The sequence below is a fragment of the Muntiacus reevesi genome, chromosome X (assembly GCF_963930625.1).
Source record: "Muntiacus reevesi chromosome X, mMunRee1.1, whole genome shotgun sequence".
NCBI lineage: Eukaryota > Metazoa > Chordata > Mammalia > Artiodactyla > Cervidae > Muntiacus > Muntiacus reevesi.
Window position 1 is genome coordinate 86899226 of NC_089271.1, and position 72089 is coordinate 86971314.

A 72089-nucleotide genomic window follows, 5' to 3' on the forward strand; every position below is an offset into this window, starting at 1 on the left:
TGCTTCACCTAAGCTTAAAAACCAGCTTCTCAGCTACCTTCATGAGTGGGGTCTTTTGTATTCTTCCCCTCTGACTCCCATTTGTTTGTATCCACTACCCTTAAAATATCCTGGCAGGACCTCACTGCTATTGTAGACCATAATGATGAAGGGTAGCAGAATGAACCACCCCCAAACATGGAAAAATTAAAAAAAAAACCATTTTTTTCTTCCTCTATGTCAAGGATCTTCTCTTTGGGTAGCAGGATTGTGTTTTGCTTCTTAGCTTTTCCTTCTGATGTACTCTCTTTGTAACAGTGCCAAACACAGTCCAAAAGCCTGGTGTAGATAGAGCTTATTCCATCCCCTTGAGTTCTTCACTACAGTCTCCCTCAGTCCCCCTCTTCCAAACAAAACTTTCTTTCTTCATGTAGTTGCAAAGCAAAAGCTCCAGTATATGTGACCGGAAACCATTTTGATGAAGAGTAGCAGAGGAACAATCTTTAAAGAAATAAACTCTTGTGGGAGAAAATTCTATAAAAACTGATGGGAAGAAATGGGCAGAATTGCCTGCCATGCCACTTAAGAAAACAACTTTACATGCAACACAAGAGACGAGGAATATTATGCAAAAATATTTTCAATAAATAATATAACAAAAGGAAAAAATTACCGTTTAACTGACAGTCAAAATATAGTGCTGACATGAAAAGAAAAAGGGTGGGTGAAACTGGACTGCAGTGAGATGGCTGACTAGAGCCCTGGAAGATGGATCAGATTCTTGTTAGCTGAGCCCTAGGACAATGTCATAGGCCCTCTATCCAGAGTAGGGAGGTACTTCCTCTTCCTTTTCACAACTAACCCATGGGGTAGTGGTGAAGTCATCTGCCCCAGGTCACACAGCTAGTAAGTGGCAGAGCTGGAACTCAGCAAAGTTGTTCTGACTATAAAGCCTGTGCTTTTCCCATTAAACTGAGATATATCTAGAAAGCATAAGATCATCCTTGCAATATATTTAGTAGAATGTATAGTCCTCAAAAGGTTTACATTTTTTTAGTGCCACAATCACAATGCTATAAGAATAAGAGGTATGTTAGCAGAGCATCTAATCTGTAAATAAAACATTGAAAAAATTAATAAGTTCTTATTTACACAGGAAAAAAGATAGACCTGGAAATGGGCATAAAGAAGGCAAAATATTCCATCTCGACATACACCATAGCTTAATAGATGATGGAGATGGAATGTTCTTAGTTGCTAAAACAAGCAGAAGGAAAAATTGGGTTTTAATACAGGACATTATAAAGAATATTGTTATGAAGAAGAGTTTTGTATTAACAAAATCATTTTTATTTCTTTTGGGCAGTTCAAGTTCATTTGCTGGGGTAATAAAGAATTGTGTGCAATAAATAACCCCATACAACAAATGTTTTTCCTACTCCTTAAATTTATATTATCTTTTGTGAAGAAGGGATTAAATTGTGTTTTCATATTCCATTTTGTGGAACTGATGTATAGAATGAATACAAACCTTTCTGTGTACTTTCCACACTTCCAGTAACCTTAAAACTGGCTTCCTTGGCTCCATTCTAGACCCCGTTAGTTTTATTCTTCCTACTGCTGCCAGAATGAACTTGGTAAAAAACAAGCCTGACAATGACAGTTTTTGGTTTCATAGTTGTCAATGACACCCCATTGCTCCAGTCTGCCCTTCCAGACTCATCTTCAGTTCTCCCCCTCAAGTGCTCTTCATGTTAACTATACCAAATTTCTGACTCTTCCCAAAGGGAAGAAGCTACACTGCCTTTGTGCATGCTCTCCTCTATGTCCAAAATGTCTTTTCCCAACTTTTTAAAACCTGACAATGCCATCTTTCCATTAGCTCAAATAACATATTCTCAGTGAAACTTTCCAGAGTCCATCAGATAGAATTATGATTCATTTTTATATATTTTTCTGATCAATATTTTTGGAATCTGAATGTGTGTTATCATCAACAAGGATATTTATTATGGTGGTGTTTCCTCATTCCACTGAAAATCTGTTACTCATTAGATAGCACATCTTAGAATTAAAGAACAATCACAGTTATTCCCTCATCTTTGTTACTGTAGCACTGACATTCATTCATTTAGCAACTCTGAAGTGCCTATGAATTACCAGACACTGCGCCAAATTCTGGAAATACAATAGTGAAAAACACAGACATGTCCTAAATCCATTCTTGTTGTGGAGACAGACAAATAAAACAACAGGCAAACCTTAAGTTAATCAATAAATAAAGTAATAGGATTGTGTGACATGTTAGAAAGTAATCAAAGAAAATGCTACTGAAGTGCATTCTTTTGGAATGTGTTTATTGCTGTGGTAGTGTCAGGTGCAACCCGTTTCCTTTCCTTTCTTGGGCATATGACTAGACTATATCTCCTAGTCTTCTTGCATCTGGATGGGGCCATGTGACTAGTTCTTGCTAATGGAATGTGAGTGGTGCCATGCATGTCACAGTTTGGGTAAGGATGTTAAAAATAGGTGAGCCATTTCCATATTCTTTCCCTGTTCTTGTCACCGAAGCAAAGGATCCAGTAGAGGACTCTGAGGCACTAGGGATGGCAAACCACAAAATGGGAAGAGTATGGGGTCCTAAATGACTTTATAGAAGGCTTCCCACTCATGACCTAATTGGACTACGTGGAGAATGAGAACTAAATCTTTATTCGGTGTAGTCTGTGAGACATTGAAATTGTTTGTTACAGCAGTTAGACTCTCTTGACTTATCGGGTGATTGTAGCCTCTGATGGACCAGGATCAATATAAGAACTTGAGACAGGGATATGACTATCTCAGAAAAGCATTTATTCCCTTTTGGGAGTTGTTGCAAAGAATCTTGATCCTACAATTCAGGAATTACTCTGTAGGTAATTTAACTCTCCTCATCATATGCCCACTGCTCTATTGAGAAAGTGACAATAACAGTCTGCCAAAGCAAAAGAACTCTGGCCTCTCCCAGAGCAAAGCTTAGTAGTTAGGTAAACAAACTTTCTTAGTGTCTTTTATCCTTCTGATGTATAGTTAGCTAATTATTGCTGTAGACTCTTTTGCAGTGCTTTAATCATTCTTATAACCACTAAATGGTATCATATATCAATTGGAAACTTGTAGCAAAACAAGATGAAAGATTTAACCTCTGTTTTAGTGCGATGATCCATTTGAACACACACTGCTCCAACAGGAACTAGGATGTGTATAAAGACATTCTACCTGCCAATTAATTAAGCTCAGTGTTTTTCAGTAGTCTTGGTTCAAGACATACAGGCTAATTTGGTCAAGCATTACCAATTACAGAGAAACATTTGCTGAGACTTGGGCAGAGATAAGGTGATTGTCTCCAAGTTGAGCCATACATGTTCTAGAAATAAAAAAAAACCCCAGAATATTGCCTCCTACCCACTTTGCCTTGTCGTTGTTCAGTTGCTGTGTCTAACTCTTTGCGATTGCATGGACTGCAGCATGCCAGGCTTCCTTGTCCTCCAATATCTCCCAGAGTTTGCTCAAACTCATGTCCATTGAGCCGGTGATGCCATCCAACCATCTCATCCTCTGTCACCCCCTTCACCTTCTCCCCTCAATCGTCCCCAGCATGAGGATCTTTTCAATGAGTTGGCTCTTCACATCAGGTGGTCAAAGTATTGGAACTTCAGCTTCAGCATTAGTCTTTCCAATGCATATTCAGGGTTGATTTCCTTTAGGACTGACTGGTTTGATCTCCTTTTTTTCCCAAGGGATTCTCACCACAGTTTGAAAGCATCAGTTTTTTGGTGCTCAGGCTTCATTATGGTCCAACTCTCACCCATACATGACTCCTGGAAAAACCACAGTTTGACTATATAAACCTTTGGCAGCAAAGTGATGTCTCTGCTTTTTAATATACTTTCTAGGTTTGTCATAGCTTTTCTTTCCAGGAGCAAGCATCTTTTAAATCCCTGGCTGCAGTCACAATCCACAGTGATTTTGGAGTCCAAGAAAACAAAATCTGCCACTGTTTCCACTTTTTCCCCATCTATTTGCCATGAAGTGATGAGATCAAATGCCATGATAATAGCTTTTTGAATGTTGAGCTTTAAGCCAGGTTTTCCACTCTCCTCTTTCACCTTCATCAAGAGGTTCTTTAGTTCCTCTTCACTTTCTGCCATTAGAGTGAGGCTAGCTCATTTCTGTTTGATGAGAAATGAAGAACAATAATTTCATTAAGTGCCCATGTCCCTACTTGGACATGTTAAAAGAAATAATAGGTGAGTTTAATGAATTTAATGAATACTGTTTAATTCAATATTTGAGAATATGGATGGGAGTGATGTGGGTTTAAAGTGAATAAGGAGGCCATATGGACTTTTCCTGTGAAAGAGTCCCAAGCAACAGCAAAGCTTTCAAATTATTAGTGCAATTGAGGAAGTAGTATATAGAAACTCCTTTAAAAACTCTCAAAATGGACATCTGTAAGGTTGATGAAAAATTGATGAATAGAGATGTGATTGTTTTTAATGCATTACATTTCTTGGGAATAATGTGCTGCTTGGAATGCTTCGAGAATATACCAGAAGAAAGCCAAGCAATATGATCTGACCAGCTGACAAGGAAAGGACAGTACCTGCCAGCCAAGCTGGACAGGGTGTCCATGGCTCTAAAGTGCAAAAGGAGTGAGCAGTGACAGATGCTTCCAGATCCTTGGCTATGGACATTTAGCAAGAGACCCAATTTCTAATGGACTCAGTGTACAAAGAATTATAGGTCCTCCCCTGGTCATTCCAGACATCTAAATCATAGGCAGCTAGCTGTACTGAATAACAGCCTGAATGCTGAAATAAAAAACACTCGTTTGTATCCTGGCTAAACTGCAGAGACAGACACAACTGAGCTTGCACTGATGTATGCAAATCGGTTACTGCTATGAGACTGTGGACATATTACTCAACCTACCTTCACTGTCCTTACCTATGAAATGCAGATTAAAATGCCTGTTGATGAATATTAAATGACATGATACAGAAATATCATTTGTTTAGTACATTTCAAGAGTTCAATAAATGACAGGTATTAATAATACTGCCTTCCAAAATGAACTTTCTCCACTCTCCCCTCAATGCTTCACCCCAAACTCCATACACATAGATATATGCTTGGGTAATTTTAGTAAACCAGGCAAGTAGGAGAATTGTGAAGCATATGCACAAAGTTAAGTTACAGCATTTTTGTTATTTCAAAATATTTTAAATTCATGCCAGAAAGAGAAATAGACACGTTAGTAATTATGATACAATAAGATTTTGTTGATAAGTAAATTGTCTTCTTTCACAAAAGACAAACCTGTCATCTTTGGTCTTGAAAAAATAAAAAAATCACAGATGTGATTAAAAACCTCAGAGAATAAGTAGAATTATTTAAATTAGATTCCACCACTCTATATTTCATAATTATGAGAAACTGCTTATTCAAAATTATGTGTAATGACATGATTGTGGAATTTCCTTGCTAATAGGAATAAAATACTAATAAAAATCCATTTTTCATCAGTTCCATGGTGCTTACCATGGTAACCAATTTCAGTGGCATTATTTCATTAATACTAATTGAAAGGGGAACAAACTTTTACAGTTTAGGCTTAAATTATGTGGGTGAGCTTAAAAATAACAGATATGAAACAAACTGTTCTTATGTTTGTATAGTATAGTATAGTTCAATAATTTCTCTCTGGCAGGTCCTGTATGAGGTAGTGAACACTGCTTGTGCACCACTTCAAATCCTCTGGTTTCATCTCCTACCCAGTCGTACCTGGGCAACCTGGTAGGCCTAAACCAACTTCAGTGCCACTGGCAGTCCCTTGCCTCTGGCCAGCCACAAACAACTCTCTCTTCTGGGCACATGGCTTCTCTGATTCCTTGCCCAGGGATATTCTAAGAAGACATTTGGCATTCAAGCAGGGGCAACGTGGAAACAGGGTGGGGAAAGTCAATACCCTGTAGGGCAACCTTTAGCCAGTAGTTAAATGCATTTCCCTTTTACACGGATGCTCTTGGGTCACATTTCATGAGGCAGCTTAGATGATCCTACATGATTGAGCACTCATAGTGGTGGACCACTTGATAATACATACTTGAATTGGTGCTCTTTTCTTTCCCTCTGTCTTTCATTCCTAGTTTATCCTGTAAACCAACTCTGAATGCTTGGGAATGGGCTCCTGGGACCCTGTGCTGAAGATTTCTGGTACTTAATGTAAAAGAATCCATGATCCATTACCCCACTGAGTGTTTTCCATCCCTGAATTAGGTTGCTGTCTGAGGAATTTCTTTCTCACTGGAATCTATCAGTTCATGAAAATCTTAATATAAGTTTGATATCTGGCAAACACTAGAAGGCTCATCATCATAAAAGCTCAAGTAGGATGTACTTTTTTTTAATATACTGTGGGGTCATCTTCAGGGAGCATGTTTTACTATACAAATCAGATCATATTCACTACTCTGAAGTTTCTTCCAAGTTCTAGTCCAGAAAACCCCAGAAGAGTTAGAGAGTCACTCAATGAACTTTAGTATATAAAGCTATATGTGTGTCTAGTGATGTTTTTAAAATCAACTCTTGAGTGAGTTATACTATTAATTTACTCATTAGAACAACTAAAAATTTAGATGAACTATTTTACATTTGGTATCTTTTTAAAAGTTATTTTAAAAAACTTTATTGAAGTATAGTTGATTTACAATATTGTGTTAGTTTCAAGTGTATACATTTGGTACCTTTTAACACATGAACACCCCCTAAAGCTCAGAGAAAAAATGAAATTCAATCAAACTTGAATTAACATCAGATTATATTCCCTTTGTCCACCTCAACCTACATCACTTGGATCAAGTAGAATACAAGTGATATAATTTAGGGGACTTCCTAAGTGGCAGGAATGGTAAAGAACCTGCCAGCCGATGCAGGAGATGAAAGAGACAGGGGTTTGATCCCTGGGTCGGGAAGATTCCCTGGGGGAAGGCATGGCAACCCACCCCAGTATTCTTGCCTGGAGAATCTCATGGACAGAGGAGCCTGGAGAGCTATGGTTCATGGGGCCACACAGAGTTGGACACTACTGAAGCGACTTAGCAGACATACAGCACAGCATAACCCAGAGCCTATAGTGCTAAATGTATTTTAGATGTGCTCCATAAATGATCTATATTGCAGATTAAAAATATTGAGAGAAAAAAAAAATATTGAGAGAGTTTGCAGTGCTGATGGATCATGTAGCAATCCTTAAGTAAATTTTTCTTGCCCCTTAAGAGCTGAGAAAAACTGATCCAAATGTTTTCTCATATTTTTCAAATTCACTATCAATTTTAATATAAGTTCCTTGTGGGGAAGCAGTAGTATCTTTCTGCATGATTCATGACATATTTACGACTTTTTTTTCTTCTCATGGACTTGTCTACACTGCAAGAAACATAAAATCCTGGGTATTTGAAAATTAAAGAACAGCAGCAAAGGGCCAGATGCTGTAGTTATGAAAGTTGCAAAAGTATCATAAACACCAGGTGTGCCTTACAAATGCTCAGGTTTTTTTTACCCTGCCACACTATTATCATATGGTTCCAACATCTGTTCATTCCTGTCCAGGCTTCCCACAGACAGTATTTATTAAAATCAAATACACACTAGCTCTCACTTATGTGCCTTGAGCAGGAAGTGCCACAGTGGTCTTATTATGAAGTATAAGTGAGCCGATAAAAATTGATTTTTATCAGTAAACTTCCAGTTATCCTTATAAGTCAATATACTATCATCTGCCTTTGGTGTGCCTTCTACTTGCTAATTACTCTGTGGTTTCTGTGGGAGTGGGGCCAACACAAAAAATTTTTACACTAATTCTAAATATTTAGAGGCTGAGAAGGGGGCCAGTTGACCTTTCAGAAGTGTTTATGGTAGAGAAGATTATTTAAAGAAATTCTGCTTTCTTATTTTCAACTAGAGGACATATTAGGAAGCATAAATAAATAAATGTAAACAAATATTTTAATGAAAATATTAAAAAGCCTCAAAGGCCTACATTATAAAATGATATATTAGAAACAGTCCACCCAATATAGAGGAAGTAACACTGGTCTGGAAACTGTCTTATGTTCTGGTTTTTAATCTACCCCTACCACTCTTTGGGCTTCCTAGGTGGTGCTAGGGGTAAAGATCCCACCTGACAACGCAGGAGATGAAAGAAATGGGGGTTTGATCCCTGGGTTGGGAAGATCCCCTGGAGGAGGGAATGGTAACCCACTCCAGTATTCTTGCCTGGAGAATCCAGGGACAGAGGAGCTTGTTGGGTTGAAATCTATAAGGTCCCAAAGAGTGGGGCACGACTGAAGTGACTTAGCAAGCCCTTACCACTCTTCAGGTCTTAGTTTTCTCATCTGGGAAATGAGACTGGAAAATATGTACTACGTTCCCTTCTGGTTCGATGATTTATGACTCTAATGATAAAAAACCTTCAATGATAGAAAACTTTTGTGTAGCCCTATGACTTCACACATTCTTCTGTTTTTTGATTGGTGCTATGGGTGGCAAGTTTGTGTTTCTCTCCAAAATTCATGTTGAAACCCTAACCTTAACCCCCAATAGGATGTTATTAGGAGATGGCCCTTTGGGAATTAAGTCGTGAGGGTAGAAGGCCTCAGGGTGGGATTCACGTCCTTATAAGAGGAAGAAGAGAGCAAGCCCTCTTTCTTTTTGCCATGTGAGAGCACAACCAGAAGTCAGGGACAGTCGAACACAGAAGAGGGCTCTCACCAGAACCGGACCATGCTGGCACTCTGATCTCAGACTTCCAGACTCCAGAGCTGTAAAAACTAAAGTTTTTGGTTGTAAACCATTTTATGGTACTTTGATATAATAGTCCAAACTTCTACAATTTTTTTTCCTAACTTAATAGGAAATACTCATATTGTATCTGAGTTATCCTAAACTCTAATCAAGTAGATTACAAATGAATAAATGTTTTGACTGAGTTTTTAAAAAGATGGCTAAAAAGACAGAAATTATGAACTATCAGGCAAATGTTGGAAGAATTGGAAAATCAGAACCTCTATCTACCTTGTATCATACACAAAAATAGGTTCCAGATGGATTAAAGACTCAAAAGCATACAGATGTGTGGTGGACACTGTGAAGAATGGCCCCAGATGTCTCTTTACTGAAGGACTTATTGCCCCATCTGCTAAGAACGCAGTCAGGAGACAATCTTCAGATTCTGGCCTCTTCACTAATTACTTCAGCTGCAAAGAACTGCCTCATGCAGGGTCACACCCCTTCCCTGGGCAGCCCACATCCAGTGACTAATGAAAAAGAGGGGATATATAGGCCTGGCCATCTCAGCACAACCCAAAAGGCTTTTGAAGCACCATTTGTGTCCATGAAATGGATTGGGGTTGTCATCAACTCAGCATGGCAGCTCAGCTTCTTTCTCTGACAGCTTTTGCTATCTTGTCCTAACATCTTCCTCCATGTTAGTCCCAAAATCATTCCCTAAGAAACATCAAAAAGGCTAAACTCTGTTTCATATTCTGCATACTGGGGAACTCAACTTGCAACGCATTCCAAGAAAATGTAAAAGAGTATCTTGAAAATAATTTTGAGTGTGGGAAAGTCTTTCTTAAACAGAACATAAAAGCTACAAAGTCACAAAGGAAGAAATGTAAAGATATGCTTATGTGAAAGTTGAAATTTTCCTTCTGTATTATGAAAAGCGTTTTAAGATGAAAAGGCAGGCATTAGATCTGGTGAAAAATATTTTTAACATACACAATAGACAAAGAATTTATATCCACAACATATAAAGAACCCCTACAAATCATTAAAAAGGCACCCTCCCCCCAAAAAAGACTAACGTATATGAAGAAATCCAAGGAAAAGAGATGTTGCCAATAAAGTAGGAAAAGATGTTCTCAGCTTTATTTAAAATCAAAGAAATCTTCCTTGAAATCAAAGACATAAAAACAATAAGCTAACTTGTACAACGAAAAAGATTGATAATATATGCAATTGGCAAGAGGGTGGGGGAAATGGACATTTTATATTTGTAGAAATATAAGTGTTTTTTTTTTTGAAGAACACATTGACAATAATCTATCAACACTTCAAATGTGCATATTTTTAGGTCTAGAATTTCTCCTTTTAGGAATACATGCTGCAGAAATATTAGCACATGCACACACAATTGTGTAGAAGAAATTGGGGGAAAATATTTCTATGAAAGAAAGAAATTTGAAACAAACACCCCAAAATGAGGGTATGTTTAAAATCATTTATTGTGTGCCCATACTATGAAATGCTATGCCAAATCACTTTAGTCATGTCTGACTCTTTGTGACCCCATGGACTATAGCCCACCAGGCTCCTCTGGCCATGGGGTTCTCCAGGAAAGAATACTGGAGTGGGTTGCCACACTTTCCTCCAGGGGATCTTTCCAACCCAGGGATCAAACCTGCGTCTCCTGCATTGCAAGTGGATTCTTTACCTCTGAGTTACCAGGGAAGCCTATAAATTGCTATATAAGACACTAAAAGGAATGAGGTTCATCCATATGTTACTGATATTCATATGGTATTCACGATATATTGCTAACAGAAAATGATAATACATTTATATATGTATACATTTTATAAATACATTAAAAAGTTCTAGAAAAAGATGCACACTAGAACAGGGGAATTAGGAGTGGTACTGTGGAAAGGAGACATTTACTTTTACTCTGGATACCTCTGAATTATTCAATACTTTTATATGGAGCTTACATTACTTTTATGAAGAAAACATTTTAAAAAATAAAGAATAAAATATACTAGGTGAACAAGGCTACCAAGACTATCAGCTCTTCATTTATTTGTAGTGCTGTATTGCTACTATTGGTGGCTTAGATGGTAAAGAATCTGCCTGCAATGTGGGATACGCGGGTTTGATTCCTGAGTTGGGAAGATCCCCTAGAAAAGGGAACAGCTATCCACTCTAGTATTCTTGCTTGGAGAATCCCATGGACAGAGGAGCCTAGAGGTCTACAGTCCAAAGAGTCAGCTATGACTGAGTGAATAACACTGCTGCTGCTACTATTACTACTCTTACTAGTACTACTACTGTTACTAGAGACAGTCATTTGGAATTTCTTTCAATCTAAGTATTCTGTAATATATCCTATAGAATTCTATTTTTCTGAAAATGATCTGATTTACATTATCTAATCACACTACATCCAAATCCTCTTTCACACAAATATCTTGAAAACCAGGTAAGTGAAGTGGGCTTCTGAATCTTGTAGAAAATAATTCATTTAAAAATTCCTGGATTTGGGTCCATGGGATTCACTTTATTTCCCCTGAGAGACTATGGTCAGGGAGCAAAATTTGCCACCTCAAAATGTGTCCCTTTGGGATGAAGATTAATTTAGGCTGATTATTTTAAGAAACAGAAGACTCAGGAAGTTCTTCTTGTTACTTCCCCTTTAACTGCCTACAAGAATTTAGATAAAGGGCCTGTTCCTGGAATACAGCTATCACCACAGATATCTGCAAAGAATATAAGCTTGGTGAGGTGGGGGAAACTCAGCAGGACCTAGAGATCAGAATCCACTCTGTGTCCCTTCCCCATTGCATGGCCCAGCAAACATTTGTCTACCAAACATTTGCTTTTCCATCTTCATGTGAATTGCCTTCCTCAGCTTTGAAATCCAAAACCACTACCCCCAAGATCCTTCTTTGTCTAGAGCTAAAGATGGTATTTAAGGTGAGATTATCAGACATTTTGGTGAGTTACTCAGTTTTCCTGGGTCTCTCCCATGTATACATATTATTAAACTTTTGTTTGATTTTCTTCTATTAATCTATCTCATGTCAATTTAATTCTTAGGCTTTAGGAGGAACTTAGAAGGTAGAAGAAAACTTCTGCCTCCCAAGCATAATGGTTATCTAAAAGTGAATGAAATGTCTAACAGAGAGCAATGAACTTTGAAAAGTGGAAAGTAGAACATCAGAATATGTGAACATTCTCAAAGTCAACTTCTCTCAGAACACTGAAGTAGAAATTTGGAAATTCCAGTTGTGAACTGGGGATAAACAAACAGCTTTGAGTTGTATGATCAAGTTTAAAGGAAGTCACTGTTGGGAGGTGAGGTTTATATCTTCATCCTTTGCTCTCTGATGCTGAGTTAAATCCTTCACCCTCCAGTAAAATCCCTGCTCCTTTCAAGTTTTACCCTCTGGCTATGCCACAATCAGTTCCTTAAGTACTGACAACTGGTTCACTATCTCACATTCAGTGAAGACTTTGCTTTCTATCCTGACTGAATTTTCTGTCATTTGGAAACTTAGGATTTGTATGGCTAATCCATCCAACTTTAGCTCAGGACTTCCCAACTCAGCTTACACATTAGAAATAAATGTAAAACAACAGCAACAACAAAGCTTTTTAAAAAAAGAAAAAGGAAAAGAAATATATGTAAAAGTTTTTGAAAAAGTCATACGCCAGTGTTCTACCTACTGTATCAAAATCTCTCAGGATGGAGATTCTAAGTTCTGTAACTTCTAAAACCACCACAGGTGATTCTTATACACCATCAGAATTGTGATTCTCTTGCAGCCTTGGGTTTTGTCTGCTTCTACTCCTTAACTCTGCATTCAGCATCCATGTTACACTATAGATATATTCATTACATTACAATTCTGTACCCAGTTCCAATGTGTGGCTTTTTCTCACACAAGTAATTCTATAGCTGGGTGTCCTACAATTCAACTCATTTCTGACATTATCTACTCAAAGAGCATCAAATTCCACAGGTTAAGTGGTCAGTCCCACAGAACTGTCCCTTAGTTGAAACAAGAGGGAAGTAGGCTAGGCATAACCTTGAAAAGAATGACATAGCCATGGTGCATGTGTGTTTGCTCAGTCATGTCCAACTCTTTGTGACCTTATAGGCCCTATGGGCTATAGCCCGCCAGGCTCCTCTATTTACGGGATACTCCAGGCAAGAATACTGGAGTGGGTATAGACAAAGGACATGACAAAAACTGGTTAGAACCAGCTAGGTCCAAGATGGTGGAAGATCTCAACTTCCAGTGGGCCTTGAGCCTTAGTATATGTCATTGTAACACATCAGTAAGCTAAATGACATATCCACCCACAGTGCCATGACAGTGCTAAAAAGTGGGTAGTGGCCCAATCCCTTTAAATCCCTGCCCCTTCCCTCAAATAGTTGGAATAATCCTCTCACTCATTAGGCTACGAAATTACTCAGTCTCATTAATAATGTTGGGGCTTGCTCACTGGTTCAATCCCTGGGTGGGGAAGATCCACTGGAGAAGGAAATGGCAACCCACTCCAGTATTCTTGCCTGGAAAATTCCATGGACAGAGGAGCCTCATGGGCTACAAGTCCATGGGGTTGCAAAGAGTCAGACATGACTGAATACAACATAGCAGCAGCAGCTCACCTACTGAGATGGCCCACACAGTTTGTGGAGTGTGCTTCTCTCTAAATAAGTACACCTCTTACCTATCACTTTGCCTCTCACTGAATCCTTTCTGTGACGAAACATCAAGAACCTGAGCTTAAGTCCTGAGACCTGGTGTGTGATCTCAATTAAAAATCATAGGTTCAAGTCCCAATCTGAGTTGCATGGTTTTGGTTTCAACTTCAGATGCCCATCTAAAGTCCAAGTTGTTATGCTACTGACTAATCAGCTATAAATCTGAGGTTCCCACAACCCCCTCCTTGGGTTCAACTAATTTGCTAGAGTGACTCACTGAACTCAGAAAACCAGTTTCCTCACTAGATTACTGTTTCTTTCTTTCTTTCTTTTTTTCTAAACAATAGATTTTAAAGAATACAAATCAACAGTCACATGAAGACATACATAGGGCAAGGTCCTGAACACAGGAACTTCTGCCCCTGGGGAGTGTGGGACCAGCACTGCAGCAAGTAGATGCATTCTGGTCCAACCTGGACACTCTCTGAACTCTGTCCTTTTGTGCTTTTATGTAGGCTTCATTGTGGGGGCATGATTGATTAAATCATGGGTGATTGGTGATTGCTTCTACCTGCAGCACCTCTCCTTTTCCTGAAAATCAGGGGATGGGATTGAAAGTTTCAACTCTTAAATTCTGATTGGTTCTCCTGGCAATCAGCCTCTCATCTTTAGAGAATTTCCAAAGTCAGCTTATTAATATGAATTCAGTTGGTGTGAAAGGGATTTGTTATGAATAATAAGATGATACAGAGCAGGATCCTATGGGGCTCTCAGGCACAAGAGCCTGGTTGAGTTCCCTATTTCTTAATTACAGGAAATAGGCTTCATTCAGTCTCCATGACCTCCCCTTAGTTCCAAAGTGTAGGTTCAAGCAGTTGTTAATTAGGGAAGGGAGGGGATGCAAGACAGGGAGGAACAATCAAGAGAAACAATAATGCAGCTCCGGGGCAGGGTCCTGGTTCCCCCTCAAGGGATACACACAACAAAACCTTCGAGCTATTTTGCAGATACTGAAACTCCCACCAGGTGAGATAAGCTAACTGTATGCTTCCCACAGGCATGTAGACCCCAAATGGGTTGGAACCAGGAGGTTGATGATGCTCCCCCCCATTTCCCCCCTTCCCACCCATTTACCTCAACACCAACCAATCAGAAGAATGTCCAAAAGCTGAACATGCCCTCTTTGAATCATTACTATAAAACTCCTCACTTCAGGTTGAGATACACAGTTTTAAGGGCATTAGCCTGCAGTGACCCCGTTTGCCTGGCAACACAATAAAGCTATTCTTTCCTACGTCACCCAAAACTCTGTCTCTGAGATTTAACTCAGTGTCAGGGTACAGAGATCAGATTTGGCTTCAGAGACACCTTTATGGTTTCATAAAGTTTCACCTTTATGACTCTGACAGGATCTCAGTAACTGAGGACAGGAGACCAAATATTATGACAAAAGAGGTTCCCATTGCTCTTACTGCTTATCCCCCAAGGGCTTGGGGGAGTTGTGAGCCAGGCATTGTGGACTAAATTGTGGACTTATTATAAATCACAATATCAAAATTACTTTGAACCACACCACCTAAGAAATCTTACACTCCAAGAATCCACTCTCTGGTTATAACCTCCAAGTTTTCCAACTCATTTGTTTCCCAAACTCATTATGGCTGCTCTCTCCTATAAGTGAGGCATTCACTACCTGGACAATTCCAATGTCCTCTAGTCTATTTGCCCCTTACTGGCCTTTCCAAAGTCATGTATCCTGTTCCTTCTGCTGTATCAGCCTAGCAAAACTGCAATCTTCAGGTGCTTTGCCCAATTCCATTTATTCTCCACACTGAAGCCTGAGTAACCTTTTCAAATGCAAACTTGATCATGTGGTAGACTACTTTCCCCAAGTTGCTTTACTTAAGTCTTTGAATGGCTCCCCATGTTTCTTATTCCCAACTCCATAACATGCTATATAAGACTAGCTATAATTTGCATCCTATGTCCATTTCTGGTCTCCCATCTCTCCTCTTCATCTACACTGAGATCCTTGTACTCATGGATCATGAGTACTTGTACTCATGTACACTCATCATGATGCTTCTGATTTATGAGTGTGTCCTCTCTGCCTGGGATGTTCCCAGTCCTCTCCTTCAAGCCTAACTCTTATTTATTCGTTAAAGACTCATCCCAGGTGTCACCTTCTCCCGAATTGAGTCTTAAAAGTGACATAGGTTCAAAGACTCAAATTCTGTTTCTTGGCAGTTCTTAAAAATTTCACCTCCATTTTTTATTGTGGTATGAACACTTAACATGAGATCTACTCTTCCAACAAACTTTTAAGTCCATAGTACAGTATTGTTAACTATATGATGTACCACAGAGCTCTAGAACTCATTCATCTTGTGCAACAAATTATACCCATTGAACTGTAGCTCCAAATTTCCCCTTCCTCCCAACCCCTGGAAAGCACCATTCTACTCTCTGTTTTTATGATTTTGACTATCTTAGATACCTCATGAAAATGGAATGATACAGTAGTTGTCTTTTTTTGACATTATGCTTATTTTGCTTAGCATAACGTTCTCCGGGTTCATTCATGCTGCTGCATGTGGCAGGATTTCCTTCTTTTTAAAGCCTAAATGTATTCCATTGTATTTATTCACCACATTTTCTTTCAATTCTCTGTGCATTTTATACAGTAAATTTGGTACCTATACCCAGGGTGATATTAAAATAATGAGCAATCTGAACAGATACCTAACTAGTACATACTGACTGTATACCAACCCTGCTTAGGCCACAAAAATACCTTAATATTTAAAGACATCTTTTCCTTTCCTGTCTCTTCTTCCCTTCACTGGCTCCCAATTTCAGCAAGACTATGGGCAACTGATCTGGGACAGAATCAGCAGCTGAAATCCTCACTGGGCACCAGTAACAGTCAATGAAAATCTCAGGGCTGAACTGTTTTCATCCTCACTCATCATTGGTAACAGGTTCCATCAAGTCCCTTCCACATTCCAGCCTGCTGTATCCTGGTTGTCGGTGCCCTACATATAACAGTATGCCCTGGTTTAGTAATCATTTCTTTTCCAAAAAAGATGATTGATAAGAAGAATTTCCCAGGGACATACATAAATTAAAACACAAGGTCAATATGTTATACAGTGATGAAAAGGAGATTTGTTGGATTGGAATAAAAATCTCAAATTAGGATGTATTTCCCTTTTTCTCTCTTTTGATATAATTAACCTCTCTATAAGTCTGTCCTGCCTATTAGGAATGTAATTTTTAGAGGATTTATTCTATATTTATGTCTCTAGTCTCAATGCTTATGATACTATCCAGATAATCAACAAGATCCTACTGTATAGCACGGGGAAGTATATTTGATGTTATGAGAAAACCCATAATGGAAAAGAATATAAAAAGGAATATAGATATAACTGAATTACTTGGCTATACAACAGAAATTAATATTAATAGAACATTGTAAAAGATAGTACTAGACACATAAGTGTTGCTCAAGAAATGTTTGTCAAATGACTGAACAAGATCAGTGGCCCATTCTTTAGTAGAGATGGGCAGTTATTCTTTGGTGGAAGAAACCAGAAGCTGAGGAGGCTGTTAGACTCCTACTAAGAAAACTACAGCAGTTGGAGGGAGCAATTTAAAGTTGAGCTGAAATTCTTTAGCGTTGTTATCTCGTGTTACAATGAGGAATTCATTCTTTTGTCCTGTGAAAACTCACTTGTGTGATACCTAGCATGTAATCCCAAACTGTTTGCATGCTGTTCAAAGAATTGTTCTGCATATAGATTGGTTTGTGTGCCCATATGTTTAAAAATTCAATTTAAAGGAACAACTGAATTAGTCAATGAGATTGAAACTCCTCTTCAATATTCATTTTGGTGAAAGGGGAAGTAGCCCACATTCATTTCTATGTTTAAAGAGAGATGCTGTGGGATATTTGTTGCATGTCTTGCAAAGAATAAACGGAATATTAACATTTTCCTTATTTATCACTGTTTTCTCCCTTGCTTGCTTCCTAAATTGCAGATGTTGTGGCTTTTTCTTGATGGTTTTCAGGCTCCAGTTCATTAAGATTACTGCAACTGGCACCTCTGTGAGGATTTCACTACTATCTTTTACTAACAGGCACATAGCAAGGTGAATATGTTTCTAAATCACATTTATGCTTTCTTCAAAATTATAACAGCTGGATTATCTGACTCTGTACTGTCTTTTCAAAGAAATAAATTAACCCCCCAAATATCTTTAGGAGCCAAGCCAAAGTCAGTGTTTCTAACACATTTCAGAAGTTAAAAATAAGGTTTTTTTTTTTTTTCTTCTCCTTGTTTTGTTTCAAGAACGGTAAAATTTCTGAATTGAAAATATTGAAAAAAATATTAGATATACTCAAGCATGAAATAAAATAGTTTTATCATCCCCCATGGCTATTTTCTCACAGGCAGCCTAGGTCTCTCTCCATTGATCAGCTCCCTTTTATTGTATGGTGTTCTGGGAGGAACAAAGCAATCTGAAACACCACAGGGTCAAAGATACTGTGACCTTGTGAATTAAACTTGCAAAAATGCTGCCTTGATGAGAACTGCTTGTCTTGGCTTCTGGTAAATCTCAATTAGCAAATTAAAATGGAACCTTTAAGGCCTATCTGATATCAGCTTGAATTCAAAATGGGATCCAATTTTCAAATTCCTTTATCTGACATTCTAAGTCATTGTAGCTCAAAGCTGCCAGAACATGTTTTTCATTCAACCACGTGAAACTTGTTTGTGTCAACTGAGCCCTTAGTCCTCTTCAAACTGGTTAAATAAGTCAGTGTGGAAGGTAGTGTCATGGGAAGGAGTACCAAGGACTTGGAACGGAACAGATTTGGGGGAATTAAATAGGGACCTTCCCTCCCCCAGAAGGCAGGACTGTTTTCTCTGACTGGTCACTCCTCTGGCATGACTACTAGAGGGGATGAAGAGCAAAATGTCTCTATCCCTCCCAATCTGGATTTCTCAAGGTAACTTAGCTCAGCCTTGGCTCATGGGCCTGCCAATCTCTATCATTAGAACCAAAGACAAATTTTCTGTGTGTGAATTTACCTCCAAAAGGACACTGTGAAACATAAGCAGAATGAAATAGAGCCTTGTATTGATACAAGGACAGCAGAAAAAAGAAATAGGGAGAAAAAGAAACATTTCTGCAACATCTGGTTGACATGTATCTGGATCATACTCATTGGTTTCTACTGAAAAAAAAAAAATTCCATATGGGTTTCTGGGTTGAGGGAGGCAAATTCAGGTGAAATGGAGTCATCTTCACCTGGAAAAAATGCAAGAGGAGATGCTGGCTTTTTGTGACACAGAATCTTCCGCCTCAGGGTCAGCCAACTATGGCCTCCCTGTTGTCATAAAGTTTTTTTTTATAGAACACAGTTGTGCTCATTCTCTCATTTGTTTGTTATTCAGTTGCTCAGTTGTGTCTAACAAATTGCGACCCCCATGGACTGCAGCACAGCAGATTTCCTGTCCTTCAGCATCTCCCAGAATTTGCTCAAACTCATGTGCATTGAGTCAGTGATACCATCCAACGATCTCATCTTCTGTCATTCCCTTGTCCTCTTGCTTTCAATCTTTTCAGAATCAGGTTCTTTTCCAGTGAATCAGTTCTTCACATCAGGTGGTCAAAGTATTGGAGTTTCAGCTTCAGCATCAGTCCTTCCAGTGAATATTCAGGATTGATTTCCTTTAGGATTGACTGGTTTAGTCTCCTTGCTGTCCAAGGGACTTTCAAGAGTCTTCTCCAACACCACAATTCAAAAGCATCAATTCTTCGGCACTCAGCTGTCTTTATGATCCAACTCTCACAATCATACATGATGACTGGAAAAACCACAGCTTTGACTACACGGACCTTTGTTGGTAAAGTAATGTCTCTGCTTTTGAATATGCTGTCTAGGTTGGTCATAGCTTTTCTTCCAAGGAGCAAGCGTCTTTTAATTTCATGGCTGCAGTCACCATCTGCAGTGATTTTGGAGTCCAAGAAAATAAAATCTGTCACTGTTTTCATTGTTTCCCCATCTATTTGCCATGAAGTGATGGGACTGGATGCCATGATCTTAGTTTTTTGAATGTTAAGTTTCAAATGAGCTTCTTCACTCTCCTCTTTCACTTTCATCAAGAGGCTCTTTAGTTCCTCTTTGCTTTCTGCTATTTGCTTTCTGCCATTAGAGCGGTATCATCTGCATATTTGAGGCTGTTACTATTTCTCCCAGCAATCTTGATTCCAGCTTGTGATTCATCCAGCCAGGCATTTTGAATTTGTTTACCTATTGTTTATGTCTGCTTTTAAGTAGGTGTAACAGAGACTATATGACTCACAAACCAAAATATTTACTGTCTGACTTTTTACAAAAAGTTTATTGTGATGGGAAAAACAACTTTTGAGGAAAACAACCTTGTTTTTCTGACTTACTGTGCAGACGTTTTACAGTATGGTAACCCTACTCAAGTCCAGAGTCTGGGCATTTTGATAAGGACTTGTAGTTTAGGATGGATGCCATAAGTTCCTTCTTCACTATTCCCTGAAACACCTTTTAAAATAACCACACTTAAAGCTAAACCTGCAAAAAGCTAGTGAGCTCTGCCCCACGCACCTTATAAGTAATAGATACTTGCTACCCTGCTCTCTCTCTCCTGCTGGCTTGTGACCTGAGATGGAGGACTGCCCTTTCCCTGGCTCACTGTGCTGCCAACAACCCCCTACTCCGAATCTGTAAAGAATCATAAATCTTGTGATTTATTTACTTCCTTTGTGTGGGTGCATTGTTTGAAACTTCACCTTCAATCAAACCGACCCCATAGTTTTCAGATCCCCAAAGCGAGAGGTAGGATGAGGAGGGAGCTCCCTGGCGCCCCCATGTGGTGACTGGTGCCTCCTTATCCAGCAGGTCACAATCTGCATATTCTTCATTCAATACATCAGCTATAACTTCTCAACACATTTGCCCACTCAGTTCTGCGCAACAGAGATCAGGAAGAAATACAGTGATTCAGAGAAGTGGTCAATGGATTTGATCACTTTAGGGGAATATTTAAATTTATAGTAGGACTTATCTGGTGGTCCAGTCGTTAAGAATCTGCATGCCAATGCAGGGGACACGGGTTCAATCCCTGGCCTGGAAAGATTCCATGTGCTGTGGGGCAACTAAGCCCATGTGCCACAACTACTGAAACCGTGGTCTAGAGCCCATGTGATTCAACAAGAGAAACCACTGCAATGAGAAGCCCGTGCCCCACAATGAAGAGTAGCCCGTGCTTGCTGCAACTAGAGAAAGCCTGTGTGCAACAAAGGTCGATGTCAGCCAAAAACAAAATAAAGAATAGATCCTGCTGGGAGGAAGAATGAAAGACTTAAACAAATAAGGTTTATAGTATAAAATTTAAACTGAAAATATTAGTTGCAGGATATTATTTAGAAATCAGTTGTTAATTGACTTGTTAAAATTCATGTCATATATGCTGCCTACAGTATAAATAATTTCTATCATGGAGATGGTTTGTTGTTTTGTTATGCAGATTTTGTAGTCGCTGGAAGGAAGTAGAAACAAGGGTACAATCTAAAATACTATTAATAATTATTATTAGTCAATAGAATTGCTCCAGGTCCAGTGGGAGTTGGGGAGAGCCCCAAAGAAGCAGATGTTGTAACTAAAAGGGTCTTACTAAATGGTCTAGTTTAGAAAGTCATTGCATATTTCTGCAGTGACTTCAGAGAACTCAGAGTAATGTAAACCCATGAAATCACATGAATAGAGCTCAGAATCTAGGACAGAAGGATTTGCCTCTGTGTCAGTCACCTGGATGCCTTGGCAGTCCTTAGTCCTGTGGATTTGCCTGATTCCCTTGTTTTAGGAATTTGTCTAAATGTAAATTTCATACTTTGCCTTTTGAATTTCATCTTGCTGATTTTCACCTATCATTAAGTATGTTGAAATTATTTGGAACTTGTATCTAGAGTTTAGTGTCAAATTGTTTCATTCTGTCATTCTATTTCCTTCCAAATATTGTAAGGATGATTTGTATCTCTTTATCAAATGACAATAGAGGCATGGAATCCCAGAGTTAGCTGTGACCTTAGAGGTGATCTAGAGCAAAGCCTTCTCAAATTTTAATTTCCATATGAATAACCTGAGGTGTTTATTAAAATGCAGGTCTTCAGTCACTAGGTCTGGGGTGCATCCCAAGAAGTCTGTAGATCAGACTTTGAGAAGCACAGTGCCAGGGAATCAGGTAGTGAGAATTCACTCTGCAGTATCTCTGCAGATTTTCATCTAGTTTCCCTGTGAACATTCCTAATTTACATAGAAAACTCCCAACATTTTAAGGCAACCTATTTCATTGCGGAGAACTTCAGTGGTTAGAAAATCTTTATATTTTTGGTGTCACAGCATTTGAAGTTTTTCTGAAGGACGATAATGGTTGACATTAAATTGAGATCATCAGCCAATTCTTTCTTTTTGGCCAAAAATAAGTCCACCAGGAAACTCTGTGTCATAGATGTTGCAAAGGATATCCTCTGAGAGAGGTAAGCAGTTATAGGAGGCTGGATTTGGAACTTCACTCAGTCGCTGGCGGATTACCTCTCTTTCCCCTATGTTCCCTTTCCCTTTTCCTTCTCTCTTCTAAATCCAACAAATACCACATGCACACTTTATTGTATGTGCACATTAATAACATTTAGAGAGATTCAAGCTCCAGGGTAGTATGTTATCTGACTTCAGTGGTGTGCTGGTAAATGTTTAACTGCTTACCTGGGCAGAGAGGTTCTGTATGCTGAACTGTGGCATTTGCCAATTTCCATGGTGTGCATTCTCCCACCATGGCTTCTTCTACCAATAATTTAACAACCAACTTGCAAAATTCCTGAAAATTTAGCAGCCAGTAGGAATCTGCTTTAGTACAGCTCCGTCTGACCCCATTATAGCAAATAACACTTAATATTTATTGAACACTTAAAATGCAAGAGGCATAGTGTTAAGTAGACGGCCTCTAACAAAATTAAAATGAGACCCTATTCATTTATTCAACACTGGATTCCTTTCATGCTAGGTGCCAGAGAAATACAGATGAATGGGAAAAAACCATTACCCTCAAGCAGTTCACGGAGTCTAGTGGGGGAGATAGATAGAGAAACAGATAAATTACAGTGTAACTTAATAAATAAATAATAGAACAGATGGTGTTGGTAACTGATTCAGTACCTATTCTGGGCCCTAACTGGGGGTAAGGAAAGATGAAGGGAGCATTTTTCTTTACCTCTTTGAAAAAGTCCATGCTGACCATGTCAAAACATCTGTGGATAAATTTTATGTAGATATCTTTCAGATTTAATGAAATAGAAGAGCACGTCAGTTTCTTTAAAAAGAAAATTTTTGACATGCATGTAACATCTTCTACTTAGAATTGAGTCTATATTATCTGTTGTATAAGCTTTAGAAAGAGAATATGGAATACAGAGAATGAGTGAGTGAGTGAAGTCACTCAGTCTTGTCCGACTTTGCAACCCCATGGTCTATAGCCTACCAGGCATCTCTGCCCATGGGATTTTCCAGGCAAGAATACTGGAGTGGGTTGCTATTTCCTTCTCCAGGAGATTTTCCTAACTCAGAGATTGAACCCCAGTCTCCCGCATTGCAGGCAGACGCTTTTACCATCTGAACCACAGAGAAAGAACCTTTTGAGAACTGACAATTTACAGACCTCAGGAGTGCTATCCTTATTCAAATTCAATTTCATTTTAGAAAGCTTGAAGGCATCAGACTGTTACAAAGATAAAAGAGCCAAGTATTAATCTTGAGTTAGTATCTTATTCAAGCTGTGAACCTGTGAAGAGTTTTTGCAAGACTCTTGATTTATTTTAGAACTAAAGATCAAGCAAAAGAAGTAAGAAAAAGGGGGGCGACATAATGGCTACTCCTCATTTGATTATTGTTAACAGTGATTATAATTCATTACAACTGCTTATTTGTTTTATTACCTCAAGTCCTTTATGGAAGTAGGATGGATAGAAACAATAAAATACAATTTCATTTTCTTCCAGTCTTCTCTCCTTCAGTCCTCTATTTGTCCATCACTTTTATATTGGCTTACACAGGCCAGAATTATATTTTGCCATTATGGTCAGAGTGTGAAAACAGAGTTTGGGGTGTATCAAAACCAATCTTGATGTGACAGAACAGTGTGCCACTAAGCAAAGTTGTTATGCTTCTTTTCTCTTCAGTCTGCCCTGTGTGGACCTAGCATGGGTGAGGTGATGATTTGGTGTAGAATTCTTGATATTTCACAAGGAACCCTACTGAGCAAGCTTGTTTTGGCTTCTCACAGGATTACAGAAGACAGAATGAAGGATGACTCTTTGAATGGAGAACAGTCAGGGATCTCGCAACCAGTAACAACCTCCTAATTCCCTTCAAGACTTTGGGGCACTCTTGAAAATTTTAAGTACCAAGGGATAGAAAGGTTTTAAGTTTTGCACAAAATTTAGTACACAGGAGGAGAAAGTAAATGGGAAGAACTCAGTAATTATTTGAGGATCAAGTCCATTAACTGGGTGTGTATGTACGTATACACACACATATGTAATTAAATGATTAAATTATAATTAAATGATTGCATTTTTGTTCAGGTTATACAACTTTCCATTCTGTTTTCCTTCTCGATAGGATTTTGCATATGAAAAAAAAACCTCTTGGTTTATATTAAAAAAAATGGGGATATTGGCATATTTGTTTCCTCCTTTTCACCCTTGAAGAATAGTCAAACGGGTAAGCTTCTATAGGCTAGAGTGATCATAAATTTTACCATCCAAACCAAGGTGCTTTTGAGAATTAAAGGAAGCACTGTAATTAACACTAGAATACTTATTCTAGGAGTTCATGGATAAATAGGGGCTATTTCTTAGCAAAACTGGATATATGGTCATCCTAATTATAGGTCACTTAATAACTGTTATTCAGTTGGAGAAGGAAATGGCAACCCACTTCAGTATTCTTGCCTGGAGAATCCCCTGGACAGAAGAGCCTGGCGAACCCCAGACCATGGGGTTGGGTCACAGAGTTGGACACAATTGAGCTGAGGAACTAACACTAATACTAATTCTGTTGGCATCTGGATTTCATTGAAACATGTGAAAACAATGTGAGGTCATGCAATTTAAAAAATTGTCTGAGATTCATGTGTATTCATATCATGAATATTAGAATAGATTCAAGCAGTAGTGATTCTCTCCTTTATGACTAAAACAAGACAGTGAGCAGAAGGTATTCTAAAGTCCTTTAAAGTTAAAAGATCCTTTTCTGAGGTCATTACTTCCTTTCTAGCTCTCTTAAGCTTATGTATCCACACTTCACAGGGCTTAGAAACCTCTGCCTACTTAATATTCCTATTGTAGCTGCCTGAGAGCAGGATTTTTTTTTTTTTTTATATCTCACTTGGACTACCACAAACACCTTCCAACTGATCTCTGTGCTTTCAGTCTTTCTACAAATCAGACAGACTGATCTTTCTACATCATAGCCAGACTGATTTATCTGTTAATAAAAGATGAGCATACCATTCTCTTTCTCAAAACCATTCAATGGCTTCCATACCTTCCAGTACAAGCTCAAAATCCTTTTTCAGAACATACAAGATCATGACTCCAGTCCCATCACTTCATGGCAAATAGGGAAACAATGAAAACAGTGACAGACTATTTTCTTGGGTTCCAAAATCACTGGGGACAGTGACTGTGGCCATGAAATTAAAAGAAGCTTGCTCCTTGGAAGAAAAGCTATGACCAACCTAGACAGTATATTAAAAAGCAGAGACATTCCTTTGCCAACAAAAGTCCATCTAGTCAAAGCTATGGTTTTTCCAGTAGTCATGTATGGATGTGAGACCTGCACTCTAAAGAAGGCTGAGCAACAAAGAATTGATGCTTTGAACTGTGGTGTTGGGGAAGACTCTTGAGAGTCCCTTGGACTTCAAGGATATCAAACCAGTCAATCCTAAAGGAAATCAATCCTGAATATTCATTGGAAGGACTGATGCTAAAGTTGAGTTCCAATACTATGGCCACCTGGTGCAAAGAGCTGACTCATTAGAAAACACCCTGATGCTGGGAAAGATTGAGGGCAGGAGTAGAAGGATGAGGACAGAGGATGAGATGTTTGGATGGCTTCACTGACTCAATGGACATTAGTTTGAGCATGCTCCGGGATATGGTGAAGGACAGGGAAACCTGGTGTGGTGCAGTCCATGGGATCACAAAGCGTCAGATACGACTGAGCAACTGAACAACAACAGCAAAAAGACCCTCCATAAATTCATTCCTGACTACGTCTTCAGCATCACTTGTTAGCAATAACACACTATATTTCTTCATTCACATCAAGGTATCTTTTGCCTTACTCTTATTCATCCTTGAACTTATCTCCACTTTTAGAAAACTGGGCAAGTGGCTTTTTTCAGGAGGAACAATGGTGTTTGACTGTATGTGGATATCTGAGTACATCTTTTTTTTTCTGTCATTTATATTTTATTTATATACAACAAAATTCACTCTCTTTGTTGACTATTCTGAGTCATGAAACCACTACCACTAAAATCAAGATACAGAACAGTTGCATTACTACCTTCTCCCATCCTCATTCAAAAATTTCTTATTAATATTTATCATCTTTGTAGTCAAACCCTTATTCCCTGTCAACCACTGATCTGTTCTACAGTCTTATAGTTTTGCCTTTTCTAGAATAGTATGTAAATGTAATCATACAATATACATGTATCACTCAGCATAATGAATTTGAGACACATCCATGTTGTTGCAGGTATCAGAAGTTCATTCTTTTTTATTGTTGATTAGCGCTCCATTGTAAAGATATACCACAATCTGTTTATCTTCTCCCCTGGTGAGAGACATTTAGGTTGTTCCTGGCTGTGAGTAATTATGGATAAAGTTGCTGTGAGCATTCTAATATAGGTTTTTATGCAGATGCAGGTTTTCATTTCACTTGGACAGAAGCCTAGGAGTGGAACTGCTTAGTTGTATGGTAAGTGTATATTTATAAGAAAACCGCCGAACTGTTTTCCAACATGGCTGTACTGTTTTGCATTCCCACCAGCAGTGTATGAGGGTTTCAGTTCTTCCAGATCCTCACCAACATTTGGTATGACCAGTCTTTTTAAGGTTAGCCATTATAATAGGTATGGTTTTAATTTGAATCTCCATAATGACTAATTATGTCAAGCATATGTAAATATGCTTTTACGTTAGCTGTATATCTTCTTTGCTGAAGTGTCTCTTCAAAAGTTTTGCCTATTATTGGGATTTAGTTTTCTCATTACTAAGTTTTAAGAAATCTATATATATACTTAATATAATTCCCTCATCAGAGATGCAGTTTGCAAATATTCTGTCCCATTATGTGGCTTGCTTTCTATTAACAGTGTTTTGTAGAGCAAGCATTTTAAAGTTTTATTGCATTTAGTTTATGAATTTCTTTTATGCATCATATTTTTACTGTCATATCTAAAAATTATTTGCCTAACACAAGGTGCTAGTTTTCTAGACCTACCATAACAAAATATCACAGACTGTGTGGCTTAAAGAAAAGAAATTTATTTTCTCATGGCACTGGAGGCTAGAAATCCAAGATCAAAGTATCAGCAGATTGAATTTCTTCTGAGGCTTCTCTGCTTGACATACAGATGGTGCCTTCTCAGTGCATCTTCACATGGTCTTTCCTCTGTGTACACACATGTCTATCCTAATCTCTTCTTACTCTTATAAGGATGTTAGTCATATTAGGTTAGCAACCGCCCATTTGACCTCATTTTACCTTAATTACATTTTTTTTTTCTTTTTTTTTTTTTTTTTTTTTTACTTAACTTTTTATTTTTATTTATTTATTTTTTTAAATATTATTTTATTAGTTGGAGGCCAATCACTTTACAACATTTCAGTGGGTTTTGTCATACATTGGCATGAATCAGCCATATAGTTACACGTATTCCCCATCCCGATCCCCCCTCCCACCTCCCTCCCCACCCGACTCCTCAGGGTCCTCCCAGTGCACCAGGCCCGAGCACCTGACTCATGTATCCCACCTGGGCTGGTGGTCCGTTTCACCATAGATAGTATACATGCTGTTCTTTCAAAACATCCCACCCTCACGTTCTCCCCCAGAGTTCAAAAGTCTGTTCTGTACTTCTGTGTCTCTTTTTCTGTTTTGCATATAGGGTTATCGCCACCATCTATCTAAATTCCGTATATATGTGTTAGTATACTGTAATGTTCTTTATCTTTCTGGCTTACTTCACTCTGTATAATGGGCTCCAGTTTCATCCATCTCATTAGAACTGATTCAAATGAATTCTTTTTAACGGCTGAGTAATATTCCATGGTGTATATGTACCACAGCTTCCTTATCCATTCATCTGTTGATGGGCATCTGGGTTGCTTCCATGTCCTGGCTATTATAAACAGTGCTGCGATGAACATTGGGGTGCACGTGTCTCTTTCAGATCTGGATTCCTCAGTGTGTATGCCTAGAAGTGGTATTGCTGGGTCATATGGCAGTTCTATTTCCAGTTTTTTAAGAAATCTCCACACTGTTTTCCATAGTGGCTGTACTAGTTTGCATTCCCACCAACAGTGTAAGAGGGTTCCCTTTTCTCCACACCCTCTCCAGCATTTATTGCTTGTAGACTTTTGGATAGCAGCCATCCTGACTGGCGTGTAATGGTACCTCATTGTGGTTTTGATTTGCATTTCTCTGATGATGACTGATGTTGAGCATCTTTTCATGTGTTTGTTAGCCATCTGTATGTCTTCTTTGGAGAAATGTCTGTTTAGTTCTTTGGCCCATTTTTTGATTGGGTCGTTTATTTTTCTGGAATTGAGCTTCAGGAGTTGCTTGTATATTTTTGAGATTAATCCTTTGTCTGTTTCCTCATTTGTTATTATTTTCTCCCAATCTGAGGGCTGTCTTTTCACCTTACTTATAGTTTCCTTTGTTGTGCAAAAGCTTTTAAGTTTCATTAGGTCCCATTTGTTTATTTTTGCTTTTATTTCCAATATTCTGGGAGGTGGGTCATAGAAGATCTTGCTGTGATTTATGTCAGAGAGTGTTTTGCCTATGTTCTCCTCTAGGAGTTTTATAGTTTCTGGTCTTACATTTAGATCTTTAATCCATTTTGAGTTTATTTTTGTGTATGGTGTTAGAAAGTGTTCTAGTTTCATTCTTTTACAAGTGGTTGACCAGTTTTCCCAGCACCACTTGTTAAAGAGATTGTCTTTTTTCCATTGTATATCCTTGCCTCCTTTGTCAAAGATGAGGTGACCATAGGTTCGTGGATTTATCTCTGGGCTTTCTATTCTGTTCCATTGATCTATATTTCTGTCTTTGTGCCAGTACCATACTGTCTTGATGACTGTGGCTTTGTAGTAGAGTCTGAAGTCAGGCAGGTTGATTCCTCCAGTTCCATTCTTCTTTCTCAAGATTACTTTGGCTATTCGAGGTTTTTTGTATTTCCATACAAATTGTGAAATTATTTGTTCTAGTTCTGTGAAAAATACCGTTGGTAGCTTGATAGGGATTGCATTGAATCTATAGATTGCTTTGGGTAGAATAGCCATACATAGATGCAAAAATCCTTAACAAAATTCTAGCAAACAGAATCCAACAACATATTAAAAAAATCATACACCATGACCAAGTGGGCTTTATCCCAGGAATGCAAGGATTCTTTAATATCCGCAAATCAATCAACGTAATACACCACATTAACAAATTGAAAGATAAAAACCATATGATTATCTCAATAGATGCAGAGAAAGCCTTTGACAAAATTCAACACTCATTTATGATTAAAACTCTCCAGAAAGCAGGAATAGAAGGAACATACCTCAATATAATAAAAGCTATATATGACAAACCCACAGCAAGCATCACCCTCAATGGTGATAAATTGAAAGCATTTCCTCTGAAATCAGGAACAAGACAAGGATGCCCACTCTCACCACTACTATTCAACATAGTGTTGGAAGTTTTGGCCACAGCAATCAGAGCAGAAAAAGACATAAAAGGAATCCAGATAGGAAAAGAAGAAGTGAAACTCTCGCTGTTTGCAGATGACATGATCCTCTACATAGAACACCCTAAAGACTCCTCCAGAAAATTACTAGAGCTAATCAATGAATATAGTAAAGTTGCAGGATATAAAATTAACACACAGAAATCCCTTGCATTCCTATACACTAACAATGAAAAAACAGAAAGAGAAATTAAGGAAACAATACCATTCACCATTGCAACAAAAAGAATAAAATACTTAGGAGTATATCTACCTAAAGAAACAAAAGACCTATACATAGAAAACTATAAAACACTGATGAAAGAAATCAAAGAGGACACAAACAGATGGAGAAACATACCGTGTTCATGGATTGGAAGAATCAATATTGTCAAAATGGCTATTCTACCTTAATTACATTTTTAAAGGCCCTATCTTCAGATGTAGTTGCATTCTGAGATTCTATGGGTTAAGGTTTTGACTTAATGTGAGGTGGGGGTGGATGGATAATTTACTTCTTAACACAAGGTCACAGAAAATTTCTCCTATGTCTTATGCTAAGTACAAATGATTTTAATAAAGGGAACTGTAAAGTTGTTTGATGGGAACAGAGACTGATTTGTTTAAGGCTGTAATACCAATGCCTAACACAGTGTTCCTCTCTCTGCTTACATTGCCTACCTGTTTTCTGCTTCCCAGATGGCTAAGATGGTAAAGAATCTGCCTTCAATACAAGAGACCCAGGTTCAATCCCTGGGTTGGGAGGATCCCCTGGAGAAGGAAATGGCAACCCACTCTAGTATCCTTGCCTGGAGAATTCCATGGACAGAGGAGCCTGGCAGGCTATAGTCCATGAAGTCACAAAGAGTCAGATACGACTGAGAAACTAACACTCAACACTGTGTTTGACATATTAATATTAAATTGCTTAGCAAAAGCTTGTTGAATGAATGGATGTGAATCACATTCAATATTCTGTTTATGCTTCCTGAATCTCTGAGAATGTTTGTAACTGTCTTGGTGAAGGATTTTTAAGGTATTTATCAGATCCAAATCATTCCCTAAGAACCTATCAAGAATCATCTAAAATTGCCCCAAATGGAAGTATCTACTAAAGATAAACATGAGACTACACTACGATACAGCAATTTTATTCCCAAGTATGCACCCTACAGATTAGCACATATGTTCACCAGGAGACATGTATAAGGATGTTTATTGCAACATCTGCTTGAAAGAAACAAAACTGAGTGCATCCAAAATATACATTAACAATAAGATCAATAAATTCTAACATAGTCATAAAATGGAATACTACACAGCAAAGACAATAAACATACTACTTATACATGCAACAGCATGAATGTGTCACAAAACCAAATATTGAGCAAGAGATGTCAGGCAAAAATGCATATTTTATTACTTTCTTAATATAGAAGTAAAAAACAGGCAAAACTTGGATAGTAGTTACCTCTAGGGAAGAAGGAATTGGGAGGGGTTATGATGGGGCCTCTATAAAGCTGTGAATTTTCTATTTATTGACATGAGTGGTATGCACATAAGTAGGTTCACTTTGTAAAGTATCATGAAACTATGACTTATGATTTGTGCTTAAAAATCACTCCGCATGGACATGGTCTTATTATTTCTGTGTAAACTGCAGGGAATTCTGAGAAAGCATATAACTTTAGTGAATTGCATGTTATTGTAAAATAAAGCAAAATAGAATCTAGATTTCTTTTCTATTTAAAAATATTGCTTATTTCTTTTTTCCCTTCTAACTTTTCTTTACATCCCGTCTTACCAAAATTCTTTGGCTCTGTGGAGAAAAAAAGTCTGAAAAAGGAAACAACACAAAAGGGAAAGTGCTTTTTGCAGAAATTCCAAGGAAACACTGGAATCAAGGGAAGGTTATATGGTCTTATCTTTTGACTGCCCATAGTCTGGTCACAAACGGTAATTCTGGTCCTCACATAAAGTTGAATTTGTCATACAGGCTGCCTTTCTGATTAGTAGACAAGGGGTTGAACTATGTGCTTCTTCACAGTTGCTCTGTTTGTAATTTGCACTTAAATTTCAATTGTGGGGAGACATTCTTTGTAAAGAGGTGCTCAGTATTATTTTTCTGAAATGTTAAAGGATGATCTTTGAATTGTTACCCACCTGGAGAGTTGGCAGGTTCTTATTTATTTAGTCCATGGTACTCTTAGACATAAGTGGAATCAATGACTTTTGAAAACCAGAGTTTTTGAACATCAAGAGATGCTCTGTGTGTGTGTGTGTGTGTGTATGCATGTGCGTATGTTTTGGAAAATATGAACATTAAAACTAATGTCTCTTCTGAGAGTAACTTCACTTTGATACATACATCTGGATCAGTTAAGGGAATTTGGTTTTCTAAATTGAAATCTTTTTTTTTCTCTCACTTAGCTATCTAAATTAATTCTGATTTTTGCAAGAAAGGAAAATATAAAATACCATTCTCAAATTCTAAGAGAATCATCTTTTGAACCCAGTTTTATAAAGTAGAATATTACACTGGTATGTAATCTTCTGTGTATAGATCAAAAATTGGTAGAATTTCTTTATAATCTTAAACAAAGAATTCAGTCAAGTTAATATTTCTCAAAAATGCTGATTAGATGCTGAGTCATGTAATTGCTTTTTGATATACACAGTACACTTTACTAAATCAAATTTTTAATGACATTTATATGATCAACTCTTTTGGGAGATAGGGAATTTCTACCTTCTTAATATCCATGAGATTGTCTTTGGGCTAATCTAATCAATGGTTTAACAATTGGTTATTTCTGTGGCTGTGGAAAAAAAACACCAGACTTAGACTTGACATTCTGTCCAATTGATGCCAATAAGTGAAAATGAAGAAAAAAATCCGGTTGTCTGTTTTTTATCAAAATTCCTAAGGACTACAGTGAGTCCACCAATGCCTTTTAGATTCTTTCCAAAATGCTGTTTTATTGGTGTACTTTCATTAATGACTGCAAAGTGAAGTGGTTATGTGAAAAGTTGTGCAGTTAATAATTATAAAATCTAGAGTATATATATTCCCAACACTTGAAAGTATTGGAAGGTTTCCAAAAGCAGACAGAAGAAAGAGGAAAATTTACTCTTGAAAAACTGCAGTTCGAGGAGGCAGAATTACAAGTTAGTGGCTTTCTTTTCTAGGAGTTCTTACCACTACGTCTATAACAGCAAAAAAAAAAAAAAAAAAAAAAAAAAAAAAAATCAGCATTATGATACCAGAGAAGAGTTCAAAACTGGAAAAGCAACTGTAAATTTAAGGGGATATTTTGGAAGAAAGAAAATTGAAAACTGGGTGAAACACAAAATCTGAACATAAACTCTCTGCTTAGCTGGTTGAATGATAAACTATGCATGTGAAAGAGAGACATCAATGCATCTGGTGGGAAAATGATGAGATTTTTGGCTGTTTGTGATGTTTGTGGATGTTTGTGAATTTGCTGGTTCTTTTTCTTTTTTTTAAATCTGACTATGTTCCCAAACCTATTCAGATGGGCAGAAAACTGAAGTGTTCCTGGCTTGAGGTATCAGAGGACAGAACCTGAGGATGGCAGAGAAGTTTAGGGATAAACCTCATAAGTAAGAGAACTTATGACCTAAATCATATTGACAAAATAATCTCCCCTCACACTACCTGGCAACTATGAAGAAGAAAAGGAATTTATAAGCCTGAAAGAAAAAAAAATGATGGAGAACCATGGTGACCTATAAAAACATGAATAGAGATTTACCCCAATATCTGTGCCCAAATCTTTGGCTGACCACCAAGATATACAGGTGCAGGTGAAACTTTCAGAAAGTTGGGGTAAAAACAGCAGTAGCAGGAAACCTTAAGAACTAAGCAAATATATCAGGGTTACATTCTGTAGAGGAGACAGAGTTTACAGTTGGAATTCTTGCAAATTAACTGCCTATGAGAACAATACAATCTTCAGAATACAAATAATCTAGAATCATCATAATGTATTATCTTTACTATCCAATTAAATAATATATATATTATTTATATATATAATAGATATAAATTTATATATGTAGATATAAATTTATATAAATTATAGATGTGCAAAGAGACAGGAAAGTGTAACTCATGTTCAGGAAAAAAATGCAGTCAACAGAAAATGCTTCAGAATGGGTCTACATATTGAGTAAAATGGAGAAGGCTTCAAAGGTGTTATTACAAACGTAGTCAAAGAATTAAAAGAGAAATATACTAATGAGTAATCAGAGTTAGAAACTCAACAAAAGATATATATATATGTATATATAAAATGGAAATTCAAGAACTCATGATTGTACTTTCTAACATTCTGTTTCTAGGTATTGTTAAAGCAAGATATTCCTTGCAAGATATTGTAGTTACTCTAGTTAGTCTAGATACACTAACCAATCCATTCCTTTCTTACCTTAAATTTATTTTTAAATGTGTTGCTGTCATTTGAAATAGCTAATACAAAAATAAAATCAATTCAACCAATTCTGACATTTGTCACAGTTGTAAGTTGCCACATTTTGCAGAGATGACCTAAATCATATTGACAGAATAATCTCCCCTCAAACTACTTGGCAACAATGAAGCAGATGAGGAATTTATTAAGCCTGCAAGAAAAAAAAACAAACAAACCAACAATGGTGGGGAACCATGGTGACCTATAAAAACATGAATATTTTTAAATTCATAAAAATAAAATTAGAAGCACACTAAAGCGTACATTAACCCATGGCTGACTCATGTCAATGTATTGCAAAAACCACTATAATATTGTAAAGTAAGTAGCCTCCAATTAAAATAAATAATTAAAGAGAAACACAGTAACAAAAAATAAATTCAAAATTATTATTTCTAAAAAAAAAAGAAGTCCACTAAAGAGTACATCAGTGTTATTTTACAGTGTGTGGTAAAGATTTATCCTTGTCTAAAGAAAGAGTGGCCTTTGTTTCTGGTTCCTGGGATGTAATGTCAAGTCCTTGGAACTTTCTGAGGGATAGTGATACCATGTAGGGCCCTGTGGGGCTACTGGGCACAAGGCCTTTGTATTCCTTGTTTCTTAGATATTAGGAAACAGCCTTCATTCAGCATCCATGACTTTCCTTGATTTCCAATAAGCAGATTCAAGCAGTTGTTAATTAGGGAAAGGAGAGGCTACGGGACCAGGGAGAAAGAAACTGTCAGAGGCTGCTGTGGGGCAAGGTTCTGCTTCCCCATCAGTGGACAAACCCAACAATATCTTGGAGCTATTTTGTAGATCCTGAAATGCCCAGGTGTGAGAGAAGTTATGGTATGCTGCCCACAAGCATGGAGGCTCCAGACCAGTTAAACCTGAAGGTTGATGATGTCGACTCCTACTATTTCACCACCAACCCATCAGAAGAATGTCCAGGAGTTGATCACGCCATCTTTTACCATAAAACTTGTCACTATCTTCCTCAAGTTGGGGACAATTGTTCTGAGGGCATGAGCTCGCTGTGCCCCCTCTGCCTGGCAAAGAAATAAAGCTATCCTTTTCTACTTCACCCAAAATGCTGTCTCCAATATACAGAAAAGCTGAGCTTTAAGCATCAACAGGGGTGTCTGTTATTCATGATGGACTCCTTAACTACACCTGATAGTTCATGCCACTGAGGCAACTTATAATGAGCCCCTCAGACCAAGTGGTATCAGCCTGATATCTTGGGACAGGAGGAGGTTGCTAGAAATTGAGTTCAACCACGTAGGCAATCAGTCATGCCTATGCAATGAATCCCCAATAAAAGTCTCCAGAAACAAAGCTCATGTACACTGGGAAGGTAATACTAATACATCCTGGGGACAGTGGAGGTCTTGCATTTGGAATCCTCCCATACCCTTTCCTATGAGTCTCTTCCATTGGATCTGTGCCCCTTTTCCATAATAAACCATAACTGTGAGCATAATGGGCTTCCCAGATGACTCAGCAGTAATGAATTCACCTGTAATGCAGGAGACTCAAGAGACACTGATTTGATTCCTGGATTGGGAAGATTCCCTGGAGGAGGGCACAGCAACTCATTCTAGTATTCTTGCCTGCTGCTGCTAAGTCGCTTCACTCGTGTCCGGCTCTGTGCGACCCCATAGACGGAAGCCCATCAGGCTCCCCCGTCCCTGGGATTCTCCAGGCAAGAAAACAACACCGGAGTGGGTTGCCATTTCCATCTCCAATGCAGAAAAGTGAAAAGTGAAAGTGAAGTCGCTCAGTCGTGTCCGACTCTTAGCGACCCCGTGGACTGCAGCCTCCCAGGCTCCTCTGTCCATGGGATTTTCCAGTGGGGTGCCATTGCCTTCTCCGATATTCTTGCCTGGAGAGTCCCGTAGACAAAGGAGCCTGGAGGGCTATAGTGCATGGGGTTGCGGAGTCTGACAGGACTGAAGCGACTGAGCATGTGAGTATACTAGCCCTCGGGGAGTACTGTGGGTCTTTGTAGTGAATTATCAACTTGAGGAAGGCTTTGGAAAGTGCCCTGAGCTCGGGGACTCGGTGCTCTTCAACGCTGTAGTGTTAAAAACAGAATTCAACCGAGTAATTTTGAAACTCTAATTGGCTTTATGCAGCATCCCGCCTAGCAAGCGGGAAGGCACTCTGAGAAGTACAAAATGTAAGGTGTTTATAGGCAGAAACTGGGCAGGACAAGAAGATTATTAGAAAAAATAAAAATAAAGGGATTGTTTCAGGTAATTTCATCTTCTTTTGCGGGGAAGGAAATAGCAGGTGTTTTATTATGCTGATCAGGAAGTTCCATACTGGTTGGTTTAAAATTCTACTCTTGAGAGAGTCTGAAACTGAAATTCAGTTAAGTATTAAGTCTAGGTGGGTCTTACAAGTGACTTCATTGGGTCTGCTTCTTTTCAACAGTAGTTAGACTAACTGCTTGTAGTTGGTGTCAGAAATCGTGAGAGGACTAGGCAGTCTAAAGGACTGTGAGCTCAGTCCTCAGAGTTTGGCTAATTCTGGATACATACACAATAATACATGATTCTGTACAGTTCATTTAAATCTCTCATTACTTACTTTTTGGACATGTGAAGGATTACCTCTCTCGGAGGTAAATTTACCATGAAGTTAATGAAGCTTATGCTCCAAGACTCTCATTTGCAGGAGCAACTTCCAAATCCTGGAAGGGAACATAGCAATGTGTTCCTTCAAGTAGTCATTCTCTTCTTTTTGAATTATCCTCAACAGAAGTAACTAATCTAACTCAAACCAAATCTTTGTGGAAGTTATGCTAAAGTAAATTGTTGATGGATACATTTTCACATAAGGAAACTTTGTGGTTGGTAAGAGTTTATATACAGAACACGTCCCAAGTACTTGTTTTCTGGATAGCCTTAATTTTTTTTTTCAAAATTGTAACCTTATTTCAAATCTTTTGAATATTGACTTTTAAATACTATATTCATTGCATTTATAAATTATATTCAAATAAAGTTACCAAGATATTTTGCTTATACTCATTATGAAGATGCTTAGGGCATATTTAACACCTTTCTGTTTCTTTCTTTATAATGAGTTGCATAGTCAACCACATGACTTTCCTTAATATTTCCAGGTCTATTTTTAAATGACCTTCAAAAATTAATAACTGAATATAAAATCATGTTACATATATTTAATAAGAGAAAGGAGAGGGATTTATGTTTTCATTAAACTATGTAATTTCTCAGAAGTTAGAATACCTGAGGTTGAACTGACATTTTAGTATTGAAAATGATTAGTAGTCAAAGATAATGTGTTTAGCTTTTAAATTTCTGTTGTTTTTTAAATTTGAAACTGATTTATAAATATTGCATCTTCTTAAAATTTTTGTAATATAGTAGTGAGTTTTTATACCTACATGAGGCTTTTTTTATTTTTTATTTTTTTTTATTTTTTATTTTTTTTTGGAGCAGAAAAGGCCATAACCTCATTTTATTTGTATTTCCTCCTTACACAAAACCATCAAAATAGGAACAAAGATGGATAGGGAAGAGGGCTGAAAATTTGTTCAATTCACATGTTCTCAGAGCTATCCCAGGGAGCCCTTGAGGCTGAGTGCCTGTTGGAGTAGCCACAGATCCAACATGAATTCCTCATGCTCAGGCCTGAAGTCTTCACAGATTGGTGGCATGAGCCCCACAATTCTCCTCCTTTGTCCATCTTGACGTAAGGTAGGAAAGCAGACTGAAATGTTCCTCTCTGATGGGCAGGGCGAATCAGAGCCCATGGTGTACTGCACCTTCTGTGCTACAGGAGCAGAACCTGCAGCTGCTTTCAAGGCTCCAGATACTTGCAGGCAGGGCTAGAGGCCGATGGTGTAAGAGCGGCCTGTGGGGTTGTGAATAGCAGAGCAGACCGGTGCCGTCACAGCCCACTCATACCACACCTTCTTAGAATTGCTGCATCTCCAGAAACGCACACAGATGGTCTGGCCTTCACGCACAGTAATGGGCTGCTTAATGGGGAAGAGGATGGGAAACCATGAAAACATCCCAGGAGAGTGAGTCTCTGGACGGATACTCAGAGTGATGTCCTGATAAAGCACAGTCTCAAAGTAGCCTGCAAAACCATGCAGCACTGTGTTCACCTCCACAGGAAACTCCAAGGTACAGTAGCGATTGTTGTCAATCATAGGATCTCTGTTAGGATGGCTGAAGGTAAAACAGGGCTGGGGCGCAGACAGCTGGTGGAAATTGTGCAGTCGTACCACATAAGGCATCTCAAACTGGGCCTCAGGGTCACGGTCCTTTTCCCGACAGGCTCGGACCTCATTGTATAGCTTGGAGGAGGAGATGGGAGCTAGAAAGGAGGTGTACTCCCCAGGGATGCTCACACCATCATCTTTGAGGAAGTGCTGGGCTCCATCCAGGCACTCAGGTGACAGTTCATTGTCAGCAAAGGACCCCAGAAGCTCACTGACGATGATATCTGCTTTCTCTGGAGCCACCCATTCCCGCATGTCCGATGAGACTACTGTCACCTGGCTTCCCCATTCTTCAAACTGCCAGTTCTCCAGCGTCACCACAGCATTTGGGTTCTTCTCCACAGCATAGAGCTTTATCCGCCGGTCAGCTTGCTTGGAGGCCCGCAGGGACGCATTCACCAGGGGCCCCCGGCCTGCTCCCAGCACCATCAGCACTTGGATGTTGGTGTCCTTCTCTTCCTCTGGCACTCGATCTAACAGACATTTATAGATGGCCTGCTGGTACTGAGAGTATTTGATGGGGTCCTTTTCGAACACTTCATATGTCTGAGATTCCAGGTTATCCATCAGTGGCTGGAGTGGGGACTGCAGGTAATCTTCATAGCCCTTGGCAAAGAGTTCGTAGGCATTGGGTGGAGGTCGGTTCTGGTTCAGGTATTCCAAGTATTGGAGGTAGGAGCAGAACTCCTTCTCTGAGTGGTGGTTGGTGCCTGTGATGATGAACTGTACCTCCAACTTGAGAAGTCGGAAGATCAGCCTCTGGTGCATCTTAGAAAGAACAGGAAATCCCTTCTTATTGGTCAGGAAAATGCTGGTGGGGAGAATGGCTGCTTTGATGGGCTCCCCAAGCCAATGATCAATGACATGATTAGATGGGAGGTCAGCACCAATTTCAAGAGCCACTGCAATCCTCTTGCTATAATCACACAAGGTCCGGAAGTTGTGCCACCACATCCATGTCTTCTCCTCTCCACTGTACTCCGCTGTGTGTGAAGTTGGTGCGTTCTCAATTATATCATCTCTCAGGTCCTCTGGTGCCACCAATGGCACCCGCATCCAGAACATGGAGGAGTGGTGGCCAGTGTGGATGTGATTGGTCAAAACTCTCGCCAAGTTTGTGTTATCTTCCTGATTTAGGGGCAGCAAGAAAGCTGGAAGACCCAAATATGCCCCAAAATTCAGCTCCTGTAACATAGCCGCCTCAGAGTTCCTGAGTATCTTCTCCACTTTTGAGTCTGGACGAATCCATGGAGAAAGCTTTCCCACAATTAGTGTATTCCAGTCCCTTCCTGACAGCAGTAGGTCTGATCGTGTCTGGGGGCCCGGCCGACTCTTAGCAGATTCCTGAGTGAATTCCCTCTTGAAACGCGGGTGGAACACAGGCATGCAGAGGAAATCAAACCCCTGCTTGGCCACAGCCCCCAGTGTGTCAGCTATTTCGGGGACGCAATTCACGTCCCTCCCGCTGGACACGCGGCTTCCACCGGCACCACCGACCGCCATCGCCGCCATCTTTTCCCTCGCGCAGTCCACGCCGAGATTCCCTCCATGAGGCTTTTTTTAAAACATTTTTTAATTGAAATGTAGTTAATTTACAATGTTGTATTTCAGATATACAACAAAGTGATTCAGTGTGTGGTTTTTTTATTATTTATTTATTTATTTCCATTTATTTTTATTAGTTGGAGGCTAATTACTTTACAATATTGTAGTGGTTTTTGTCATACATTGACATGAATCAGCCATGAATTTACATGTATTCCCCATCCCGATCCCCCCGCTCCCACCTCCATCTCTACCTGATCCCTCTGGGTCCTCCCAGTACACCAGGCCCGAGCACTTGTCTCATGCATCCAACCTGGGCTGGTGATCTGTTTCACCCTAGATAATATACATGTTTCGATGCTGCTCTCTCGAAACATCCCACCCTCGCCTTCTCCCACAGAGTCCAAAAGTCTGTTCTGTACATCTGTGTCTTTTTCTGTTTTGCATATAGGATTATCGTTACCATCTTTCTAAATTCCATATATATGTGTTAGTATACTGAAATGGTCTTTATCTTTCTGGCTTACTTCACTCTATATAATGGGCTCCAGTTTCATCCATCTCATTAGAACTGATTCAAATGAATTCTTTTTAACGGCTGAGTAATATTCCATAGTGTATATGTACCACAGCTTCCTTATCCATTCATCTGCGGATGGGCATCTAGGTTGCTTCCATGTCCTGGCTATTATAAACAGTGCTGTGATGAACATTGGGGTGCACGTGTCTCTTTCAGATCTGGTTTCCTTGGTGTGTATGCCCAGAAGTGGGATTGCTGGGTCATATGGCAGTTCTATTTCCAGTTTTTTAAGGAATCTCCACACTGTTTTCCATAGTGGCTGTACTAGTTTGCATTCCCACCAACAGTGTAAGAGGGTTCCCTTTTCTCCACACCCTCTCAGTGTGTGTTTTTTATATATTCTTTTTCAGATTCTTTTCCATCATAGGTTATTAAAAGATATTGAATATAGTTCCTTGTGTTATACAGATGGTCTTTTTTGGTTATCTATTTTATATATAATAGTGTATATCTGTTAAAGCCATACTTCTAGTATATCCTTCCCCCTCCAGTTTCCTCTTTGGTAACCATAAGTTTGTTTTCTGTGTCTGTGAGTCTCTTTCTCAGAACTTTGTGAATAAATTCATTTGTACCATTTTTTAGATTCCACATATAAGTGATATCATGTGATATTTGTATTTCTGTTTCAATTAATATGACAATCTCTGGTTCTATGCATGTTGCTGCAAATGGCATTACTCTCTTCTTTTTTATGGCTGAGTAATATCCCATTATATGCATATTCTATATATATAAAAGAATGTGGTATATGTATATATATATACACACATGTATATACACTGCATCTTTTTTATCCATTCTTCTGTCCATGGACTTTTAGGTTGCTTCCACGTGCATTTTTAATTAATTAATTAATCTGACTATACTGGTTCTTAGTTGCACCATGTGGGACCTAGTTCCCTGACCAGGGATCAAACCCAGGCCCCCTGCATTGTGAGCACAGAGTCTTACTGACTGGACCACCAGCAAAGTCCCTCCATGTCTTGACTATTATAAAATAGTGTGCTATGAACATTGACTGGGGCACATGTAGCTTTTCAAATTGGAATTTTCTCCAGATTATGCCCAGAAATGGGATTGCAAGATGATATAGTAGCTCTATTTTTAGTTTTTTTTTAAGGGAAACTCCATACTGTGCCTGCAACAGTTTACATTCCACAAAAGTGTAAAAGGGTTCCTTTTAATCCACACCCTCTCCAGCATTTATTCTTTGTAGACTTTTGGATAATGGCCATTTTGATTAGTATGAAGCGATACCTTATTGAAATTTTGATTTGCATTTCTCTAATAATTAGTGACATTGAACATCTTTTCATATGCCTTTTGACCATCTATCTCCTTTGGAGAGATGTTATTTAGGTTTTCTGTCCATTTTTTAATTCAATTTTATTTTTTTATTATTATTAAGTTGTATGAGCTGTTGGTATGTTTTGGAAATTAATTCCTTGCTGATAGCTTCATTTGCAAATATTTTCTCCCAGTCAATAGGTTGCCTTTTCATTTTGTTTATGGTTTCCTTTGCTGTGCAAAAGCTTTTAAGTTTAATTAGGTCCTATTTGTTTATTTTTGTTTTTACTTCCATTGCTCTAGGAGATGGGTCCAAAAAATATTGCTGAGATTTATGTTAAAGTGTGTTCCTGTTTTCCTCTGGAAGTTTTATAGTGCCAGTCTTATATTTATGTCTTTAATCCATTTTGAGTTTATTTTTGTGTATGATGTTAGGAGGTGTTCTAATTTCATTCTTTTATATGCAGTTGTCCAGTTGTCCTGGCACCAGTTATTGAACAGACTGACTTTTCTTCATTGTTTATTCTCCTTTGTGATAGATTAATTGATCATAAGTGTGTGGGTTTATTTCTGTGCTTTCTAGCCTGTTCCATTGATCTATGCATCTGTTTTTTTGTCAGTTATATACTCTTTTGATTATTGTAGCTTTGTAATAATAGTCTGAAATCAGGGAGCATGATGCTTCCGGCTCTGTTCTTTTTTCTCAAGATTTTTTTGGTTATTTTGGATCTTTTGTGTTTCTATACAAAGTTTAAAACATTTTGTGGACAAATCTAAGTTCATCTCATTCTATTCTTTGAAATAAAGGGGGATTATTTTGTTTTGTATGCTTTCATAAGACTTCCACATACATTCATGAATTGGAAAAAATATTTTATCAGACTATATGATCTAATTTATAGTTGAAAAATATGGTCAACTTAGCACAACTTAAAAAAAATTATATGCAAGTTATATTCTACATGGGCTTCCCTGGTGGCTCAAATGGTAAAACAATCTGCCTGCAATGCAGGAGACTGGGCTCTATCCCTGGGTTGGGAAGATCCTCTGTGGAGAAGGGAATGGCTACCCACTCCAGTATTCTTGCTTGGAGAATTCCATGGACAGAGGAGCTTGGTGGGTTTATAGTCCATGGGGTCGCAAAGAGTCAGACAGGACTGAGAAACTAACATAAAAAACATAACATTCTACAAAAATGATTTTCCCCCCAACAGTTACAAATAAACACACACACTCAATTTGTCAATTAGTAGGCATTGTAGTCACAAGAAAGTGACATGGGTTTACAAGTACCTGATATATATATAGCTCCTACCATATGCCAAAAAATGTGTTATTTGCTATAACTGAAGTATATTTCTTTAAAGGCTACAGTTTAATTCTTTAGAAACAAATACTTCTAAAAGATATGATAGTTATGTTTCCTCTTAAATAAAACTTATTGGACATAATTTAACTTTCAGGTTAATCAGGTTCATTGAATTAAATGCCAGCAATTACACTACCATGTACATGACACCGTGTTGTTTTCAGAGCCAATTCTTGTATTTCAACTTCTCTCGTTCAATAATAATGCTGTGGTTTTTGAGTCTTTGTCTCTCTGTCTCTCTGCCATCCCCCTCCCTTCCTTTCAGTGCCTACTTCTAACAACACAGCCTCCAAACATACTTCAACTTATTACTTCTAAACGTTTATGACTTGAGAAATAAGTTTAATTTGAATTCTGTACAAAATAAGAATAAATGGTTCTAAGGTCCTAAGGATATGTTTGTGTGGTTGAGGGGTGGGGGTGGTGGTGGGAGACTGACTGAAGCAGTGTTCATTTTTGTGAGAATTTCAGTATATATAATTGGACTTCATAGGAAGATCTTTTAGTATCTTCCTGGTTTTTATGAATATGTCAGATTGCTAGAGTTGCCGTTTGTTGGATGATAGAGCAAGTAACGGAATTCCAGAAAAACATCTACTTCTGGTCCATTGACTACACTAAAATCTTTGACTGTGTAGATCACAACAAAATAGAAAATTCTTAAAGAGGTGGGAATACCAGACCACTTTACCTGAGAAACCTGCATGTGGGTTCTAAAGCAACAGTTACAACCCTACATGAACAAATGACTGGTTTAAAATTGGGGAAGGAGTACAAAAGGCTGTATATTGTCACCCTGCTTATTTAACTTCTATGCAGAGTACATCATGCAAAATGCCAGGCTAGATGAATCACAAGCTGGAGACAAGACTGCCTGGAGAATTATCAACAACCTCAGATATGCAGATGGTACCACTCTAATGACAGAAAGTGAAGAGGAACTAAAGAGCCTATCAATGAAGGTGAAAGAGGAGAGTGAAAAAGCTGACTTAAAATTCAACATTCAGAAACTAAGATCATGGTATCTGGTTCCATCACTTCATGGCAAATAGAAGAGGAAAGAGTAGAAGCAGTGACAGATTTCATTTGCTTGGGCTCTAAAATCACTGCAAATGGTGACTGCAGCCATGACATTAAAAGATGCTTATTTCTTGGAAGGAAAGCTATGACAAACCTAGACAGCTTATTAGAAAACAGAGACATCACTTTGGTGACAAAGGTCCATATAGTAAAAACTGTGGTTTTTCCAGTAGTCATGTGAGAGTTGGACCATAAAGAAGGCTGATCACAGAAGAACTGATGCTTTCAAATTGTGATGTTGGAGAAGACTCTTGAGAGTCCCTCAGATTGCAAGGAGATCAAACCAGTCAATTCTAAAGGAAATCAACCCTGAATATTCACTGGAATGACTGATGCTATAGCTAAATCTTCAATACTTTGTCTACCTGATGTGAAGAGATGACTCATTGGAAAAGACCCTGATGCTGGGGAAGATTGAGGGCATGAGGAGAAGTGGTTGACAGAGGATAAGATGGTTAGATGGCATCACCAACTCAATGGATGTAAGTTTGAGAAGTCTCTGGGAGATAGTGAAGGACAGGGAAACCTGGCATGCTGCATCCCATTGGGTCTCAAAGAGTTGGACACGACTTAGTGACTGAATAGCAACAACAGAGTTACCAAAAATGATTCTTTAGATGAAACATATATTCCTGAATTTGAAAATATCCTGTATAAGTAGATTATATGCCATGCAGTCATATAGATTACTCTTATTTATAATATATGAGTAAGTCTATAAATTATCTCACACAAACCTTGGAGATTGATGACTAGCCATGTGTGGATAAAGCATGAAGTCACCTGTGAGGACTAAAGGGTTTGGGAAGACCAAAAGGTCTAATTCAGGTGAATTAAGTACAATCTCATGAAAATGAGACTAAAAGTTGAACTCAGTAAATGAATCCTAATTTTATTATATCTTATAGAAGAGAGCAGTGATTCTTAACCTTTTTTTGCTTCAGGATTTCTATGGGATTTGCTATGCTCTCATGAGTTACAATTGGAGAAGGAAATGGCAGCCCACTCCAGTATTCTTGCCTGGAAAATCCCATGGACTGAGGATCCTGTAGGCTACAGTCCATGGGGTCGCAAAGAGTCGGACACGACTGAGCGACTTCACTTCGCTTCACTTCACATGAGTTACAATAGTGTTGCTAGGCATTCTATTGGAGGGCGGGGCATAACTTTCCAATCAGAATACTTTTTGTGGCAAATCATCTGTAGAGGAAAAAAAAAAGTTCCCTTTACCCTTCTAGGTTCTTGGCTGAGACATCCTATAATAAAAGTCAGATTAATAGGAGAAAACCAAAAATTTTAATACCATATATACCTCCTCTATGCACTGGAGAGATCCACAAGAACTAATTCCTGGAAATGGCCACATCATCACCTTAAATTCCATCTCCAGCTAAAGACAAAGAAGATGTTGAGGATTGTGGAGACAGTTATAGAAGGATATGAGGAAAAGCTCACTAGACAAGGATATGGTTGGTATGCAGATTTTAGTAGCTGCCTTCTCCATTCATAAATTCCTAGAGATTTAGTCATCTAAATAGTGTGGTACAGAGAGGGAGCCACCCTTATATGTGGAGATTTCCCTTATAAGTATAAATTTCCCTAACAAGGGCAACTTTTACTCTGTTTCCAGATATTCTCTTGTGTCTGTAACCTCTCAAAAATAATCAGCCTGAAATAATCTTTATGCTAAAAGGCATATTTTGGGTGTCATATTCTGTTCCCCTTATGCTCAACTCAAGCTGGTTTAAATAATGACAACTATGTTCCTGAACATTCCAGTGCAGCTTTAGGTAAGGCTTGATCCTGCAGCTCATTCAAGTCCCAAAGGATCCTATTTCTTTTGGCATCTCTGCTGTCTTCTTTGATGTAATTTGTCATCATAAGACTTGCTTCATTTTATAGTTCCAGGATGGCTGTCAGTAGCACTCAGACATACATGCTTCCTTTTTCATTTGTGGCAGAGAAAACAGTGACTATCTTTACCCCAACATTCTCAGCAAACCCCCTGAGATTCACTCTAATTACATTGACTTCACTCACATTCCCACTCTTGAATCAAACCACCTCTGTGGCTAGGGGGAAGGAATAAGCTTATTGCCTTCACCTATAGCTTTCTTTTCTAAATGTAGGAAACTCAAATACCTGTATAAGCCAGTAAAGGAATATAAATTAAGAAAATGGGCCTAATGGGGATTTCAGTATATAGGACAGCTCATGTCCCATATAAAGGGCTCAGGCCTTACTCAGATCCATGCAAGTAATGCCATGATCAGAGAAATTAGTGTTGGTAGGTATTTTGGTTTTCCAAGAGAAGTTGTAAATCCAGGATTTTATGTGATGTTCCATGATTTGTTAACATTGATATCTAATTCTAAAGTTTTTATATACAGGCATAACTCATTTTACTGCACTTTATTGCACTTTGCAGATACTGCATTTTTTTTTTTTTTTTTTTTTTTTTTTACAAATTGAAGGTTTATGACAACTTTGCAACCAGCAAGTCTATCAGCATTATTTTTCCAATAGCATTTGCTCACTTCATGTCTATGCATCACATTTTGGTAATTCTCACAATATTTAAAACTTTTTCATCACAATTATATCTGTTATGATGATTTGTGATCTTTGATGTAACTATTATAATTGGGCATTTTTAGTGGTCAAATAGTTTTAAATTAAGATATATATAGATATAGATATATAACATATATATATATTGATTTTCCTATTATACACTGAATAGACTTTAGTGTTAACATTACTCTTACATGCACTGGGAAACCAAAAAATTCATGTGACTCACTTTATTAGGATATTTGCTTTATTGTACGTGTGTATGTGCTTAGTTGTTTCAGTTATGTCTGACTCTTTGTGAGCCCATGGACTGTAGCCCACCAGGCTCCACTGTCCGTAGGATTCTCCAGGCAAGAATACTTGAGTGAGTTGCCATGACCTCCTCCAGGGTATCTTCCTGACCTAGGGATCTAACCCGCATCACTTTCGTCTCCTGTATTGCAGGCGGATTCATTACTGCTGAGTCACCAGAGAAGCCCTTTTGCTTTATTGCAGTGAACCCAATCCTCAGTATCTCTGAAGTATGCCTGTACTATGCCATAGGCCTATGAAAAGCATGAGCTTCCCAGGTGGTACTAGTGGTAAAGAACCTACCTGCCAGTGCAGGAGACATAAGAGACACAGGTTTGATCCCTGGGTTAGGAAGATCCCCAGGAGGAGGGCATGGCAACCCACTCTAGTATTCTTGCCTGGAGAATCCCATGGAGAGAGGAGCCTGGTGGGCTACAGTCTATGGGGTCAAAGTGTCGGACACGACTGAAATGACTTAGTACACATGCATGAAAAACATATGTGGCTGAATCAAGATTAGCAGGATGAAATTTATGCCCTCAAAAATAAAATGCAATGATCTGCTGATGCTAGAATTCTTATCCATTGGATGATTGTCTTTCTCATTGTCCATTAATCAATTGGCATTTTGGTTTTCCATTTTAGTCTCTGTGAGCTTGCTTATTTTGAGTCCTTCACTGAGGGATAGATCATATCTTAGTGTACCAACTAAATCAAATATATAAGCCTACAAGAATGAGAATACCCAAGAAATAATAAAATCACTAAAGTCATCGCTCTCTTTCTGGGATCATGAAAGCCAGTCAAGCAGCTCTCCCAGAATCACCATCAGTTGCTTGCACCATTACGCGTTTGTATGTAATGCCTTTCTTTAGAAACAACCAACCAAACAAAAAGTTTTCCCCAAAACCTATACAATGAAAGATTCCCAACAGGTCTCCTTTTAACGATTTTTTTTTCTTTTTTTAAAATGTATGTTTAGGGGAGGTAATAAAATTTTCCCTCTACTTTTCTATGTTCTTGGCTGAAACTGTTGCAGGAAGGGGCCCCCTTTCCAAGGTTCGAGGGTGGGCTCTTGTCTTAACACTTGGAAATGAGTTGTCTGAGGAGACACACATGCTGACAAAGCAACAGACTTTATTGGGAAGGGGCACCCAGGCAGAGCTCAGGGAAGAGAACCCAAGAGGACTGCTCTGCGTGGTGGTTTGCAGTCTCAGGTCTATGGTAATTGGGTTAGTTTCCGGATTATCTTTGGCCAGTCAGTCTGATTCAGGGTCCTTCCTGGTGGCTCGAACATCACTCGACCAAGATGGATTCCAGTGAGAAGGATTCTGGGAGGTTGGAGGTGTTTCTTCTATTCTTTTGCTTACTTCGCTTCAGGCATGTCCAGCTCTTTGCAATCCTATGGGCTGTAGCCTACCAGACTCCTATGTCTATGGGGTTCTCCAGGCAAGAGAACTGGAGTGAGTTGCCATGCCTTCTTCCAGGGGATCTTCATAACTCAGGGATCGAATCTGCGTCTCTTATGTCTCCTGCATTGGCAGGTGGGTTCTTTACCACTAGTGCTATCTGGGAAGCTTTCCCAAATTCTTCCGGTTGGTGGTAGCTTGTTAGTTCCAAGTTCCTTATCAGGACTTCCTATTAAGATAACTGGCAAAAGTGGCTGCTGTCTTGCCTGGCCAGGGCAGACAGTTTTGGTCAGTGGTTTCCCTAACAACTCCAGTCAACAGTAACAAAAAGACAGATGAACAGAAGGAAATTAAATTAAATTACATAGTACATAAGTCCATATGAAAGCCCCATAAAGATATGACTCAAAAGGCTGCCAGGCAATAGAGGCTTTAAACCATCCTGGGCTAAGGAAAGGGACGGGAATCTGGGGCTTCAAAGGAGGGAAGGCAATTCAGAGGAAAGTGAGAAGAGAAAACGTTTGGTAAACAAAGCTTGCCCAGCCAGGCAGATAAATCTCTCAGGTGAAAAAGTGAGCTTCCTGCTACAGCCTCTTTTCTAATGCAAATGTCCCTTACAAGAGTCATTTCAACTGTTTTCAGAGCTTCTCATGTGTCTTCAGTATTTTAAAATAAGTCACTCAAAATAATCCTTATGCTAAAGTGGCACATTTTGGGTGACATGTTCAGTTCCCCTTCATATGATTTGATTCACAAAAGTTTATTTAACCTTGATTTCTGAAAAAGTTACCAATTACATAAAGCAAAGTATTCCTCTATGTTTAATTCATTTTTCCTAAGTTAAACTTGGAAATGTGTTATGTGGAAATATTTTGGTTGCAAGTGTCAGAAGCCGAATATGAACCTAAATAAGCAAAAAAGGAGAATGTACTTGTGAAGTCAAAGGGGGATTTCAATGAGCTGTATACACAACTGGATCTAGGAGTTCTAACTATTTCTCTCCATCCATCACTTCTGCTTATTTTCCTTCTTACACAGCTCCCACTCCACAGAGGCATAGGCATGGCAGGATGACCCCAGACTTGCATGCAGTGATTTCAGCCAAAGCATCTTGGCTAGTCTGACCTGAATCATGTGATGATACTTGGACCAATCACTGGGGCTAGAGAGATGGAGTATTCAGATTGGTCAAAGCAGAGTGAGTGAGAACACTCTTGTGTTGTAAGACTACTCCCAATGAACTGTGGTGCTGCAGAAGACTCTTGAGAGTTCCTTGGACAGCAAGAAGATCAAACCAGGCAATCCCAAAGGAAATCAACCCTGAATATTGATTAGAAGGACTGATGCTGAAGCTCCAATACTTTGGCCACCTGATGCAAAGAACCAACTCATTGAAAAAGACCCTGATGCTAGGAAAGATTGAGGGTAAGAGGAAAAGGGGGCAGCAGAGGGTGAGATGGTTAGATAGCATCACCGACTCAATGGACATGAGTTTGAGCAAACTCTGGGAGATGGTGAAGGACAGGGAAGCCAGGCATGTTGCAGTTCATGGGGTGGCAAAGAGTTGGACGTGACCCAACAACTGAACAACAACAACAAATGTCCAGGACAGGATTAAATCCATATGAACTGTTTCCCCCCAGGAAAAGAAGCCTCTACTTGCAAGTGAAGGAGAAAAAATGCGCTGATCAAAGGCAACACAGGTCTGCTATAGCAATTCACAGTCTTTATCTACCTCTGATAGAAACATATATTCAGCTGATGAAGAGGACATTCAAATATGTTCTATATTAAACCCAAATTAAAATACAATGAAAGAGAATCTTCTGTGTTAATGTGAACTTCCTTGGAAAGTACAGTGCTACTTTATTATATAAAGCACGTAGATGGAAGAGACCCAGCTAATGATTCAGGCTATCCATCAAGTGATGTATTTTAAAGCTCTTCCTCTGCATTTCTGCTTCTCAGTCTAGTCTAGCTTAAGTCTCAAATTATGCCACTTATACCACATTTCTTAACTTAATAATTTAATCAGGAGATTATTGGTTGATTGAACCGTATTCTAAGCTCATGTGAGTCCACTGTAAAGTGAGTTATCGAGAAAGTATAAAAGGACTGGGGTGGGAAGTACAGGTGGTCGACTGAGGGATAGAACCTAGGTCTCCTACATTGCAGGCAGATTCTTTACCATCTGAGACACCAGGGAAGCCCAGCATGTGTGAAAGTGAAATTGTTAGTCGTTCACTTGTGTCCAACTTTTTGCAACTCCATGAACTGTAGCCCACCAGGTTCCTCTATCCATGGGATTTTCCATGTAAGAATACTGGAGTGGGTTGCCATTTCCTTCTTCCAGGGATCTTCCCCACCCAGGGGTTGAACCCAGGTCTCCCAAATTGCAGGCAGATTCTTTATTGTCTGAGCCACCAGGGAAGCCCCCATAAAGGCTTGCAATAGCCCATATAGGGATCAAACCCTCAACCTCAGCATTATTAGCACCAGTCTCTAATCAACTTGTGGCTCAGCTGGTAAAGAATCTGCCTGCAATGTGGGAGACCTGGGTTGGGAAGATCCCCTGGAGAAGGGAAAGGCTACCCACTCCAGTATTCTGGCCTAGAGAATTCCATGGAATGTATACTCCATGGGGTCACAAAGAGTTGGACACGACTGAGCAACTTTCACTTTCTCTGAAAAATAGTTTCAGCATCTAAAGTTACAAACTGCTATGCAGCTATGTCAGGCCTTCAGCAAGTGGGCTCTGAAAGTCACTCAATAGGTTAAGGTCTCTGAACTATCAGGAGGCAGAACAAGGTAGACAGGGCACTGCTTCAATATCCAGGTTTTTTCAGGTATCACTGATCAGTTTGAAATTTGGGGACAGCAGTTTAGAGTCATTAATGTGATGAAGGGAAGCATAATATGACACCCCAAAATGTATCTTTTTGGCATGAAACTTATTTTGGGCTAATTATTTTGAGACTAGACACAGGAGAATCTCTGAAAACAGAGTAGATGTCACCCTTTCCTGAGGGAAATTTAAATACATAAGGGAGATCTCCATTTGTAAGTGTTTCTCCCTCTCTGTACCAGGAAGAGAAGGATGGCTATAAATTTCTAGAAACTCATATCAGTGGAGAAGGCAATGACTTAAATCTGTATTACAACCTTATCCTTCTTTACTGTGCTTTTCCTGATCACCTCCCATAACTGGTCTCTCCCTCCCCCAATATCTTCTTTTGTATTTAGATGGAGGTAGTATTTAAGGTAAAGTCTTGGCCTGTCTCACCTTGGGGAGTTACTTAGTTTTCCTGGTATCTCCCATGTATATAGGTGGTACACATGTTATGAGACTTCTGTTTGTTTTTCTCTTGTTAATCTTTTACTACTGGGGAGTCTCAGTCAAGAACCTAGAAAAGTAAAAGGAAAACTATTTTCCCTCCCCTGCAGAATCACTAACATGGTAAACTGAGGTCTACTGATGACATTCCTCTTCCTCCAAAGGATTCAGAACTCTGGTGCCCCAGGGTCTAAAATTCTAACTTTAGAATTCCTGCATTTAATTTAAGCCTCTTCCTTTTTTCACAGTGCTGTTTTAAAGTAATTACCATTCCTGCTCCCAGAGGTAATGTATGATATGATCAGGCCAGCCCAAAATGGCTGTTCTTTTGCTCTCTAGTACATCCCTTGGTCCACTAGTGCCTGCTTCACCTACACCCTACTCACATGACCGATGTTCCTATGTAGTTGTCCCCGGCCCCAGCTAGTGATTGCTCTGTCCTGCCTGCCGTCTGCTGCACATGGTGGGGTGTTGCTCCAGGAAGTTGCTTCAGCCATGGAAGGTCCCCTGATTCATTTAAACCGTTGATGTCTCTGTTGCCAACACTGGGCTGTCTCTCCTTTCTCGAAGCCAGGCAAATACAGTGTGTCCAGGCCTGTGGGGTGCAGCCCAATACATATTAAGATATTCCATATATGAGTGGTATTTATTTGATCCCTTTGTCTTCTTATAAGAGGGACATTTACTTATATATTTTGAGATGTTTGGGAATCTGGAGCTGGGGGTGGCACAAGAAATGTGTTGGAGACAAATTTTATAACTGTTCAGATATGCCAGAGTCTGGCCCTGCTGCCAATCAATTTCTCAGCTCCTCAAAGTGGAGAATCCCGCTAGTACAGAATCCCCTTAATCCTCTTAAGGTGTTAGAGCCACTGAACCTGAAGGTTTGCCCTAGTGGAGTGAGAGTCTAGGCTGTAGTTTTAGAAGGGATATGGAGGTCAGGACAGTCACAGTGGCCTGAGAGTTAGGTGGGGGAGCCATTTCGGGGGTGACCAGGAAAAGCACAGTAAACAAGGATAAGGTTGTCATGCAGATTTATGTCAGAGCCTTCTCCTCGACAAAATTATGTAGGATTTAGAGTCAACCTTCTCTTCCTGGTAGAGAGAGGGAGACACCCTTGCAAATGGAAATTTTAGCCTCATAAATGTAATTTACCCTCAGGAAAGGGCAAGTTATACTCTATTTTCAGAGAACCTTCTATCTGTAGCCTCTCAAAAATAATTAGCTCAAAAAAATCCTTATGCCAAAGAGGCATATTTTGGGGTGGCATATTGTGCTCCCCTTCAGAGGAATGTGCTGGAACAAAGACACAGATACTAGAGCCATGCTCAGAGTACATCCATCAAGACAGAAGTTGGACACAACGTGCAGAGCAGGAATGTTTGAGTTATATATGGAATGAGAATTTGGTCAGTTACATTCTCTTAATATCTAATTATCCCTTCTTGTTATTATTTAACAAATTATTCCTCCTCTTTTTCTTATATGATCTAAACATTTGTAAACTGCTATCACACCCCTGCTTAATGATCACTTAGCAAAGTGACATTTTAAATTCCTTTCATGTTTTCTTGTAAATCAATCCTTTTCTTCTTTGAATTATTTTGTTTTCTCATTGCCTGATGCTGTTCTTTTTTCTTTCTACTTCATTCTGGTATTAAAATACTCCAAATGAATTCAGTGCTTATCTTGCAGGCTGTAGCCTTACTACTCAAGATTGGAGCAGGTTACTTCCTTTGGCTAAATTCTGCTTTCACATCTTCTTTCAGCTTTTCTATTTCTACTGAGCTGTTATAGGTACGGTTCCAACTTCTTCAGTAACTGTTATAATATAGCCTTGCTTCTCGAGTTTTATTGTGCATCAAAATCATCTGTGAGTGTTCCTTAATAATGTAGTTATGTTGGGTCCCAGTGGGCTTCACAGGTGGTACTAGTGATAAAGAACCCGCCTGCCAATGTAGGATACATGAGACATGGGTTCCATCTCTGGGTTGGGAAGATCCCCTGGAGAAGGGCATGGCAACCCACTCCAGTATTCTTGCCTGGAGAACCCCATGGACAGAGGAGACTGGTGGGCTACAGTCCACAGTGTTGCAAAGAGTTGGAAAGATTGAGTGACTTAGCCCACTTGCACGTTGGGTCCCAGTATCCAGATTAAGTAGTTACCATTAGTTACCACTCCCCATTTTTAACAAGCCCCCATAGGCGATTCAGATGCAGGTAATACAGGGGCTACACTCTGAGAATGCTACTGTACAAGCATTAGGAGAGCCATAAACCATTTATCATTGGTCATATAGGCCAGTGTTTCATGAAATCACAAAATTATTTCGGATGGTTCACAGAGTATATAGACGTTAAATAATACTGAGTCACAGAGTGGGGAAGTTTTCCCTTTTGTGTTCTTTTTCAGTTCCCACTTTGGTACAAGTTAGTGTTCAACATTTCTGACGTGTTCTTTTTCTTTTTTAATAATTTACTTGTTTACTTATTTGCTTTATTTTATTATTTATTTTTGGCTGCACTGGGTCTTTGTTTCTGCGTGTGGACTACTCTCTAGCTGCAATGCACAGGCTTCTCATTGAGGTGGCTTCTCTTGTTGTGGAGCACAGACTCTAGGTCTCCAGACTCCAGGAACTTCAGTAGTTGTGGCTTGCAGTCTCTAGAGCGCTGGCTCAGTAGTTGTGCTGCATGGGCTTAGTTGCTCCATGGCATGTGGGATCTTTCTAGACCAGGGATGGAACCTGTGTCCCCTGAATTGGCAGGTGGATTCTTAACCACTGGACCACCAAGGAAGCCCTCTGTTGTGTTTTAAATAAATTTTTTTTAACAAAGAAAAAGCAGGTCTCAAAGATAGAGACTCGGGAGCCTCTGCCAAGGCAACAATAATTATCTAGATTTTAAGAACATTGTTTTCTTTTCATTATATTTATTTTTATTCTCACCTTCTATTTTTGATAAATAATGCTAGATTCCATTTAATGTAGTGATATAAACTCTTTTTTCAAATCAATACATGAAAACAATTGTTAAAAATTGTCCGGGGAGTTTGTAATTTCCTTGGATCTGTCTCGTCACAACAAAAATTTGAAGCAAAGAATGGACCAGCCTTACAGCCCTCAGACGGACCAGTGTTACAGCTCTTAGATGGACCAGTGTTACAGCTCTGTGTTACAGCTCAGTTTTATTTAGAAAGTAAAGGAATATACATCCTTAAGGCATGAGGGAATGCCGACCCAAAAGATGCAAAAGGAAGAGAGGCCCCCAGCCCAATTTTGGCTCCTCTTTTTATATGTTTTTTCCCTCCTCCCCCTGGGCCGGCCCTATGTAAGTTGGGCTGGCCAGGAGTGCTGTTTGTTTTACTTGAGGTCCTCACTCCAGTCCTCAGACCTTCCTTTGTTCTATTTTTTTCGGTCTTTTCCCTTCCTTGTCTTTTAGCCACAGCCATTCTGGACTTCTTTTTCCTATTCTAACTACCTAACATTCCCCCATCAAGAGATAGAAGGCCCAATTCTTTGGGAATAGGGGCATCGAGGTCTTTCTGGCTACTTCTTGCTGAACTGGGACAGCAAGGGGCATTTGGCCTCCCCCTCTTGCTAGTCTCAAGCCTCAGAGTCCTTATAGCAGTGTCCATCTAAGGGTGAGTGATATTTTCTGTGGTTGGCTGTAGTTTTATATATCCTTGTTGAACTGGCACTGCTTGTTGTAGCTTATTGACCTGGACAGACAAAATGGGTTAGACAATTGATAATACATGGGGAAATCATAAGCAATATCAATATGGTGATAACAAGGACTAGTAGGGGCATTAGCCAACTCCAAATTTCCCATCGCCAGGAGGATCCCCCAAAGAGAGATTGTAGCCACCCCGAGAACTCTACAGCTCATTCTTTGAGATCCTGTAGGGTCTGAATGTTTTTCTTGAGGATTGTGAGACTTTCTTTAACTTAACTGGAGGTATTTACCCAGAAACAACATGTTTCATTCAAGATGGCTCAAGTTCCTCCTTGTTTGGAGATCAGGAGATCTATCTCCTGTCTGTTTTGGAGTACAACCCCTGCCAAGCTGTGTTGGCTGTTTAGAGCTGTTCTGAGAAATCTTATCCCCAGAAACTTAATTTTGGGGATGTTCATTAGAATGGCACTCATTTGTAGTTCTGAATAGGTATCTGAGAGCTCCCAGGGGCTCACAGGTATACTGAGTCTCCTCTTCTCTTTTCTTCCATGGCTTGATTCGTGAGTCATGTCCTGGTACCTTGACTGCTGTAGGGGGGTAGAAAGTATCACAGGGTAGGGACCCTTCCATGTGGGATGGAGATGAGCCTTTGGGGACCCATCTTTCCAGACTTTAATTAGGACTTGGGTCCCTGGAGCATATAGTCGTGACTCTTTAGAATCTTGTGGGTCTTGGTTGACACTCCGCAAGTGTATATACTGTTGGAGTTGCCCAATGGCCATGGGATAAGACTGGAGAGTCTGAGCCTCTGGATCTAGGAAGAGGTCATTGACATAAACAAAAGGTCTCCCATATAGTATCTCATAAGGACTAAGACCAACCTGTTCCTTAGGGGCAATACAGGTGCGGAGGAGAGCTATTGGTAAAGCCTCCCTCTATCCCAAGGAGGTCTCCTGGGCTATTTTTTTTATTGCTGATCTTAAGAATTGGTTGGCTCTTTCTACTTTCCCTGAAGACTGAGGCCTGCAGGCACAATGGAGGTAATAAGTAATGCCCAATGCTTTAGAGACCCCTTGGGTGAACTTAGAAGTAAATGATGTCCCATTATCACTTTGTGATGACATGGGCAGACCAAATCTCGGAATGATTTCATGGAGCAGTTTTTTTTTTTTTTTTGTTACCACCTTCTCAGCCTTCTCAGTCCAGGTGGGAAAGCCTTTAATCCATCCTGTGAATGTATCTATCATGACCAATAGGTATTTATACCCTTGAGAAACTGATATCTGGGTGAAGTCCATCTGCCAGTCCTCTCCTGGGTAGGTCCCATATTGTTGGACAGGCTGGACCAACTGGGATCTTCGAGCTCCTTGGGGGTTGTTTATTTGGCAAGTGGGACAAGAGGAGACCAATTGCCTTATAGTCATTTGGAGGCCTGTTCCTCTGAAGGATCTTCCTAGTAATCTTTGGAGGGCTTTTTCCCCTAAGTGAGTGGTGGCATGTAAGGAGTTAACCAACTTCCACTGGAGGTTCCCAGGAAGAAAAAGGAGTCCCTCCTTTTGGAACCACCCCTTATGTTCTTCTTGAAAGCCCTCACTCTTAGCTTTAAGAATCTCACCTTCAGTATATGAAGGAGTTTCTGGCAAATTAGTCTGTGGAACTAGGGTGGCAACCCCTGTTAGGTCATTGTTCTGTAATGCTGCTCTCTTAGCTGCCTGATCGGCTGCTTGGTTCCCTCGTGCCACTTCTGTGCTCCTTTTTTGGTGTCCTTTACAGTGGGAGGCTGAAACCTCAGTGGGCAGATGGACTGCCTCCAAGAGCCTAAGGATTTGATCACCATATTTGATTGGGGACCCTCGGGTGGTCAAATTGCCTCTTTCTTTCCAAATAGCAGCATGTGCATTTAGCACCAGAAAGGCACACTTGGTGTTCATGTAAATGGCTACTCTTTTTCCTTTTCCCAGCTCTAAATCTCAAGTCAGGGCTATGAGCTCAGCTAATTGGGCTGAAGTATCTGGTGGCAAAGGTTTAGCCTTTATGGTGTCAGAATTGGAAACTACTGCATATCCGGCTCTTTTTCTATCCAAGACAAAGCTGCTTCCATTGGGGTACCAGATTTCCTCAGGATTGGTCAGAGGATCTTCTGACAATCCCTCTCAGGGTTTTGTCCAGTGGTCCAAGGTTCCTAGGCAAGAGTGAAAGGGGAGAGCCTTCGGGGGTAGGCAGGAGGGTGACTGGGTTAAGAACCTCACAAGGGGATATAGTGAGGCCTGGATTTTTTCCATCAGCAGTACTTGATATCTGCGCATTCTTTGATCTGACATAGATAAATGGCCTCTCCCATTTAGGAGATGTTTCACTTGGCGGCTGGTAAAAATAGTTAGTTTTTCCCCAAAAGAGAGTTTTAAAGCATCTTCTATCAGGATTGCAATAGCTGCAAAATTTCAAAGGCAGGGAGGCCAGCCTCAGGCAGTTGGGTCAAGCCTCTTTGATAAGTAAGCTACAGGCTGGGGCTAAGGTCCTAACCTGTGAGTTAACACTCCCAAGGCTATTCCTTCTTTTCATGGACATAAAGTTGGAATGTTTTTTCTGGGTCTGGCAACCTCAAGGCGGGTGCTTGAGTTAAGGCTTGTTTTAGTGTAGCCTCTGCCTTCTTTTGAGGAGTTCCCCACATCAGTGGGATTGAATCATCCCGTCACTTCAAGCTTTCATATAAGGCCTGGGCAATTAGACCATAGTTGGGTATCCAGTTTCTACAATACCCAGTTAGCCCCAGGAAAGCATGCAATTGTTTTTGAGTCATGTGGGAGGGCAACTGGAGGATTCCTTGTACCCGATCAGAGGACAGCCTCCTGGATCCATGTGTAATCTGAACTTCCAGCTAAGTGACCTTTGTCTTGACCAGCTGTGCCTTGGCACAGGAGACTTTATATCCCCTCTCTGCCAAAAAGTTTAGAACCTGAATTGCATGTTGTTGGGCATTTTTCTCATCTGGAGAGCAGATTAGTAGGTCATCTATATATTGTAATATTTCCCCATTAGGTCCCAGGTCTGGATCTAGGAGATCTCAGCGAAGAGCCTGCCCAAACAGGTGGGAGTTATCTCTGAACCACTGAGGTAATACTGTCCAAGTCATCTGTTGGTGCTTTTCTCCTGGAGCCTCCCACTTGAAGGCAAAAAGATATTGGGATTCTTTAGCCAGTGGTATGCAAAAGAATGCATCTTTGAGATTCAAGACTGTAAACCACTTTGCACTGGGTGGGATTTCTCCCAAGATTACATAAGGATTGGGTTCTGTAGGATGGAGGGGGACTACAGCTTCATTTACGATCTGGAGATCTTGAGCCACTTGCCAGGTTCTGTCCTTTTTCTTTACAGGGAGGATCGGGCTTGTACACAGTGAATTGGTGGGGACCAATAACCCACAGGCAAGGAATTTATTTATTAGAGGCTGTAGTCCTTCCTGAGCTTCTCTTCTGAGGGGATATTTTTTCCAGTTAGGAAACTGAGTGGGATCTCAGAAGACAATGATGACCAGTTCAGCTTGGTGGGCTCATCCAGGAGTCCCCTGGTCCCTCACCTGGGGGTTAATTTTGTCCTACCATAGTGTTTGGTACCTCTATTGGAGATGGTGTAATGGGTTCTTCAGCAGTAACCAGAAGCTGTAGGGCTCTAGGGGCTGAAAAGCTTCCCATCACAAGGGTGGTCCCCAGTTTAGTGAGTATATCTGTTCCCAATAAGGGAGTAACACACTCAGGAACCACCAGAAACTCGTGGGAAAATATTTGTCCATCCCAGCAACAAATAAGTGCTTAGCTGAATCTTTTAGTAATTGTTTTCCCTGTAGCACCCAAAATGGTACAGGTTTGGGAGGAGAAGGCTCCAGAGTAGGAGGTCAGGACAGAGCAGGTAGCCCCTTGTGTCAGCCAAGAAATTCTTGGACATACTTGCCACATCCAGTTGCACTCTTGGCTCCAGCCCCATGATGGTTATCTGTGACAGGTGGGCTGGCTGGAGTGGGCCACTTCAGTCCTGTTGGACCAACGTGAGGGAAGGCTCGGTGCTTGACCTTGAGGCTCTTGGGTCCTGAGGGCAGAGTGCCACCCAATGTCCCAAATGATGGCATTTGTAGCAAGCCATTTTAGGTGACTTGTCATGGTTAGGGCACTCTTTGGCCCAATGCCCTGCCTGTCTACAGATAAGGCATTTGCCTGATGCCTTGTCCTTCAAGGACTCGGGTTTTACCATAGGGCTTCCCTGGAGGGCGGCCAGCATCTGGGCATGCCTTGTCTCTTTCCTTTTCTCCCTCTCCTGGGCCTTGGCCTCCCTCTCCTGTTCTCTGTTATAAAATGTATTGGCGGCTGTCTGGACCATCTCATCTAAAGAGGCAGCATGGTCTTGCTGCTGTAGCTGTTGTAACTTTATCCTGATGTCTGATGCACATTGGGACAGGAATTTCTCCTTTAATATCACCTGCCTTTCATAAAAGTCTAAGTCCAGATTGGTAAGCATTTGGAGGGCCTCTTTTAGCCTTTCCAGAAAGGCAATGGGGTTCTCATTGGGCTCCTGAGTTATTGCTGAGACCGCAGCATAGCTGATTACTTTTTTCTGGGCTGCTTTCAGTCCTGCCTTCACACAGATCAGAAAATTATCCCTTTTCCAGATGTGCTCAGGGTCATTATAATTCCAATTAGGATCTGAGGAGGGGACTACAGTTTCCTCTACTGGGTATTTATTGCTTGACATGTAAAGCCCCATAGCGTACCTTCGGGCTTCCTTTAAGACCCTAGCATGCTCAGGGTCAGATAAATTTGATTAAATATGATAATGATGTCCTTCCACATCAAGTCAAAGGCCAAGGTAATGTGTTGGACTGTATCTATATATTTGCCTGGGTCATCTGTATAGCTTCCCAGGTCTTGTTTGAGCCATCTTAGTTCTAAGAGGGAGAAGGGCTTATGGACTTGCGTTGGTCTGAATTCTCCAGTTTTGACTAAAGGACATACTCGAGTTGACTTTTGTGGAGGGGGTGCTCCTGGATATGGAGGGGGGGCATTTGGAAGCAGCCATAAGCCTTATCCTCTTACTGTTCTAAGGGAATGTAAGGAGGGAGCACCAGGCAACTCGGGAGCCATGGGAGGTGAAACTTCACAAGGGGGTTCCTTCTCTTGGTTGTCTGTGCCTAACACCATTTGCCTAGTAGGCTCACTTTTAGGGCATCCAACAATCCCATACTTAAGAAAGAGTTCTTTCATGATCTCTTAGTCAGAAGAAAATTTGTACATAGGGGATCTCTGTTCACTTCCCTTGTCTTTTGCAGAATAAGTCTAGCTGCAGGATGGTATTGTAATTTAAACTCCCATCCTCAGGCCAGTGTTCCTTGTCCCTCAGAGGATAATGTGTCCATGCAGTGGCACAAAAGAATTTTAAGCAACTTCTCTTTAGAGTTAGAGGATCAAACAGCTTCCAGTTATCAAGGATGCATCTCAAGGGCATCTGTTGGGAAGTGGATTGGTTATTTCTCATCTGAAAGACAGTGATGACAGGGAGGAAAAGAAAAAAAGAAGAAATAATAGGCCTCCTTCAATTTCCATGGGTGGACTTCCTTAGGGGAGAGTCTTTTTGAAGCTTATCCTACCCCATACTGTTGCAACCTGAGAGCCAGGCATCCCTGGCTCAGGGTGCAGATCCCCAGGCAAGCTGAGGTGTGACAGCCTCCTGGAGATAGAATCCTCAGTCAAGTCGAGGCTTGTCAGTCTCCTGAGCATTGGGTCCCTGGACAGGTTAAGGCAGGCCAACCTCCTGGGACCCCTGGACTGGAGTTGGGCATCCCCAAGGTCTCCAGTGTGACCAGTGCTGGGTAGGATTAAGGGGTTGTAATTTTAACTCATTACCAGTTTGTTCACCACAGATGGGAATAGATATCATGATGTAAAGCAATCCAAGCCTGTGCCCTGAGACTGGGAACCTGGTGAAGCAGCCATAAGCCTTATCCTCTTACTGTTCTAAGGGAATGTAAGTCACTGATTTCCCCCCTAGTCCTCCGTAAGAGCAGGTTAGGGTGTCTCCAATGGTAAACATTTCATTGTCATAGACCCACTTCAGGTAATAACAGAAGTAATGACAAAGGAGTGGGTTATCTGGTCCTGTTAGGGGCATTAAGAATATTTTAGTAGACTGGATTGAGCGGTGTTGCCTATAAGGGGGCAGGGTCCTGGTTGTAGGAGTTAGTAATTGGCTTAGGAACAAATTGATAAGAGGCAACAGACCAGATGTTCCATAAAAGTGGAGTGGAGATTTGATCTGGGGGTATGTTTATAACTTTAGGAGAAGGATGGTAAGGGTTTGGGCCCAAAGACCCTGCAGGGCTAACTCCCAAGGTGGCAAACATTATCCCTGGAAGCCCAGTTGCCCTTGAAGGGATGCCACCAACAGATGGACTTCTAGCAGGCATTGTGTGCCTGTCACCCGCCCTAGTGGGTTCACTGAGAGATGTTGTTGTTGCACATGTTGTAGGAAACATGGAAGATGAAGGCCTGACTATCTAGAGGGATTGGATATTATACAGCATTTCACTCCTAAGGACCAGCTATTTTCTGTTTGTCCCTCCAGAAGACTGTAGAGGCAACATTGTGGGCCCAGATGGGGCTCAGGAAAAGAGCATGAAACAGGAGGGAAGGGAGCAGGGCACAACTTTTGAAAAAATGACGCAGACCAAGGGCATAACATAAACCAATTAAAATCAAATGGGTCCAAAATGACAAGTCAAATTCAACTAAACCTTGATCCCCAATCTGCAAGCTTAATGACACACTCAGAGGTGGCGGGACAGTTCCAAGTCGCTGTCAAAAGACGGAGGAGTGGGTGGTTCCCCAATGGTTGGGATGGTCCTCCTACTCATTAGCATATGAATTCACCTAGCTTGAAAAAACTAACCACACCACATTCCATGGCCCCTGCACTCTCCTCTGTGATGGCCCACACCCTGTGAAGTGTGCTTCTCTCTGAATCCGAACAAATCCACCTCTTACCTATCACTGTGACTCTCACTGAATTTTTGCAATGGGACATCAGAGCCTGAGCTTCATTAGGTCCTGAAGCCAGGCATCTTGGGTTTTGGCCAGGCTTAAGTCCTGGGAGAGAGGAGCTGAAGGACAGGAGGCAAGAGCAGTGGGAAAAACGTGCCAACGTATCCCCTTCATAATCTGCCGGAAAATCTGCTAAATACCTTTCCTGTGCTCACAGTTTTCATTGGCCTGATCCTTGGCACATGAAGATTAAGGACAGAAGAACCCCCACGCACTTGTGTAACAGCTACTGGGGCCCAGCAGATAGTGGAGCCTTTGGGACACACTGAGGAGTAGCCCTTGCCAGAGTTCCTCAGTTGCACCCGCTGCTGCTCTCCTGTTCGTGGAGGGTTTGAGGAAGCAAGAAACAAGATTCTAAAGAAATAAAGATTTTGTTAGGCATATGTCCTTCCAGCCATAGGAGTGAGGACCTCCTACCTTAACCAGAGGTTTTCTGGAATCTGAGGCCAAGCCACGTGAGCTTTCTGCTGAGTTTGTTTTTTGCTGTCTCAGTTTCCAGCACACTGGGCTTCTTGTCACTTACCCTGCACTCGATTTTCTTCATGTTCAGCTTTCACCATGGGAGCTTTTGCCAAGTTGGGCTCCTGCTGTGCTTGGCCTCATCCTTGTGGGGGGCAAGCCGAGGTTGTTTCAACCAGGTTAAATCCAAGAAATGGCACCACAGATGTTGGGGGAGTTTGCAATTTCCTTGGTTCTCTCTCATTGCAACAAAAATTTGAAACGACGGACAGCCCTCGGACAGACCAGTGTTACAGCTCTGTGTTACATCTCAGTTTTATATATAAAGTAAAAGAAAATATATCCTTGAGGTGTGAGGGAATGCCAACCCAAAAGACACGAAGAGAAGAGAGGCCCCCAACCCAATTTTGGCTCCTCTTTTTGTTTTCTCTCCTCGCCCCTGGACCTGCCCTATGTAAATTGGGCTAGCCAGGAGTGCTGTTTTTTTTTACCTGAGGTCCTCACTCTGGTCTTCAGACCTTCCTTTGTTCTATTTTTTCGGGCTTTTCCCTTCCTTGTCTTTTAGGCACTGCCATTCTGGACTCCTTTTTCCTACTTTAACTACCTAACAAAATCAAAGTTCAATTGCAAAACTTTTAAAGATCTTATTGGTTTTATTAAATATTTCCTGAATTGGACGGCATCCCTTCTAGCAGATAGAAAGGAGCTCTGAGGAGCTGTACAATTGAAAAAAAAAAAAATATATATATATATATATATAGGTAGAAGGGAGTGGGAATAAGAAAGTTAATTGGACAAAAAGTGGATTATGGCAAGGTCATTTCACTTTAGGAGACCCCAGTTGTCTGTCAGGCAGATGACCTCATTAGTGCTAAGCAACTGATGCCTGATTGACTGGTTCTTGATTCCATTTCTAGGAGAGGCCAAAATTGTAATTAAGTCTTGGTGACATGGGGCTTGGCATAAGTGACTCCATTTTGGGCTTGTCCTGTTTTCAACACAATTTAAGTTAATTTAAAGAAAAAAAAGGTTACTAAGAAAATAATAGTAAAGGTGATATGTGTATAAAACACAAATTGTGAAGGAGTTTTTTTGGTGGTATACTGATATAATGAAATTTTGTAAAAGTGATTCACAGAAGTCTCAAGTGTGAGAACTACCTCCTAACCCATGTCTATGTAACACCATTAACTGGGTCCTTTCTTTTTTTTTGCTGAGTCATCTATTATAGTCATCACTATTTTCAAAAGAAATTGCACCCCAAAATATTCCTCTTTGGCATAAGAATTATCTTGAGAAACTGCAAACAGGAGAAGTTTGAAAATAGAGTAGAAGTTTCTCTTAACGGAAATCTACGTTTATAAATGAAACTTACATTAGAAAAGGGGCTGGTAACATGGAGAAAGCTATTGTCAGAGGTCATTTTTTCATCTGAAAAATTTATCTGACTGGCAGAGCAACTTTATTTACTGCTCTCATTGTCCCACAACTTACTTTACCCTGCTTTAACGTCCCATACCCCTGTTGCATTCTTTGCCTCAGGGTGGTATGTTGTTGTTTAGTTGCTGAGTTGAGTCTGACTCTTTTGCGACCACATTGACTGTAGCCGGTCAGGCTCCTCTGTCCATTGGATTTCCCAGGCAAGAATACTGGAATGGGTTGCCATTTCCTTCTCTAGGGGATCTTATAAGCCTCTATTTTCTGGTTGCCTTTTGAGTCTCATATCTTTGTGGGGCTCCGTTACTATTATACTTAGTATGTATGTAATTAAAATTATTTTCTCCTGTTAATCTGTCTTTTATTACAGGAGTTGTCAGCCAAGAACCTGGAAAGGTAGAGGGAAAAATATATTTTCTTCTTGACACAAGTAAGAAATCAAATGCCAAATTGTTATCTCTGGTTAATATTCATAATTTACCAAAAATCAGACATGCCGTTTGACCTATACCATCACTTTTTAATAAACCCAATCCTCTCAAGGCTTGTGAGTCCATGGTTCTGATATTTGAGTTTCTACTTTTGTTCATTTATTCTTTCCTTTGGTTATAATTTAGTTACTTTTATTTGCATATAACAGAGTGCTAGATATTATAGTACAAAGAAAAAAAATTAAGACTCATCTTCTAGAAGCTTTAAAGGCAGTTGGGAAGTGAAAAGGAAAGCACAGAGAAAAACCTAGCATTTATTGAACACTGGCTATACCGAGTTTAAAAGCTTTTCATTCATTGTCTCATTTCATCCTTACTATTAATGCAAGCTTCTGAGGTAGGTACTATAATGACTTATATCAATGGAACTCTTACGAGGTGCCTTATGTGTGTTCTGTTATGCATATAATTTTCACAAAGCTCCTGTGAGGTCCTGACAATCAATGGGGCTCATAACTCAACATTCAAAAAACTAAGATCATGACAGCCAGTCCCATCACTTCATGGTAAATAGAAGGGGAAAAAGTGGAAGTAGTGACAGATTTTATTTTCTTGGGCTCCAAAAATCACTGCAGACGGTGACTGCAGCCAGGAAATTAAAAGATGCTTGCTCCTTGGAAGGAAAGCCCTGACAAACCTAGACAGCATTTTAAAAAGCAGAGACATCACTTTGCTGTGATGTATAAGCTGTGATGTGATGTGATGTGATGTGATGTGCTGTGATGTATAAGACTCTTGAGAGTCCCTTGGATTGCAAGGAAATTCAACCAGTCCATCCTAAAGGAGATCAGTCCTGAGTGTTCATTGGAAGGACTGATGTTGAAGCTGAAACTCCAATACTTTGGTCACCTGATGCAAAGAGCTGACTCATTTGAAAAGACCCTGATGCTGGGAAAGATTGAAAGTGGGAGAAGGGGACGACAGAGGATGAGATGATTAGATAGCATCACTGACTCAGTTGACATAAGTTTGGGTAAACTCTGGGAGTTGGTGATGGACATGGAGGCCTGGCGTGCTGCAGCCTATGGGGTCGCAAAGAGTTGGATACAACTGAGCAACAGAACTGAATTGATAAGCAAAGGTCGTATAGTCAAAGCTATGGTTTTTTCAGTAGTCATGTATGAATATGAGAGCTGGACCATAAAGAAGGCTGAGCACTGAAGAACTGATGCTTTCAAACTGTGGCATTGGAGAAGACTCTTGAGAATCCCTCAGACGACAAAGAGATCAAACCAATCAATCCTAAAGGAAATCAACCCTGAATATTCATTGGAACGACTGATACTCCAATACTTTGGCCACGTGATGTGAAGAGCTGACTCATTGGAAAAGACTCTGATGTTGGGAAAAACTGAAGGCAAAGGGACATGGGGGCCATAGAGGATGAAAATGGTTAGATAGCGTCATGACTCAATGGATACGCATTTGAGCAAACTCCAAGAGATAGTGAAGGACAGGGGAGCCTGGCCTGCTGCCGTCCATGGGGTCTCAAAGAGTCAGACATGACTTAGTGACTGAACAACAATAACATTATATTGAAGGGGAAACTGAGTCACAGAGAAGTTATGCAATTTGCTTAAGGTTACCTGCCAGTTAGTGGTAGAGCAGAGGATTGGAAGCCAGGCAGTTTGACTTTAAAACCTGGACTTTTGCTGCCAAAATGAGGATACTGAGGCTTAGAAAGAAAAAAGTAACCTGACCAAGACTATGTGGCTAATAAGTATTGAACGGTATTTAGTTTGACTCTAGGGCTTACACTCTTTGCCCTTATGCTATTAATACACACTGTCTACTACACACTTACGCTATTAATACAAACAGTGGGCTAGCTCTTTAAAAGAACAGTGTAACAATGTCACACGGTAGGGTGTGGTGATGAAACTTTAACAGAATTTCCAGATGTTTTCTTCCTTTTCAGGAAGAGAATTTTGTTATTTGCACTGTTCCCAATGTCCTTGTTGGATTTGCTTTTATACTTTAACATTTTTTTTCAATAATAAGGGCAACTAGTTCAACACCCAGACCCTTCAATACTCTGGGTTACTTGTCTTGCTGCCCTGATGATATGGATGGGCTCGATTTTTGTGTGTGTGTGTGTTCCATTTGCTGTTTTATCGATGCTGTTTTATTGATGAAAGAAAACTCCATGCCCAGATGCATTCTTTGGCCTTAAATTGGCTTGATGGACAGACATTACCTTTGAACAATTAACCCTCTTTGTAGCAAAAGCCTTTCCAGACCATCTGTGTTCACAGTGTATTACTGCTAACATCTCCAATGTCTGAATTGATCTTTTCTCTAGCTTTTAGAGGTAGCAGCTTTTTTCGGTTTTATTTTTGCCTGTTTAGTTGCTCTGTCGTGTCTGACTCTTTGTGATGCCAAGGACTGCAGCACTCCAGGCTTCCCTGTCCTTCACCATATCCCAAAGCTTGCTCAAACTCATGTCCATTGAGTTGGTGATGCCATTCAACCATCTCATCCTCTGTCATCCCCTTCTCCTCCTGCCTTCAATCTTTCCCAGTATCAGGATCTTTTCCAATGAGTTGGCTCTTCACATCAGGTGACTAAAGTATTGGAGCTTCAACTTCAGCATCAGTCCTTTCAATGAATATTCAGGACGGATTTCCTTTAGGATTGACTGGTTTGATATCTTTGCAGCTCAAGGGATCTCAAGAGTCTTCACCAACACCACAGTTTGAAAGCATCAATTCTTCAGTGCTTAGGCTTCTGACTCAGCTCTCACATCCATACATGACTACTGGAAAAACTATAGCTTTGACTAGATGGACCTTCGTTGGCAAAGTAATGTCTCTGCTTTTGAATATGCTGTCTAGGTTTGTCATAGCTTTTCTTCCAAGGAACAAGGTTCCACATTCAGTTGACATTGTCACTTTCTTCAGTTCATCAGTTTTGCCACCCTTTCTCCAACCAAATAAATAAATATACAAACCCATCTTGAACACTACATAGAAAGAAGATAGGCTCTGAGAGATGAAGGGCACTTTGACCTGCAGAAATGTTGCATGTGATGGTTGTGGTGGTGTGCTTGGATGTACATATGACAGTACATGTATGCTAAGTCGCTTCGGTTGTGCCCGACTCTTTGTGACCCCCATGGACTATAGCCTGCCAGGCTCCTCTGTCCATTGGATTCTCCAGGCAAGAATACTGGAGTGGATTGCCATGCCCTTTTCCAGGGGATCTTCCCAACCCAGGGATAGAACCTGCATCTCTTATGTCTCCTGCATTGGCAAGTGGGTTCTTTACCACTAGTGCCACCTGGGAAGCCCACTTGTGACAGAGGAGGGTGCAAATAAGAAATGAAAAAAAAAATCTCTCAGAGTAGGAAATGGCAGTAGCTTGTGCAGCCATAGCTAAGTTTAAGGTTTGAGATCTTCCTGGCAAGATGGAGCTGCTGAAACAACTGGTGACCTGAAGGTGGCACTGTCCAAGCTAGGCATCACCAAAGTGACAAGTAGTGTGGCATCCAAGCTCTCCAAGATCCTAGCTGTTTGTCAATTTATTGCCCGAGTTCTCACTGTTGTTAATCAGACTCAAAAAGAGAACCTCAGGAAATTCTGCAAGGGCAAGAAGTACAAGCCTCTGGATCTGCAGCCCAAGAAAGCACATGCTGCAGGTTCAACAAGCATGAGGAGACGTTGAAGAACAAGAAATAGCAGCAGAAGAAACAGTTGTACCACTGCTGAAGTTCGTGGTCAAGGCCTGAGCATCACAGAGTCAATGAAACATAAACAAAGTGGCAAAAAAACAAAAAAGAGAGAGACTAAAAAAAAAAAAAAAAAAGTGAAATGGCATAGGAAATAAGGACAGAGAAGTTGTAGTTATTTTATTTGCTACAGTTCCTATGCTATCCAATCTAGAGATTTCCTTGAAGAGATGTTTCCCCATCAGTGCTATGGGAAGGAAAGGGTTCAATAAATTGAATATTAAAGCAAGACAGTTCTTTTTTCCAACCCCAAAGAGAAGGATTTAGGTCCTTGCTCTGCTTGGAAAGAAAGAATGTATTTCCCAATATGTAACAGGTTATGTAAATCTTAATGAAACTTAAAATACCAGTTGAATACTGGTGATAGTGTTCCTTTAAAAATGTTCTTGTAGAGTCACAAAAGACAGGATAATTAAAACTCCTCGCATATTTTAGTTCTTTGACCTCTCATTAGTTTTAGCATTATAAATTGCCATTTGTTAGCAACCTAATTTGATTATTAGCCCCTCTGAGCTTACAGCACGCATTCTTTAGAGTGGACTCTGCATGACTCAGAATGCATGCTGTTACTGCATACCTGAGATGGAAAATGGAAGAGAAAATTGCCTTGCTCCTGTGTGTTCACAATTTACTCATACCAAAGTGGTTAAGTGAAGGGAAAGCAGTTCCTTCCAGTATCCATGGCTATGAATTTGATAAAAGAAGCTCAATGGGCAGTGTGATTAGTTCATTCTGGAATTAGCTTTATGAGGTATCATGAAGGGAGGAGGAGAAAGAATTTTGGTCCCTATAGTTTTATCATTATAAAAAGATTGGTCTGTCATATCACCTTTTGTCACCGTGCATAGCAAAATAAAAACTGGCAAATTTCCTCAAGGTATTTCCACAAATGATTGCAGAAACTTAGAACTAGGGGCTACTAACACACTCATCCTTTGTCTCTCTGGATAGATACTCTCATCTCAGGATTTTAATTAATTCCTCAATATTGCTACTAGGAATCTTAGCAAGTATAATCAAGCCAATATCCATAAAGCAACTTAACTTCTATTTCATTTTAAGTGAGCGAATCAGAGAGTTGTGAGAAAGCAGGAAAGCACAAGAATAAGAATATGGAAATATGCTCCTCATCCTTGCCAAGCATAAGTAACTGAAAAACTTAGTCCTGTTGGTTCCATTACAAACCAGAAGATCATTCAAAGCAAGCATGAAATCTTCAACTGTCCTGAGTTTAAGATCATGAAAGATTAATTGCAGTCAGAATTAAAGCTTGAAAAATGAAGGCGAACACATACATGACAATGGTGACAACGATAAAATACAATAGATTCTCTTAGTGAACTTCCTCTTAATCACCTTACTGGCTTAACTGACACTCAGGACCAGGACCAATGGGCTCCATACACTAACTGCTTATAGTTAGTAGTGTGGTTAGAAGTAGTGTAACTAGAAGTGTTGAGTTTGCCCAGATACTTCTGTTTATTGAAAATTAGTTGAGCTTATTCTAAATCTGTTTATGCCAGTTGTACATAATAATGTAATTATGTGATTTAATTAAATATTATGTAAACTGATGAAATATGAATGCAAAATGAGTTGTTGCTTCAATGAAATCTAGGCTGAATGCCTTTGCAAGACTCAGTAAATGCAGGGTGCTAAAAAAAAATCTGTCAAATTAGGCGTGGGTGAGAAAAAGGTAGAAGATGGGGAAAATTATAATAATTAAGAAGATTCTACATTCATATTGCTTCACATGTTTTGTTTTTTACTTTATCTTATGGATAATTTCAAACATATCTAAAATTAGAGAGTTTAGTATAATTAAACAGGATACTCTCATCATCTAACTTCAATAATTATCCCTACATGTCCAATCTTGCTTAAGCTATATCCACCCATTCCTTCACCACAATTATTTGAGGCAATTCTCAAATATCATATCACTTCCTCACATAGGTCTTTTCTCATTCTCATTCCACTTTAAAGGAATCCAAATTAGAAATTATGGATGTAGCTTGTGCAAGCAAGAAAGTGCAAAAGTATAAAAGTCAAAGTATAAGTATAAAAGTATAAAAGTCAAACCATACTTGAGAAAAGGGCTGGAGGGTAGAAAAAAATTGTGGAATCCAAGTCCTGGGCCCTAGAAGGGAGAAGCTATTCACTTATCCTGCTATCCAAAAAAAAAAAAAAAAAAAGAAAAAAGAAGGAAGGCATGACCAAGGTGGTGGAGTAGGAAGACTTTGAGAACAACCCCTCCCAATGGCATACCAAAATTACAACTATTTACAGAACAACTGTTTATGAGAATGACCTGAAGACTAGCATAAATGATAAAACTAAAGCTAAAAAGAAAGAACCACAGCAAGATGGGTAGGAGTGGTGGAGATGGGGAATAGTCAAGACTCACTCCTGGAAGAGGCAACCCACGAATGGGAGGATAATCACAATTGTAGAGGTTCTCCCCAAGAAGCGAGGGGTCTGAGCCACATGTCAAGCTTTCAAGCCTGAGGCTACACACTGGGAAGATGAGCCTGCAGAACATGTAATTTTGAAGACCAGTGCGGTTTAGGTATGGGAGAGGTAGAGGGCTGTCGGAAACAGTCTCTACTCTTAAAGGGCATAAGCAAAATCTCATACTTTCCAAGACCAGCACAGAGGTAGTAGTTTGAAAAGAGTCTGGTCAGACTCCCTTGCTGATCTTAGAGGGCTTCTTGGATTGGTAGGAGGCAATTAGAACTATCCTTAGGAACATAGATGCTGGCGAAAGCCATTTTGGGGAGCTTGTTCTACCATAAGGGCATTGGTGCTGGAAAACGCTATTTTGGAGTATCTTTTTAGCCTATTCGTGTCCAGGGTTTACTCATCCACTAGCAGACTGTCACCATCCCTGGGGCCCTCTGGGCTGGACAACCAGACTGTGACTTCCTGGGACAAGCAGCCACCCTGGGACGTGGCCCAACTCATCAGCAAGCCAGCACCAGCCCCAGGACACCCAAGCTCTGCTTTCTGCCATGCTGGGACCCAGCTCTACACCAGTGGGTTATCAGCCACCATGTAAAGAAGGGCCTAGCAGCCAAGTGGGCCAGGGCCCAGCTATGCCTACCAGTGCATCCATAGCAGTCAGCCCTGCCACAACAGAAGGGCCCATGTAGCCCACAAAAGGGAACAACTAGAGCATATAACTCAGGTGACCAGATGGTAGTGTGTTGTTGAACCCCATAAAATGTCTACTACATAAGGCTATTTCTCCAAAGTCAGGAATTGTAACTGACCTACCTAATATTTAAAAATAGAAAGAACTAAGCAAAATGAGGAGACAGAGGAATATGATAAAACCAAAGAAGAAGAACTAAGCAAAATGAATAACAATCTACTT

General features: G+C 39.9%; 1 protein-coding gene across 1 annotated transcript; it reads right to left on the reverse strand.

Moving 5' to 3' along the window:
• Positions 1 to 37574: 37574 nt before the first annotated feature.
• On the reverse strand, positions 37575 to 39890 carry LOC136154129 (protein arginine N-methyltransferase 5-like). The gene has a single exon (XM_065916390.1). The coding sequence runs from the start codon at positions 39880 to 39882 to the stop codon at positions 37969 to 37971; it is 1914 nt and encodes a 637-aa protein (XP_065772462.1). The 5' UTR covers positions 39883 to 39890; the 3' UTR covers positions 37575 to 37968.
• Between the last annotated feature and the right edge of the window lie 32199 nt (positions 39891 to 72089).

What these genes read in the sequence shown, in the direction of transcription:
- LOC136154129 (XM_065916390.1), bottom strand. Translation starts at nt 39,882, where the DNA reads ATGGCGGCGATGGCGGTCGGTGGTGCCGGTGGAAGCCGCGTGTCCAGC.